The 71,295-nt window shown below is 48.9% G+C and overlaps 1 protein-coding gene across 3 annotated transcripts; it reads right to left on the reverse strand.

The window, feature by feature from the left end:
* Positions 1–19,460: 19,460 nt before the first annotated feature.
* On the reverse strand, positions 19,461–53,779 carry PMP22 (peripheral myelin protein 22). Of its 3 annotated transcripts, none has more exons than XM_008270703.4 (5): positions 53,099–53,779; positions 48,886–48,998; positions 47,752–47,851; positions 27,805–27,945; positions 19,461–20,722 (listed from the first exon to the last, which is right to left on the reverse strand). In XM_008270703.4, exons 2-5 carry the CDS (start codon positions 48,961–48,963, stop codon positions 20,559–20,561), a joined length of 483 nt encoding a protein of 160 aa, XP_008268925.1. In that variant the 5' UTR covers positions 48,964–48,998; positions 53,099–53,779; the 3' UTR covers positions 19,461–20,558. The 3 variants fall into 3 exon arrangements, with proteins under 3 accessions (XP_008268925.1, XP_002718890.1, XP_069917511.1); XM_002718844.5 differs by lacking the exon at positions 53,099–53,779 and adding an exon at positions 50,681–51,464; XM_070061410.1 differs by lacking the exon at positions 53,099–53,779 and adding an exon at positions 49,366–49,907 and having other exon boundaries at positions 48,886–48,994.
* Between the last annotated feature and the right edge of the window lie 17,516 nt (positions 53,780–71,295).

Consider the following 71,295-nt stretch of genomic DNA (forward strand, 5'->3'; position numbering starts at 1 on the left):
ACTTGCAGCTCTTCACACTTTTTTCCTAGGAAATGTTGATTGTCACAGGTTCAGGAATTTTTAAAGGGATAGCACATTAAACTGAACAAAGTAAAGTCACATCCATCATTCTTGTTGCTCTATAGTTCTGATCCATGAGGTGTCTATACCCAGGATGATATTTTGTCTTTGGGCATAGGGCACGACATAATATCCTGGCCTTGTATCCTAATGGCTCTTCCACGATCATAAACACTGCCGTACATAATGTCTTTTCATCTCTCTCATTTGACTATCGGTGTTCTGTTGTGAGATAAGGAGGGCATATGCTACTACTCCTCTTTCTCTGTTAACTGTCCAGAATAGTCTCCCAATAACTACTGAATAGACAAAAATGAAGGCTGTGACTCTGCGATTGTGTGTGTGTGTGTGTGTGTGTGTGTGGAGTGAGTGATTTTTTTTTTCCCTGCATCACACTGAGTGTTAAAAGCAGAATTCAACTTCTCTGCTCTCTGGCCAGAATATTTTAGCCTGCCGATAATAGCTTTCCCAGAGCTTGTACCTGCCTGTCCTCCTGACAAAGGATCAAAATGAACCCAAAGTGAAAGATTTGGGCCACAGCACGTGCTGGGTAGCGCCGGCGACACAGACGGTGCCTCTCGGCCAGGTCACTGGGCTGATAAGAGAGAGGGCGGAAGTCGCCTCCACTCTGCGCAGCTGACTTGCTTGATCTCCTGGGAGATAATATTTTTAATTGTCATCAGCATGAGGCTGTGTCCCGAACCAGAAGGGGCTTGTCCAATTCATCAATGCTCCCAGGCCGCACAATGGGACCCCTGACACACAGAACATTGGAGAGAGAGAGACACGGACATCAGGAATGCTCATGAATTGCAAATGCTTCTTCATTAAAGGTCTCCCTCTTGCTTGGGACCATCTGCTTGATAGAACCGGACGCAGGTCCTCAGGCGAGAAGCATCTGCCGCTTTGATCATTTTACCTCTTAATTAAAGCGCCACCAAAAGGAGGCCAAACACAGCGGTGACCCTGGACATATCAGAGTTCAGCCACGTGGCCGGGGTCGGAGGTGAGGGTGGGGGGTGGGGGGGGACGCATCCGCCTTGGTTCACCATGAATGAGAACATACAGGTGTGCTGTTGACCCAATAAGAGCGCCCCCTACTGGGATAAAACAAATTTGGGTGCTTGAATTCTCTTTGCCCTTGACTTGCCCTATCATTTCCAAGACTTTTTGCCTTTTAGGTTCACTGATCCTCCACGGCTAGGGCCGTGTCTTTTTTTTTTTTTTTTTTTTTTTTTTTTTTTTTTTTGGACAGGCAGAGCGGACAGTGAGAGAGAGAGACAGAGAGAAAGGTCTTCCTTTGCCATTGGTTCACCCTCCAATGGCCACCACAGCGCACGGGCTGCTGCGCGCTGATCCAAAGGCAGGAGCCAGGTACTTATCCTGGTCTCCCATAGGGTACAGGGCCCAAGCACTTGGGTCATCCTCCACTGCACTCCCTGGCCACAGCAGAGAGCTGGCCTGGAAGAGGGGCAACCGGGACAGAAACCGGCGCCCCGACCGGGACTAGAACCTGGTGTGCCGGCGCCGCAAGGTGGAGGATTAGCCTAGTGAGCTGCGGCGCCGGCCCTGTTGCTGTTTCTATAGTTGTCTTCGCCTGGATCCTATACCTCAGGATACTGCCAAAAAGATTAAGTGAGAAACAAAACCCATCATTTGTTCCTTGTAACACAATGATTTACGAATATTGTATGCTGCCACCTAGTCAGTAGGTAGCAACATTTTGATGTGTCTGTTAAATCCAGAAAACCCTGGACCAATATCTCTGGTGAACGTTCAGGAAAAATCCTTCCTAAAACATGAATAAACTGTCTGCAGAGGAAATAAGGGACTAAAAATGATTTGAAGAAATAATTGGGCAAAAAATCTCAAATTTGGCAAAAAAAAAAACATGAGCCCATAGATGTCAGAAACTAAGCATACCACAAATATAATAAAACCAAAAGAAATCTTTTTTAAAAAATATTTATTGATTTATTTGAAAGTCAGAGTTACACAGAGAGAAGGAGAGGCAGAGAGAGAGAGAGAGGTCTTCCATCTGCTGGTTCACTCCCCAATTGGCCACAACGGCCGGAGTTGTGCTGATCTGAAGCCAGGAGCCAGGAGCTTCTTCCAAGTCTCCCACGTGGGTGCAGGGGCCCAAGGACTTGGACCATCTTCTACTGCTTTCCCAGGCCATAGCAGAGAGCTGGATCAGAAGAGGAGCAGCTAAGTTGAACCAGCGCCCATCTGGGATGCTGGCGCTTCAGGCCAGGGCTTTAACCCACTGCACCACAGCGCCAGCCCTCAAAAGAAATCTTGCCAGGACACATTACAGTGGAGCTTCTGAAACCTAAAAACAATCTTGAAAGTAGCCAAAGAGAACCATGCATTACTTGTAAGTATGTATTTTCATATGCTACTAATACATACTTAGAAATAAAACTTAAACCATTAGCATAGTAGCATCAAAAACTGAAAATACTTATAGAGAAATCTGGTAAGAGATATAAAAGATTTGTACAATGGAAATTCAAAATATCACAGACAGGAAATAAAAGAAACTTAACCAGCCAGCACCGCGGCTCACTAGGCTAATCCTCCGCCTTACGGTGCCGGCATAGCGGGTTCTAGTCCCGGTCAGAGCGCCGGATTCTGTCCCGGTTGCCCCTCTTCCAGGCCAGCTCTCTGCTGTGGCCCGGGAGTGCAGTGGAGGATGGCCCAAGTGCTTGGGCCCTGCATTGGGCCCTGCACCCCATGGGAAACCAGGAGAAGCACCTGGCTCCTGCCATCGGATCAGCACGGTACGCTGGCCGCAGCGCGCCGGCCTCGGCGGCCATTGGAGGGTGAACCAACGGCAAAGGAAGACCTTTCTCTCTCTCTCTCTCACTGTCCACTCTGCCTGTCAAAATAAATAAATAAATAAATAATAAAAATAAAAAAAAAGAAACTTAACCAAAGGGCACTTCAAAATTTCACGAAAAATGCAATTAAAAGATAAGTTTATTTTGTTACAAAAGTTTTCGAAACTCATGCACACAGAGTTATTCAAAAGTTCATGGAAATGCATAATATAAAAAAACTATGTATGGACTTTCAAACTGTGCGCACCAAAATAAACTTAGCTTTATTTCCATTTTCCATGAACTTTTTAATGAACCCTCATGTACCTGGTTCATGAGTCAGGATACTCAATTTTATTAAGACACCAATTATCCCCAAATTGATTCACAAATTCAAGTCAATCCGTAGCAAAATTCCAACAAATTTTATAAAAATTGCCAAGTTGATGTCATATGACACAGCAAAGGACAAAGAATAGCCAAAAAGAACTTCAAAACACAAGAACAGAGTTGGATAGGTTGTCATTAACTGATTTCAAAACATTATAAAGCTATGTTATAACAACTGTGTGTTTTGGCATCAAGATAGACAAATAAGTCAAAAGAACAGAATAGAGAGACAAGAAGTTGACCCAAGCATGTATGGATGACTGACTTCCTTACAAAGACACAAAAGAAATTTCAGTGAAGAAAAGAAGTCCGTTTTAGCAAATGGTGCTGGAACAATGAATATTTGATCCATACCTCACACCATATGCAAAACTTAACTCAAAATGAGTCATAGACCTAGGGAAAAAAGCAAAATATAAAACTCTAGAATGTCCAAAAGAGAGAATTTTGTGCCTTTGGGCTAGGCAAAGATTTCTTAGATAAAACACACAAAAAATTAACCCATAATTTTTTTTAAATTGAGAAACTGGTCTTCACCAAAACTCAAAACTTCTTCTCCCTGAAAAATGCTTTTGAGGGGCCGGCGCTGTGGCGCAGTGGGTTAATGCCTTGGCCTGAACCGCTGGCATCCCATATGGGCGCCGGTTTGAGACCCATAGCTCTCTGCTATGGCCTGGGATACCAGTAGAAGATGGCCCAAGCCCTGCACCCAGGTGGGCGACCCGGAAGAAGCTCCAGGCTTCTGGCTTTGGATCGGCACAGCTCCTGCCATAGCGGCCATCTGGGGAGTGAACCAGCAGATGGAAGACCTCTCTCTCTCTCTGCCTCTCCTCTCTCTGTGTAACTCTGGCTTTCAAATAAATAATTTTTTTAAAAAAATGCTTTTGAGAGATGAGAAAGACAAACTACAGACTGGGAAAAAATTTGTAGATTGTGTATCCAGCAAAGAGCTTGAATATGGGATATATAAATACAAGGAAGTAAACCATTGGAAATGAGCAAACTATTTGAACAGGAAGTTCGTCAAAAATATCCTCGTTGTGGGTAGGCATATCCAAAAAATAAAAAATGTGCAATGTCATTAGCCATTCAGGAATGTAAATTGAAAATTTCAATGAGCTACTACTATATGATTTTAGAATGGCTAAAATCAAAGGCATCCCACGGGATGGCAAGTATGTGGAAGAATTAGAATGCTTCCACACTTCTAGTGGGGATGCTTTATGGTGAAAAACAGTATGGCAGTTGCTTAAAAAAAAAAAAAAAAAAAGTCCACCTGCCATAGAATCCAGATGTATTATTTCTAAGTGTTTACCTAAGAGAAAAGGAAATGTGCACCTCTGGGAAGACTTGTACACAGATGTTCATAGCAGCTTTATTTGTAATAGCCCCAAACTGGAGACAAACACACTGCCCATTAGGGGATGAATGGATAAGCGTACATAGTGTGTTATTCACGCAATGGAAGACTACTCAGCAATTTAAAAGAGTGATCCACTGATACTCTCAGCAGATTTATTTGCAAATATTTTTAAATATACCATGAGCCAAGATACTAAGTACAGGAATATATTTTATTTAACCCAATATGCCATGTAAAATAGTATACTATGTCAAATACCTGCCTTTCTACATGTAGCACACAAATATACAGTATTTGAATTCATATAAATTACTTAGAACTAAATGAAGTCAGCTATTCAACTCCTCAGTCACGAGAGCCACATTCCACAACAGCCAACGTGGCTACCCCATGAAAGCGTGCAAATCTAGACCATCTGAGAAGGCTACAAGCTTTCTCTGTGATCAGTATTTCTGCAAAAGACAAAGGGCAACCGATTCCTCCAGATACTCACAACCCACCTACAAGGGATGACTGAAGCTTCCATACATAGCAGCCGAAAGGAGGGCAGTCATGTCTTTTCTCCTCTCTGTGTCTTAACACTCCATTTTTAGAAAGAGACGGCCAGTGGCATTTGGGGAACAGCTGGGTGCATTCAACTGGCTCCAGGTCTTAGGACTCCTCCTCCCTCACCATTGCCAATACCTACAGCTCCTAGAGAACACTCATTTATTTTTGTGATCACAGGATCCCCAGCTCAGCCAGGAAGCGTGGCTCCCATGCACCTGCCAATCTGAGACTGGACTCCCTAATCCCCACTTCATTACCCTTAGCTCCTCTCACTTTATCACATCATTCTTCTACAAAGCTCTTCACCCCTTACCTACTCTAAGAATAAAAATCCAGTTTTCCCTGGGTCTCTGAAGGCTCCTGTGTTAGGTAACACTTTGGCTCAATCTGTTGCGCTTTTCTCTTGTGAGTCTGTCTTTGATAAAGAAGTGTCCTTCATCCACCTTGCAATGGGTTGGGCAAAGATATTACTTATTCTCCCTTACATGTGGGAGAAAAAGCAATAATATGAATTTTGAAAGCCTGCATCTTAATGCGTCTTAAAAATTGGGAAATTAATTATAGAAAGAGGGAAAGGAGGAGAAGTGTGAAATATTTAGGTTGAAGAACTTCTAAAAATCAAGATGCAATCACTGACAACAATAATAAACAAGATAAATGTCCTCCAAAAAGACCAAGGAAGAGCTCATACTAAAAAATGCATAATTCACACATAAGGGAGCCGTAAATAGAGCTTGATGTGAAAGGTGCACTGGTTCCATCCAAGACAGATGACCCAATACTAAAAAAGCTATTGAAAGGATTCACCATAATAATTTGTGAAAGGTAGAAGAATTAGTCTTCTTGGTAAAGCCTGGAAAAGTATTGGCAACATTTCATATAATTAAGTGATTAAAATTCCTCTTAAGAATAAAAAATGTGCTTATTGAAATAATTTTTAAGAAAGTTAATTAAAAGCGCTGTCCTTGCCAGCAAATTCAGGAAAAAAAAAAAAGAAAAGAATACCTATAGTCACAGCTATTATTTGGCATGTTCCTGAAGTTATACTAAGTCAATACAGAAATTGAAAAATTAAGAACTTGGAGCCAGCACTGTGGCGTAGCGGGTTTGGAGCAGGACAGGTGTACAGAGACAAGACACCAAGGCCTTTTAACAGGAAGTAGTCTTTTTTTATTTATGCCAGTATAAGGCCCAGGTAGAATTTCTTACCAAAATGCCTGAGCCCAGAACAAAGAGGGGTATTTCTTTATATATGGTTTTAGCCTCTTTGTCTCCCTTACATGGCTACATGCATACATTTGATTGGATATTCCAATATAACACAGTGGCCACAGAAATTGATACAATAATACTGCACATGCTACATAGTTACTGACGATTTTATCTTTCCATGCACGAACTGAGCCCTCTGAGCCTGGCAAGGGTTAACACCAATGCTTTGTTCTACCAAGCAGAATCTAAAATGGTTACATATAACCAAATAGTTTTATATATAAGCAGATAGGAACCACAGATGAAGCATTCATAGGCAAGCAGGCAACAAACACTGCTATAAGCCATTCCCAGGACAGATGCCTCCCTTTCCTTCTTCTGACCTTGAAAAGACCTCTACCACCACTGTAATCAGGTCAGTTTGAGACAAGTTTAATTAAAAGACAAAGGCCTCTACCACAGGTGAAGCCACCACCTGCAATGCTGGCATTCCGTCTGAGTCCCGGCTGCTCCACTTCCAATCCAGCTCTCTGCTGTGGCCTGGGAAAGCAGTAGAAGATGGCCCAGGTCCTTGGGCCCCTGCACCCACGTAGAAGACCTGGAGAAGCTCCTGGCTCCTGGCTTTGGTCTGTCCCAGCTTTGGCCATTGTGGCCATTTGAGGAATGAACCAGCAGATGGGAGATTCTCTCTCTCTCTCTCTCTCTCTCTCTCTCTCTCTCTCTCTCTCTTTCTGTAAGCCTGCCTTTCAACTAAAAAATAATAAAACTTTTTTTTAAGATTTATTTATTTATTTGAGCAGCAGAGTTACAGAGAGGCAGAGGCAGAGGCAGAGACAGAAAAAGAAAGGTCTTCCATCCACTGGTTCACTCTCCAAATGGCCACAACAGCTGGAACTGTGTCAATCCAGAGCCAGGAGCCAGGAGCTTCTTTCAGGTCTCTCATGCAGGTGCAGGGGCCCAAGGACTTGGGCCATCTTCTACTGCTTTCCCAGGCCATAGCAGAGAGCTGGATAGGAAGTGGAGCAGCTGGGACTTGACCCGGCGCCCCTGCTGCGCCACAGTGCCGGCCCAATAAAACTTTTTAAAAAATTAAGAGCTATACAATGGGGAGAGGAAGCAGAGGCATGTTACCTTTTTGCTTTTTGTTTTTGCCTGTGCTATGATGATCTATGTGAAAGACAGGATAATCAATAGGAGAAAAACTGGAAAAACAAGATAGATCAGTAAGGGAGTGAAGTATTAAGCTCATTTAGAAAAATCGGTTGATTTCCAACATGCCCACAGTAATCGACAGTAAAATACAATGGGATAAGATCAATTCAGAAAAGCCATAAGCCGTGTAAAAACCTACATACAAAGTTAATATGAGGGAACACCAAAAACATCATAATAAAATACGAGCAAAAGTTTTCCAACAGTCCATCAAAAGAGTCATGCCCCATAAAGGTGTCCCATTTCCATCAAAGATAGAGGATTGAATACTAAATTGAAAAAAAAAGTAGTGGAAAATGCAATTAAAAGAAAAATTCATTTTGTTGCAAACTATTTGTGGAATCTTTGCATAATTTTTTTTCAATTACACATTTTTCGATACACATGTCCATGAGCTTTCTGGAGATCTCTTGCACAAAATTATAAGATCTCTATTAAGGAAAGAGAAAACCTTCCTGATGCGTGAATGAAGAAAGAATGGAACAGAGTGTTTTCACACTGTGTGCTTGCTTGGAAAGGCCTCTGCTTTCTACCAATTAATTTATAAATTGAATATAGCTTTCAAGACAAAAATTAAACTTTTGCTTCCAAAATGAAAGGGTTTTCTTTCACAATGGCTTATAGCAGATATTATCTCCTGGTTGAACACTACCACAAAAACTGGATTTAAAAAAAAAAAAAAAAAACCAAAAACCTATGTTTGAAGATACCGAGATAGACCAAGGCCAAGGCCACCAGGAGTTGAGAAGTCAGGAGATCAGAGAGAAGGAAACTCATTGAAATCTGTCCAACCCCCTTCCCTGAATTTCCCTTGAAGGAATGTGCCAGTTAATAAACAGCAGAGCCAGAGTTGAAAAGGTGCCCAGAAAGACGACGCTATTACAGAAAAATTAAGCTAGAAGTTAGGGCGAGGCAAGGGAGACAAAAAATGGAATGGAGAGTTGCTGAGGTCAGACATCTGGAGCTGCGGTTCGTCAGTACAATTGCCACTTGGTAAAGCAACTCCAAGAGCAGCCACTAAGAGGGTGGCTTTTAATCGAAACTCCATTGCTGTCAATTCCCAAATTGAAATATTTCTCAGAAGTGCTCAAGGATGGAAAGTTAGTGTCATCAGGACAATCCCCTGGGGAAAGCCAAGGTTTTGTTAGTGAAGAAATCTGTTAACCGTGCCTCTCCTGTATCCTGTATGGCTTTCTGCTACTAAAAGGGAATAAAAATCTCACCCCTTAAAAAATTAACCTCAACCATGCAGATAAAAGGTGTGTTACCTTTCAAACAGAAACTATAGCCTTAATGAGAGAATTAGGAGCAGACAGCTGTCTCTTCTTCTTCTTTTTTTTTTTTTTTAAGATCTATTTATTTATTTGAAAGAGTTACACAGAGAGAGAAGGAGAGGCAGAGAGAGAGAGAGAGAGAGAGAGAGAGAGAGAGAGAGAGGTCTTCCATCTGCTGGTTCACTCCCCAAATGGCCACAATGATCAAAGCTGTGCCGGTCTGAAGCCAGAAGCCAAGAGCTTCTTCCAGGTCTCCCACACTGATGCAGGGCCCAAGGACTTGGGCCATCTTCTACTGCTTTCCCAGGCCATAGCAGAGAGCTGGATTGGAAGTGAGCAGCCGGGACTTGAACCGGTACCCATGTGGGATGCCAGCACTGCAGACAGAGGCTTTACCTGCTATGCCACAGCGCTGGTCCCTGCTGTCTCTTCTTTTTGTGTGCTTCAGTTTGCTTTTTAAATTTTTGTATTTAGTTATTTGAGGGAGGAGGAGGAGGGAGGAGGAGGAGAGAGAGAGAGAGAGAGATCCCATCCACTGGAGAGAGAGAGAACATCCTATCCACGGATTCACTCTCCAAATGCCCACAATGGTGGGCGCTGGGCCACACTGAAACATCGAGCTGGGAATGCCATCCAATCCACTTCTCCCACGTGGGTAGCAGAGACCAGGTCACACAGAGCACAGTGCGCATCAGCAGGAATGCTGGAGTCTGCTCCCTGGGCACTCTGACATGTGATATGGTGTCCTCCTCAGAGTCTTCATCATTTAATGAAATAAATGCTCACCACTCTTTTTTGTAACAGCTTTATTGCGCTATAATTCTCATATTGTCTAAGTGACCCCTTTCAAATACACAATTCACTGGCTTCTAGTCAATTTACATCTGTAAAAGGATCTGTTAAGGCTCACTAGTGTGGGCTTGAGAACACTTTCACACCTCAAAAGGAAAAAGGAAACATCATATCCTTCAGCTACCATAACCTATGCTCCCCTCCCCACTCCTCAGCTAAACAACCACTGATCTCTCTGTCTATGGATTTCCCAGTTCTGGACAGTTCAGTGAATGGAATCATTTAATAAGTAGTCTTTGGCGACGAGCCTCACCCACGTAGCATGTAGTCAGACAAATATTATCCGAGTGTCTGACTATACAACATGTGGTTATGCATCTGCTGATGGCCATTCGGGCTTAACCTTTCAGCTCTTATGAAGAATAATGCTATAAATATTCATGTGCGTGGGCCTGAAGACATGTTTTCATTTCTCATGCTGTATACCTTGGAGCGGGACCGTGGGATAATCCGGTAACTGTTTAATTCTTGGAGGAGCTGACAAATGGCTCCCAAAGTGGACACACCTTGTACACGCCCATGAATACGCGTTATTATCTGACTTTTGACCCTAACTACCCCCGGGATGTGAAAGGGGACCTCATCATGGTTGTAATTTGCATTTCCCTGACGACTAATGATACAGGAGCATCTTTTCTTGGGTTTAACAGGCGCTGGTAGATCTTCCTTGGACAAATGTCTATTCAAGTCTTTGCCCATTTTAAAACTGGGTTATTTGTCTTTTTTAAATATTTATTTATTTATTTGAAAGGCTGAGTTACAGAGAGACAGAAGCAGAGAGAGAGAGGTCTTCAAGCCGCTGGCTCACTCCCCAGATGGCTGCAAAGGCTGGAGCTGCACTGATCTGAAGCCAGGAGCCAGGAGCTTCTTCCAGGTCTCCCATGCAGGTGTAGGGGCCCAAGGACTTGGGCCATCTTCTACTGCTTTCCCAGGCCATAGTAGAGAGCTGGATCGAAGTGGAGCAGCTGAAACTTTAACCGGAGCCCATATGCACCACAGCGCTGGTCCCAGGGTTATTTGCCTTTTTATGATTGAGTTGTAACAGTTGATTATATATTCTAGATACAAGTCCCTTATTGGCTATATGGTTTACAACATTTTCTCTATGTGGCTTGTCTTCACTTTCTTAATGACGTCCTTTGAAGCACGATAGTTTTTATTTTGATTTTAATGGCATTCACTTTATCAATTGTTTCATTTTGTTGCTCATGCTTTTGGTGGTCTAAGAATATTTTGCCAAATTCAGGGTCATGAGTAACTGCTATATTTTCTTCTAAGAGTCTTACAATTTCAGCTCTTACATTTAGGTCTTTGGTTCCCTTCGAGTTCACTTTTGCCTATGGTGTTAGGGAAGGGCCCACTTCCATATTTTTTGCATGTGGATATTCAATTGTTACCCCTCCATTTGCTGAAACAACATTCTTTCCCCATTAGATAATCAAAAACCACCCGTGTCAAAAATCAGATGGCCATAAATAATGCATTTATTTTTGCATTTTCAATCCCATTTCATTGAAGTGTGTATTCACTGTTGTGCTGGTAACACATGGTCTCATCGCCACATGGTTAGTAAGTTTTGAAACCAAGAAGTTTGAGCCCTAGTATTTTGTTCTTCTGTTTCAAGATCACTTTGGTTATTCTGGGTCCCTTGGAATCAGCTCGCCAGTTTCCATGAAAAAGTCAGCTGGGATTCTAATGGGGATTTTGGTGAAACTGTGCAACAGTTGGAGGGGCAGGCATTGTGGCTCAGTGGCTAAAGTGCCACTTGGGACGCTCACAGGCCACACTGGAGTGCCAGTGAGAGTCCCAGCTGCTCCACTTCCAAACCAGCTGCTAGTGCATCCTGAACTGGAGGATGGCTCCTGTGCTTAGGTTCCTGCCACCTACGTGGGAGACCCAGGTGGAGTTCCAGGCTCTTGGCTTTGGCCTGGCCCTGTCCTGTCTGTTGCAGGCATTTGGGGAGAGAACCAGAAGATGGAAGATATCTCTCTCTCCATGCCTTTCAGGTAATGAAAATAAATAAACATTTTTTAAAAAGATAAATTTTTTTTTGGTTCAAAGAATTCTGCAATCTATGCATATGAGTGTAAGAGTAACATAATTCTACTCTCTCTTCCCCTTTCTGTGCTGTTACTGCTACACATATTGCATCTATTAATGTTCCAAACTCAATAATACATTCTTACAATTAATTTGCCATCTGCAGTCATTTCCTTAGCCCAACACAGCTCTGCACCCACCCACTTCCTTTCTGTTGCTATTGGTAATTATACAAGGGTACTTCAAGACAAATTTGCAGAAAATGAAATCAAAAGATACGTTTAAAATGCAAAACATTTTTGAAATCCATGATTTTTTTTCATAACATGCATTTTCCATGAACTTTCCGTGAACTATTCTATGTTTATTACCTTGTATGTTTTCCAACCAACATACCCATAAAATGCCCATTAGTTTATACAACTGAGTTTCTAAATCAATTAAGAGAAGAAAGAAGGAAATGATGTATCTGTACTGTACTATCTTTTGTAATTATGTAATTACCTTTATTAATATGTTTTTTTTTCAGGGTGGGGGGAAATATGGATGCACAGTAACACCTGGGGTCACTTGCTTTCAGCCTGAGGAGCTTCTCCAGGATTTCTTGTAAGGAGGACCTGCCAGCAACACTCCTTTGAAGGAAGTTTCTGTGGTGAGATCCCAGGAGGGTTTCTCCCTGTGTTGTTCTCTGGTTTTCTCCTGCAAAGGGGCAGGACTTGAGTTCAGCCTATATCTTGGATCACCTCACAATTACCTTTCAACAAAACCTCCCATATATATATATATATATATATATTTAAAGATTTATCTATTTTTTTGAAAGTCAGAGTTAAGAGAGAGAGAGAGAGAGAGAGAGATCTTCTATCTGCTGGTTCACTCCCCAGATGGCTCCAATGGACAGAACTGGGCCAGGCTGAAGCCAGGAGTTTCTTCTGGGCCTCCCATGTGGGTGCAGGGTCTCAAGCACTTGGGCCATCCTCTGCTGTTTTCCCAGGCTCATTAGCAGGGAGCTAGATCAGAAGTGGAGCAGCCAGGACTCGAACCAGGGCCCATTTGGGATGCCGGCACTGCAGGCAGCAGAAACTGGCCTATTTGTGAGGCGGTGAGTGGTGCCTCTCCGGGCATGAAGCCCCCTGGGAATTTTATGACACCTCCATCAATTCCACATGGAGTTCAATCTCCGTATTTTTCACAGCATCTTTTCTCATAGGTCTAGGTGAAGCAGGTGTATCTCGGGAAAGGGGGCATTTTGATTGACAAGTAAGAGGACAGAATAACACATGAGGTTAGGGCACCAGACCTAACGAGCTGCCTGCCCAGACCTGTAGCAATTCCTCCAGGTCAGGAGAGAGCAATCCTGGATGACCACGCAGGGCACGGAGTCAGCTCAGGACCAACGCTGAACACGCATGTGCTGTGCGACCTGAGAAGAAGCTGAGAAAACTCGAGAGGCACAAAAGACGCAAAGCATTCAGGGTGGGTGTGGGAGTCATGGAGACCAGCAGAGTGTCTGCCGCATCTCAGATGCCAGACCGCGCTTAAAATAAACCACAGCACAGCAGACTGACTCCTAGGGCAGTGGATGGGAGACGGGTGACAGCTGGGCCAAAGGAAGTGGTAGGCAGATGAGCTCTTCCCAGTCATGCGGTTTGTTTTTAAAATTAATTTATTTTTATTTATTTGAAAGGCAGAGTTACAGAGAGACAGACAGACAGAGAGAGAGAGAGAGATCTTTCATCCACTGGTTCACTTCCCAGATGGTCTCAATGGGCAGGGATGGGCCAGGAGCCAGGAGCTTCTTCCACGTCTCCCAAGTGGGTGCAGGGGCCCAAGGGCTTGGGCCATCTTCCACTACTTTCCCAGGCCATAGCAAAGAGCTGGACTGGAAGTGGAGCAGCTGGGACATGAACTGGCACCCATGTGGAATGCTGGTGTTGCAGGCGGCAGCTTAATCTAACACGCCACAGCGCTGGCCCCATGTGTTTTTATTTTGACATTTTGTTCTTGGTGGACTCCCTGCGTTATAGGTAGAAAGGCTCAACAGTCAGCTAGAATTTGGGGCAAATTTTTAGAAACAAAGTTAGCAATAGTTCTTCAATATTTAAAAACACAAGAGTACTTCAAAGTGTTTGTGGAAAATGGAATAAAAAGGCAGGTTTTCATGGATGCAAAATTCTTTTTAAAAAATTTTTAGGCTGGTGCCACAGCTCACTAGGCTAATCCTCCACCTGCAGCACTGGCACCCTGGGTTCTAGTCCCGGTTGGGGCACCAGTTCTGTCCCGGTTGCTCCTCTTCCAGGCCAGCTCTCTGCTGTGGCCAGGGAGTGCAGTGGAGGATGGCCCAAGTGCTTGGGCCCTGCACCCCATGGGAGACCAGGAGAAGCACCTGGCTCCTGCTTTGGATCAGCACAACGCGCCAGCCATAGCGGCCATTTGGGGGGTGAACCAACGGCAAAAAAGGAAGACCTTTCTCTCTGTCTCTCTCTCACTGTCTAACTCTGCCTGTCAAATATATTTTTTAATATTTATTTATTTATTTAAAAGACAGTTATAGAGAGGCAGAAGCAGAGAGAGAGAGAGAAAGAGAGAGAGAGAGAGAGAGGTCTTCCATCTGTGCTTCACTCCCCAAAGGGCCACAATGACCAGAGCTTGGCCAATCAGAAGCCAGGAGCCAGGAGCTTCTTGCTGGTCTCCCATGCAGGTGCAGGGGTCCAAGGAGTTGGGCCATCTTCTACTGCTTTCCCAGGCCACAGCAGAGCTGGATCGGAAGTGGAGCAGATAGAACTTGAACCAGCGCCCATATGGGATGCTGGCACTGCAGGCACCGGCTTTCCACCACAGTGCAGGCCCCTCTTTTTTGAAATCTATGCATATGAAGAATCTTCAGAAAGTTCATTAAAAATGTACATTATAAAAAACTATGCATGAATTTGTTTTGGCACCCAAAGGAAATTATCTTTTAATTATATTTTCCATGAATTCAAAAAATGTATTTTTTTAAATTTATTTGAAAGGCAGTAACAGAGAGAGAGAGAGAGATTTCCCATCACTGATTCACTCCCCAACTGGCTGCAGAGCTGAACCAGGCCAGGCTGAAGCTGGAAGCCGGTTACTCCATCCGGGTTTCCCACATTGGTGGTGGGAACTCAAGTACTTGGGCCACCAGGTGCAATGGCAGGAAGCTGGATCAGAAGCAGAGTAGCCAGGACTCGAACCCAGCACTCCGTTCCAAGCAGCAGCTTAACCTGCTGTGTCACAACTCCCGCCCCTTCCATGACCCTCTGGAAGTACTCTCATAAATGTGTTTTTGGCTCCGGCAGCATCTGTCCCAGGGTTTCACACTTGGATACCCTTAAAAAAATTCACCCATGTTCATATATGAAGACATCCACAGAAACATTTGGGGCAACTACAAAACCTAGGACGCGGTCACGGCGCCCATCCATAGGAGGCTGCTCCATCAGGTGTATGGCCACATACTAAAGTGCTGTGTGCTCCTAAAGTTGTATTGATGAAATGCATGAAGTCTGTAGATCTTAAATAAAAGGTTTCTAGGGGCCAGTGCTGTGGCATAGCTGGTAAAGCCGCCGCCTGCAATGCCGGCATCCCATATGGAAACCTGTTAGAGTCCCAGCTGCACCACTTCCAATTCAGCTCTCTGCTATGGCCTGGGAAAGCAGGAGAAGATGGCCCAAGTGCTTGGGTCCCTGCACCCACGTGGGAGACCCGGAAGAAGCTCCTGGCTCCTGGCTTCCGATCGATCGGCGCAGCTTGGGCTGCTGCGACCAAATGAGGAGTGAACCAGCAGATAGAAGACCTCTCTCTCCTCTCTCTCTCTCTCTCTCTCTCTCTCTCTCTGCCTCTTCTCTCCCTGTGTAACTGTGACTTTCCTGTAAAATAAACAAATTTAAAAAAGAAAGAAAGAAAGAAAGAAAGAAAGAAAGAAAGAAAGAAAGAAAGAAAGAAAGAAAGAAAGAAAGAAAGAAAGAAAGAAAGAAAGAAAGAGTGATAAACATCTTCCATCTGCTGGCTCAAGCCCCAGATGGCTGCAATGGTGGGGGCTGGGCCAGACTGAACCCAGGAGCCTGGAAATCCATTTGGGTCTCTTAGTGGGCGGCAGGGGCCCAAGCACTTGGGCCATCATCTGCTGCCTTCTCAGGATTCAAACTGACATTCCCAAGGGGGGAGGCAGGCACCCCTAGCTGCAGCTTAACTGCCTGTGCTACAATGCCCACCCCCACCGCAACCCCCACACCCCCAAAATGTGCACGTTTTTGAAGCACAAGCTTGTGAAGTGAAATGCCCAGTTTCACCTAGTGCCACCTGCACCTTACAACCTTGTGCGCCTCCTTTTGCTGATCTGCCTGCCACGAAAGCAGATTACCACAATTACTGCTGTAGTGGCTCACTCCTGAAAAGCAGGCTACCACAATTACTGTTGTAGTGGGTCACTCCTGGAAGTCTTAGAAGGCGGAAGCTCTTCTCTCTGAGATGCTGCAAGGCTGTGAAGACTGACAGGAGCCTGGAGGGGCTCCATTCTGGGCTTTTGCTACTTAGAGTGCAGCTCTGGGACCAGCAGCACCGCTGTCACTCAGACATTCCCTGGAAATGCACACTGCCCGGCGCCCAGCACACAGATTGAACCAGAATCTGCACTCTGCAGGATTCCTAGGGGGGAAGCCACACGCTGGCCCAGAGGCTCACCCCTGGTGCCATGCTGTGCTCACTAAGATGCACACACAGAAGCCCAGTCTCCAGGGTAAGCCTCCCGCATGGGAGATGCCAAGGTGCCTGTGTGTGCAATTGAGAATCCTGCACAACAAACCACATCCCCTCCTTCCTGCTCCCTCAAAGACAATGTCTCAAATAACCACTCAAATTCATAGGCCAGGTACCAGATACCAATCACCCTGCATTGTGGTTTGAATAGGATTTGGCTCCCCACACTCAGGCGTAAATTTATACCTCAAAGTTGGGCGAGCATTTGGTTGCAACAGTTAAGCTGCTGCAAGAGACCCTGCATCCCATATCTCAGTGCTTGGTTAAAGTCCCGACTGCTCTGCTCCTTATCCAGCTTCCTGCTATTGCACATTCTGGGAGGCAGCAGACGATGGCTCAAGTACTCAGGTCCCTGCCACCCACGCGGGAGACCTGGATGGAGTTCCTGGCTCCTGGCTTCATCATGGCCCAGTCTTGGCTGTTGCAGGCATTTGGAGAGTGAACCAGCAGATGGGAGAGCTCTGTCTTTATCTCTATGCCTTTCAAATAAAATGAAAACAAAGTCTTAGGAAAATAGTTCATGATTAATGTTAACGATTGATGGATTAAGGACGGAGACTTGGTCTAGTTACAACATTCAGGGCTGGGTTAGTGGGAGATTCCCGGGTCATTAGGGGCTTGCCCTTGGATGCTACTTCTTTCTCATTTTATAATAATCTTTTTATCGGCCGGTGCCGTGCCTCACTAGGCTAATCCTCCGCCTTGCGGTACCGGCACACCGGGTTCTAGTCCCGGTCGAGACGCCGGATTCTGTCCCGGTTGCCCCTCTTCCAGGCCAGCTCTCTGTTATGGCCCGGGAGTGCAGTGGAGGATGACCCAAGTCCTTGGGCCCTGCATCCCATGGGAGACCAGGAGAAGTACCTGGCTCCTGGCAGCGCGATGCGCCAGCCGCAGCGCACCGGCCGCAGCAGCCATTGGAGGGTGAACCAATGGCAAAAGGAAGACTTTTCTCTCTGTCTCTCTCTCTCTCTCACTGTCCACTCTGCCTGTCCAAAAAAAAAAAAAAATAATCTTTTTATCATTGGTAATATTTATTTTTAAAAAGTATGTTTATTTGAAAGGCAACATTACAGAGAGAGAGCAAGAGATTGATCTTCCATCTGCTAGTTCACCCTCTAGATGGCTGCCAACAGCCCAGGCTGGACCACATGGGTTCAGGGGCCCAAGCACTTGGGCCATCCTCCACTGCTTTCCCAGGCGCATTCACAGGGAGCTGTATCAGAAGTGGAGCAGTCTGGACTTGAACCAGGGCCCATATAGGATGCTGGCACTGCAGGCAGTAGCTGAACCCACCAAGCCACAGCACCAGCCCCCAGGGGCTTGTTCTTGTTGTTTCTTATTTATTTAGTAACAGATTAAATTATTTTAAAGTCAGTTTCATCCCCCATGATGGCCAGCCTCTCGTTCCACAGCCTGGGCAGGTCTACAGTCACCCAGGATGCCAGCAGGTATTGATAGGTCTCTACTCCTGTCTTTCCCTGACCACACCCAACACAGAGCATGGTGAACCTGGGCCTTCGCATCCTGTCTAACAGATGAGAAGACCGAATCTTAGGATTTAAATACCTTTCCAGCTGCTGACAGCTGCTTAAGCTCTCAACACTGCTATGATATAGTCATTTGTTTTACCTAATTCTCTCATTACTGTATGACCTTTCTGTGGTAAGAGCTGCCATTCTGGGGCCAGTGTTGTGGCAGAGCAGTAGAGCCGTTGCATCACCAGCATCCCATATGGGCACTGGTTCTGTCCCAGCTGCTCCACTTCTGCTCCAGCTTCCTGCTAATGTGCCTGGGGAAGTAGTGGAAGGTGGCCTATGTGCTTGAGCACCTGTCACCCACGTGGGAGACCCGGATAGAATTCCTGGCTCCTATGGCCCAGCCCTGGCCATTGCAGCCATTTGGGGAATGAACCAGCATATGGAAAAATCTGTCTCTCTCTGTCTCTCCCTCTCTGTAACTCTGCCTTTTAAATAAATAAACATGTTTTTAAAAACCTGTAATTCTTTTTTTTAAGATTTTATTTATTTATTTGAAAGTCAAAGTTACACAAAGAAAGAAGGAAAGGCAGAGAGAGAGAGAGAGAGAGGTCTTCCATCCGCTGGTTCACTCCCCAATTGGACACAACAGCTGGAGCTGTGCCCATCCGAAGGCAGGAACCAAGAGCTTCTTCCGAGTCTCCCACACGGGTGCAGGGGCCCAAGCACTTGGGCCATCTTCTACTGCTTTCCCAGGCCACAGCAGAGAGCTGGATCGGAAGTGGAGCAGCCGGGGCTCGAAGAATTACAGGTAGTGTCTTTACCTGCTACGCCACAGCGCCGACGCCTGTAATTCTTTCTTGATCTTCAGGGCCCAGTTCGAAACAGGAGCTCCATAAATATTGTATAAAATGAAAGGCATCATTAGCTAGACCCACGCACAACAAAAGGTTGATGGGTAAAAATATATAAGCACGAGACATAGGTCAGAAAAAGCAGGAGCCGGATGACAAGGTCAGCTTTTCCCTCCGTAGGATGGGGTTAGGAGGGGAGCAGGTGCCACCTCTTGTTTTACCTGAAAGCCTGGCCTCAAGCCTTTGTCATTCTGACCTTGCACCATATCCAGTCTCCAGGTCATGGTCAGAGCTGTCCGTGCCAACATCCCCAGGGCAGGGCGTGGGCGAGAAGCTGGAGCTAACAGAACACACTTGTCTTATCCAGCCTCTGTTTCAGCCACAGTCCCCAGCCAGCACCCACCTGCACGGAAGGCAAAGTGTGCTCCCCAGAACCTGTAAAGCAGCTAAGAATTAGGCCTGTTTGCACCACACTGCAGCCCACCAAAAATCCCCAGCTCCGCCCTGCCTCCCACACAAGCTCTTCCTCATCCTTAACCCCACATACCCGGGTCCCACAAAAAAACCAGCACGAGAGATCAGTGAGTTACTCTGATGTTTATTTTAATGCATCTTAGTCCACACAGTTGGTATAAAATCAGAAAAAGCAAAGCAAAATAATAATAATAATAATAAGGGTCTGGAGTCTTAGCATCGGAGGGCACCGTATTTACACGTACAGTTGGTGGCCGGTACAAGTCATTGCCAGACAGTCCTTGGAGGCACAGAACATTCTAGACCTGGCCAAGCCCCGGGGAACGCACCATCCCGGGGGAAGAAGGGAGGGGTCTAGATGCCAGTCCTGCAGCTCCGCCCGTAAGAGAAAAGTGCGAGTGATGAGAGCATTAGAATTTATTCATTATAGGAATAGCGGCAGCCTAGCTAGGTACAGAAGCGGTCTTAAACCATTTATATTACACGGAATTATTCAGGCCTCCTTTAGGGCGTAAAATTGTTAATTGAATTTCCAGTGAGTCGTTTAGAGGATTAGTGAGAATAAGGAATGGTAGATACATAGCACCATGTCATGGATTTCTTGTCACTGCCTGCTCACTGACATGGAGAGGACTCCACGCGCAAGGGCAGGTGTCCCAGGGGCCAGGGCGGCGTCTTCGCCACGGCTGCTGTTCAACGCGCAGGGACACCCATCATCAAGGGCTTTGGGGCCATTGTTTCGTTTCTTACTTTGGTTTTCTAGGAGGTGGAGTGGGAGGGAGGTATCTTCTTTCAGATGAAAGGGAGGGGACCAGATGATGTTCTACTTTCTTTGGGGGCAAAACAAAATTTAAAAAAAAAATCAAAAACAAAAGTACTGAGCTTGATTATACTGTTAGGATGTCAGGTTCCTTAGCTACTTCTTTAAGGTTCAACACGAGCCTGAATGTCAACAGAGAAGCCGAATACTACTATGTACATATATGTAAAAAGTGTTATAAATAGGTTTTATAAACCATAGATATTATATACATCTTCGATCGACAGCAACTGCTTTCTGTTTGGTTTGGATTCACTTGGGGCTGTTGGGGCTAGCGCTTTTAACTTTTTTCTTAGTTTCTGGTTTCTTTCCTCCCTTGCCTGGGTAAGCTCGGAGCCTCGGACGCACGCACACACGCGCGCGCGCACGGGGTCAGGGTGCCTCATTCGCGTTTCCGCAAGATCACGTAGACTACGCCGCTGAGGAGGGCCAGCGGGAAGGCCACCCAAGCCAGGATGTAGGCGAAGCCGTAGGAGTAGTCCGAGTTGAGATGCCACTCCGTGTGCCGCACCGTGTAGATGGCCGCCGCGCTCATCACGCACAGACCTGCCAAGGAAGGCACACGCTGCGTGACCGAGAGCTCACGGTAGGGGGCGCCCTCGCATGCACCCCAGACACCCCCAGCACTGCCTGGGGAAGCACAGTTCTACCTTGGGAGGCATCTGCTGTCAGGTGCAGAATGCAGAGGAAGCACCCAGAGGTGTGGGAGGATGGAAAAGAACCTACTGTCCACTGCCCACTTGGGCTGTCCTGGCCATTTCCGGCCAAGGGTCTCCAGCCCATTTCTCTCCAACTGTCCCCAGTTCCCAGGTCACACAAGGTGTGGGCAGTGAGTGAGTGAGCGTTCAGGTTACAGGATCAACCAGCCCATCTTGTTCCCGGTGTGGTTGGCCTTGGAGAGCCCTGGTAACCGGTGACCCACTCTACAAATGGGCAATGGCACAGTCCAAAATGATCGACAGGTGAAATGACCGTGATTGGATTTGTGCTGTGGGCCTGGTGCAGACAACAGGGGCCTCCAGTGCCCTCAGCAGGGCTGCCCTGTGGGAGGTGCAGCAACCAAAGCCCACAGGCACTGTTGGGCAGCAGCCAAAGGTGAGGACGGCGCAGGAGGAAGGGGTTGATTAGTGTGGGAGCAAAGCTGTTGAGGAAGGAGACTCTCGCCACCCAGCTCCATCCCACCTGGGGGCCCCCCGGGATTGGGCTTGAAGCTCGTCAGAGGCACAGGTAGATCTGGCCACCCTCCCTAAACACCAGTGATGTGAGAGGGAGAAGAAAAGCCTCCACCTTGAGCCCCAGGCAGCAGCCAACCCAGCAGCCCATGCCCATGTGACAGTCAGTGTGCCTTGTGGGGCGGGGGAGGAACGGGGATTGGTGATGTCAGAAGCCCAGTGAGGAGTCGCACAAAGCCCAGTCTGTTCCCTCCTGAAAACAGGGTCTTTGAGAAGCTGTGAGTGACTCTATTATGAATCCAGCACACCGCGTAGGATTCATGTGGTTCCAACGCGCCCCACGGCCAGGACCACCTACATCTAACCTCACTGCTATTTGGGCTATTTCTCAGGACACTGCAACTTTGTTTGAACAAAATGCAGAAGTGGAACTGTGTCCACTGATAAGACTGGCCTGAGGCAGCCCGGAGGAGAAAATGCCCACTTAGGGGGGCCACTGGCGAGAAGGCCACACCGTGGTCTTGGAACAACAGGGGTATGGGGAGCAGGACCTGCTACCTACAGGAAGTCCAGGAGACAGTCTATGTCACAAGCATGCACTTCTGATTTCCTGGAACACGCTTTCCTTGCCTTTGGAGTTTCTCAGTATCTCTTGCCTCTCTCCAACAGGCTCATTCTTGTCTTGAAGAAATATCAGAGGGGACGAAGTTGTGGGAATTGTGATGCCAGCATCCCCAATCAGAGCACAGGTTCGAGTCCTGGCTGCTCCACTTTCGATCAAGCTCCCTGCTAATGCACCTGGGAAGGCAGTGGATAATAGCTCAAATAGTGCATCACCGCCACCCATGGGGGAGACCAGGATGGAGTTCCTGGCTGCTGACATTCAGACTGGCCCAGACTGTTGCAGCCATTTGGGAATTGAATCAGCAAATAAAGAGAGAAAAATATTTTCCATCTGCTAGTTCATTCCCCAAGAGGCCACAACAGCCAGAACTGAGCCAGGCCAAAGCCAGGAGCCAGGAGCTTCATCCCAGTCTCCCATGTGGGTGGCAGGTGTCTAAGCACTTGGACCATTCTCCGCTGCTTTCCCAGGCCATTAGCAGGGAGCTGCATCGGAAGTGGAGCAGCCGGGACACAAACTGGTGCCCATATGAGATGCTGGCACCGCAGGCAGCAACTATATCCACCACAATGCCAGCTCCGGAAAAAAATTTTAGAGCCTGACCCACAACAGAAAAAAAAAAAAAAGGAAGCTCAGCCATGGAAGACAGCCAGGTGTGACAGAAGGCTTACAAGACAAAACAATGCTTATCGTGTGTGTAAAGCTCCCGAGGGGCGGTGTCTGACCAGTGCCAGTGTGAAAGTGCCCTGGCGGCCACGTGGAAAGCAGCTGTGCCCTGATGTCATGGGCAGAGAGAAAGCATCGGGTTCTGTGCTTGGCCCCGAGGGGCCAGGAGCGGCAGGATACACAAGCGCAGTGACTAACCAGACGGCCGCACCTGCACAGCTTTCATCCTCACAGACTCCCCCAAACGAAGGAACCCGAGCTTAACTGCCATCAGCAATAAGTTTAGATGCCCACGAATTCAGAGGAAAACACCTGCTTTCTCTATTGGGAGTCTGATGTTTCAAGGAAGATGTGAGTGGTAGTATTAAAAAGTTGCCTGTACACCCGGAAATATAGAAAAGAAAAGCTCTTTGGCTAAGGGCCATCTGTCTGAACCTTGAGAATCCCTTATCCAACATTCTTGGGACCAGAGGTGTTTCAGATGTCAGATGTCTTCAGATCTTGGACTATTTGCACATAGAGAATGAGCGATCTTGGGGAGATGACTTGAATCCCATCACAAAACTCATTTCTGTTGCAAACACATAATTTTATGGATATTTTTTAATAATTGTGTGCATCAAACATGGGATCACAGTATGGAATTTTCCATTTGTGGCATCAGGTTGGTGCTCGAGAAGTTTTGAATTTGGAAACATCTGAACGTTTTGGATGAGGGATGCTCACCCTGCCATCCCCCAAAGTCAAACATTTCTCCTGGAGGACTGTGCCTTGCCTTCTCAGCACCTACTAGGTGGAGACGCATCACAATCTCTATGGGTAAACGAGGTCCCAGCACACAGACAGGTGTTCTGCGCCCCCACAGACGAGCAAGCTGAGGGTTGGCAGGGACCGGGACCCCCTGGGAGGGGCCTCGGCCTGGCAGCAAAGGTCAGCTTTAAATGGAAAAGCATGGATCTTACACAGACAACATCAAGGTGCTGAGCGTTCAAGTGCAAGACTGCACACCTGTCTCAGGGTGGTTAGCTCTGCCACCTACCCCTACCAGTTCTCCCCATGGTCCTTTGGGTTAGAAGGTCTGAAGTGCCATTAATACAGAGGGCAATCACCGATGAGCCATCACCCAGAACCTTCGGGTGGGGGCGATCACAGGTCAAGGCCAGCAAACAAGGAAGTCTTGACACTTCTTTATCATCCCCATTGCCCTTGGTGCAATGAGCGCCTACTGCCTACAGGCTCTGCTCTCCCCGGCTGAGTAGAGGCAGCAAAGTAAATGAGACACAGCTCCTATGTTCAAGGAGTTACCTGTCCAGAAGACACCCCTGGACACTTTGAACACAGTGTGATGGAATTCAATAAGGGAGGAGAAACACAGCAGATGCCCTGAGGTCATAGATGGGCACTGGGTCCAAACTGGAAAAGCCTTCATGGAACACAGGGGCTTGAGCTGAGACTACAGGATGTGTAAGAGGTAGGAGGTGAGCAGAGGTGAGGATTCCAGGTGGATGGAAGAGCAGATGTGAGGTGAGAGAGGCCAAGAGCTCTTGGTAGATAGGGGGTCACAGCTGGAACCCCTGAGCCAGGCTCTCTGCCCAAGAGGCCAGGCAGCTCACTAAGGGCCAGGAAGGGGGAGCTTGAAGATACATTTGAAGGGCAGCGTCTGAGAAGAGAATCGTCATCAGCGGCAGGTTCTGGAAAGATCGACCTGACTGCCAGTGTAGGAAGCAGATTTGGGAGCTGGGACAAGGCAAGTGACCCAAAGATGAGGAGGAGACTTGCACACAGCTGCCATGCTGTGGGTAAAGGTGGGGGAGAAGAGACAGGTAGACACCTGTGGAGGGCACCACACAGCAGCAAGACTCAGGAGGAGCCAGGGGCTCGGGTGAGGGTGGGACGAGGGCAGAGCGTCACCACTGCAGTGGGTGACTGGGAACAGGGATGCCTTGGCAGGCAAGGGGATCAAACTTCAAGGACTAAGTGGCCAACACCAAAGAATGCAGGCAAAAAGAGGGAGTGGTTCCGGCTAATTGAAGACTTCCCACTGCACCTTGCACAAGCACTTTGATTTCAGAGCCCAAGGTGGAAGCCAGAGTGCAAGTGGCTGGAGACCCCAGGATGGCCGGGTGGCGGAAGATGCAGCCAAGCGCTGCTTTGATGGCTGGGCCCCACCTCCTCTTCAGGGCAATGAGGGGGTAGGGTGGGAGGAAGCTGGGAGGCCGTGACTGTGCTTCCAGCCTGGTTTCCATTTCCAGCATCCAAATGACCATCGCTGTCTATAAGGCTACCATGGCATCACTGGGTGCCGATGTGGGCAAGAGCAGAGAGAGACACTCAGAACCCCGGGTTCCTTACGAGAGTTTCTAAGGGAGCTACTTGATTTCAGGTGTCTTTGAATCGCTCCCAACAAGGAGGGCTGCTGTGTTTGCCTTCACTTCCTGCCAAACTCTTTTATTCTAATTGCCCATATTGATTTATGTACAACACATAAACAAAGAAGTGGGATGCACTCGGGAGTGTCCTTCGATCCTCTTTCCTGTAAGGAGCGAATACACCAAGATCTGCAAAGTCTTTCTTTCCAGGTCTGTATCTGTAAGAAATTCTTGATGTATCCCCATCTTGCCCAACACAACCCGACAGAGTGGAGGCAAGGATGACCATAGACGGTGATGGGTTCTGACAATAAGAAGGGCTCCAAAATCCAGAGTCAGTTTGTTCTTTCCCCAGAAGAGGGCCTGGAAGAATCTAGAGCCCATGAAGGGGACCCAGCTTGTCTATGGAGGCATAGCCTGGAGGATCTCACAGTGGGCTGAGGCGCCAGGGAACTGGCTGCACCAGTGGTTCCCAGTCCGAGATGTACAGCAGAGTTACTGAGGGATGTGCAGGAAATGCTCTGCGGATGAGGGCTGGGCAGCACTGTTTTTTTCTTGAAAGCCCTCCAGCTGGGTTTTCCAGTGCAGAGTTAGAGTTCAGGAAGTGGCTAACCTAACACATAGGTAATCGAGGAGAGAGGATTCTGAAATGGGAAGCCTGTGGCTTTTCACAAACTGGAGAGAGGATGACGTGGTAAACCAGGGATTCCTCTGACTGTACAGAGAGCTGTCCGGTCGAGAGAGGCAGAGGAGACAGCTCCTAAGCCTAAACTCAGCCCCTAGAGCCCAAGGTACCTCTCATCTGCTTTGGCTGCAAGCTCCTGGGTGTGAGCTATAAAGACCACAACCGGACCCTCCAGAGGGACCCTGTGCAGAGATAACCCAGCATGTGACAGCCACTCATGAGACTCAGTAGAGATTCCAGTGGTTTCCACTAAAAAGGCTTCAGTGCTTTGAAGAGATATTTGCCCTGCAGGCAGCCAGCTACTAGCGACCGTGCCTTCCTGGTAGGTGCCACCTTGGACATGGCATCCCACGACTGGATACTGCTTTCCTCTTGTCTCTCTCTTCCTTCCTTCCTTCTCTCTAGTTGTGTTTGCTGATTGGTTTAGCTCTTCTGTCTTCTTCCTTGATGTTAATCTTCCTGGGTTTCCCATAGTTCTCATCTCCCTAGTCAACTGTTTCTTAGCTGGCCATGAGTTGGGACACACCATGACCAAGTTGCTTTGGAATTGTCACAGACAGAAGGAATCAGAAACCTCAAGTGGAATCCCTACCCCTCTCGGCTCTCAGCTTGTGTGGAAAAGACCCTATGGCCAGCAGATGCGATATTCTAGCTATCCGAGGCCACCCAGGCAATCAGCTTCCAGATCACCAGGACTGGAGTTTTAACCACCGAAAGCTGTACAGTCTAGGACTTACAAATGCCATTTGTTATTTTAGCTTAATTTGAGAATGCGTCCTATTCAAATGCAGACCACAAGCTGATCACTGAAAAACTGGGTCTTGTGAAAGACATGGAGCTAGATTTGAAGGGGATAAGCAAGACAAAGAAAGAGCAAACCATGGGCTTTTAGATTCAGGGGTTCCTCGGGCAGAGTTCTAAAATGCTGGTATTGAGTTCAGAGGAGAAGCCAAAGAGCAAGGCAAGTGTGGATTCATAAACACTCTTGGGGGAGACCAGCTCAGTCCCCAGGGGTGTTTGGCTGCAATGACCACTTGTGTGATCTTTTGGCTCTTAGCTCTGGACTTTGCTAAAAGGACATGGTTACAGAATTTAAACTTGAACTCTCTCAGTTGGAGGAGCTACCTATTTTGGGAAGCCCCTTTATGTAACTTCATCCTCCTCAGGCCGAGATTTTGTTTGGCAAGTTCTAGTTCAGATGTACTTGGGCACATGTGGAGGTTCTGATCCACAAACTCGGACCACCAATAGAATCCCACACTACTTCTGCCCCTTACTTCTCACCAATGCCCTGCAGAATTAGACAGTTGGAAGTCAACAGACAGAAGGACCAGAGCCAACAAAGCAATATGTTAGCCAGAATCCAGAGGCGAGGTTGAAAGATGTCACCCTCTGTGATGGAAGCTTCTAGAATTCTGCACACCGGGCCTTTGAATAACCAGTCTAATGAGGAAACGTGAGGACATATTAGGGAGGAGATCAAGGGAGCCTCTCATAGGTTTTCATGAGCTGTCATGGTCCCCCTCTTTGGAAATGATGGCATTACACAAGGGTGCCAGAACGAGGAGGCAGTAAATCAAAGCCAGTGGACTCCAGGACCTGGACAGGAGGAGGGTAAGAGCTGTCGGTGTGGCTTCACCACCACTCACAGGAGGAAGACACACACTGGGCTGTGAGCCTGCCAGCCACTGGCACAGCAGGGCCAGCTTCTCACCTGGAGCAGAGATGTCTCTTGGGAGGGGTAACGGAATCTACAAGGAGCCAGCCCTCAAGACCTGCCTGTTCTCTGACATCCTCAGTGTTGTGCTCCAATTCTGTGTCTACACTGCAGCTCCATTCTTAATGATCCATCTGGCTAGGGTGGGTGGGAAGCTTCCCTGCAGAGAATCTCTTTCCTGTGCACTTATTCCATGCAGACGTGGAGTGCCCCCAGGGTCTAGGTCATGGGCACACACACACACACACACCCAGACCTACACTTTATGCAAGGCATCCACCAGGCAGATTCCCAGCGTCAGTCTTTCTGGGGCCACAGTCTTCTGTTAAAGCAATCCCTTCGCAGTCGCCATGGATCGGCCCGGCGTCCCTGGGAGCCTCGCCATCCCCCAACTTACCAGCCAGGATCTGGAAGACTCCTGTGATGTAAAAGCGGCCGCCCTTGGTGAGGGTGAAGAGCTGGCAGAAGAACAGGAACAGGGAGAGGACGCTGAAGATGATGGACAGGATCATGGTGGCCTGGACCGACTGCAGCCACTCTGCAGGGAGAGACACTTGGTTAGGAAAGTGCACCCTGGTCTGGAGGGCTCAGCCACAAGGCTGACAGCTTCTTTTCCTAGCAGAGCTCACCCAGTTCATTTGCACACCCTAAAAAGCCACTCTTTATTTAACACTTCCTTTTGGAAGGCAAAAAAAAATAAATATCTATATAATACACATTTAACTGTGGACATTTTAGGGAAAGGCGCTAAGAAAACACCTATGATTCCACCACTAAGAGTTAACTTGAGGGGCCAGCATTGTGGCCTAGCAGGTAAAGCCGCTGCCTGCAGTGCCGGCATCCCATATGGACGCCAGTTCGAGTCCTGGCTGCTCCACTTCCGATGCAGCTCTCTGTTATGGCCTGGGAAAGCAGTAGAAGATGGCCCAAGTCCTTGGGCCCCTGCACCCATATGGGAGACCCAGAAGAAGTTCCTGGCTCCTGGTTTTGGATCGGCATGACTCCAGCCATTGTGGTCATCGTGGGAGTGATCCATCAGATGGAAGACCCTCTCTCTTGTCTATAACTTTACCTCTCAAATAAATAAATAAAATCTTTTTTAAAAAAGCATTAAACTCAAGTTCATATATTGGCTTCCCTTCCCAAATGTGTTACATACATACACGGACGATCCCTGACTTACAATGATGGGGTGTAGGATTTTTTTTTTTTTTTTGACTCTACAATGGTATGAATGCAATCTACATGCAATAGGAACTGTAATTAAAAATTTGAATTTTGATCATTTCTTGGGCTGGCGCTTATGTGGGCTGATTTTCTCTGGGCAGCAGCAGTGAGCACAGCCCCCAGTCGGGCCCACAGCCATGAGGGGCACAACCCACACTCCAGGGTGCGTTGCTGAGCTGGGAGATGCAGCAGGTTAGATGGATCAGTGCCTTTTCCACATATGACATTTTCAATTTACATTGGGTTTAGCAAGATGGAACCCTACAATAAGTCAAGATCTATATGTGTTAATAAGCTTGAGCCCACCCATTGCCTTTCTCTTTTGTGCCCTCAGGGTGTCTCAAAGGGCTTACGGAACCCCTGTATTCCAAAAAGAAAAGTTTAAAACCACCATTCAAAATATCATCACCCCCACTCCGCAAGGAGAGGCAGAGATCCTGGGGAGTCCAAACTGGCTTTGCAGAAAGCTGGAAGGAAACACGCATGGCAACATGGGTGCTCTCTGCAGGTGTGGAAACCCACTGGTTCCGCCAAGCTGTGTCTCTGTCTCACGGAGTCCTACTCCTGGCCATCGTCCCCAGCTCACAGCAGTGTGTGCTCAGTCATATCTCTGTTAATCATCTTAGACAAACCCTGCCATCTTTCAATTGAAATTCAGGCAAGGAAGGAAGCAGCCCTGTAGCATCTCCAGTTCGGCTTCTGCTACAAATAGACCTGGGCACCTTCACCACCATCTGAACTACTAAAAACCCACCCCAGTGTGATGGTTTTAAAAAGCACACATCGGGGCTTGGCACACTATTCAAGGCTGTGCAATCTGGATGGTTTACAATGAATAGCTGATGAAGACAAACCTCTATAGAGTCGCGAGCAGCTCACAGCAGAATGTTTAGGGTGCTGAGTAGGGTAACTGTTCTTTGCCTTTCATACAAGATTTTTCCAGACAGAGACTGGAAGCACTTGCAAGTTGGAAGAAACCTGAGAAATCCACTAATACAGCTCCCCTGCACTGAAAGAGATTTCCAGAGAAGTCTGGAGAAGCCCAAGCGGCACAGGCTAACCCCTGATTCCAGCCCCGTTCTCTTTCCACTATAACACCATATACGTTTCTTTAATTGTTTTTCAGCTTCTTTGTCAATTTAAGTAGGAAACGGATGCTTCATAGGCTGTGAGCCATCCTGATTGCATTTTCAGAGATGCTGAATTGAATCTCTTTGTCTGCACTTAGCACGGGTTGGGGGGTTCCTCCAGAGGAGCACTGTGCAATAATGCTATGCTGACATAATATAATTTTTTTAAACTAATTATCTAGCACTCTGGTAGATGCAGCTGAAGACACAAGGAAACCTGAGACCCAAATATGAAACTAGAGCAAGCAGCGTGCTTCACCTTGGCCGAGAAACGCCCTCAACATGCACTCCAGCGAGAGGCCCGGCTGCCGGAGGTGATACCCTGGGTTTCCTTCGCCAACCCTGAGATCTTTGCCCTCACCTTCATGCCCACTATCTCTAGTAGCAGGAACCACTATTCAACATCACAGGTGGAGAAAACTTCAAATTTTTGTTACCTAAATCGTGCCTGAAACTTGTCTTATCAATCATGTGAACTCTAGTCCCAACCCAATTACAACAGAGTTATAACAGAGTTATTGTGCCATAAATAGTTTCTCAGATCAGATCGAGACATACAAGAGATGCTCCTAAAACAGAAGGCAATAGGGGCCCAACAAAGTTTTCATCCAGGGAGCGCTGGGTGAGCCCCAGCTGTTTTGAGCTAAATCCTCTGATTGGCTCTAGGGAAGATGAAGGTGAAGGTTTCCAACCCTAAACGCCATAACTAAGACACACACATGAAGACAGTGCGTCCTCAGGGGCTGATGCTGTGGTGCAGCAGGTTAAGCCGTCACCTGCAGTGTCGACATCACGTATGGGTGCTGGTTCGAGTCCCGGCTGCTCCACTTCCAATCCAGCGCCCTGCTAATGCACCTAGGAAAACAGTGGAGGATGGCCCAAGTGCTTGGGCCCCTGCACTCATGTGGATGACCCCGATGAAGCTCCTGGCTCCTGGCTATGGTCTGGCCCGGCCCTGGCTGTTTAGCCATTTGGAGAGTGAACCAGCAGGTGGATGATCTCTCTCTCTCTCTTTTTTTTCTCTCTCTCTCTAACTCTGCTTTTCACATAAATAAATAAATATCTTTTAAAAAAAGAAGTGCATCCAGCTATGTACTGTTAATCACAATGCTGATTGACAAGTCATTCACTATAACACTCAGAGTTTTACTTGGATTAAATCATCCTAGCTTTATTTTGATAAAAGAGATTGACCTAAAACAAATAGCATTGAAAACAAAAAGACTAAGAAAAACCTGCAGGCAAATAATCACAAAGAGAAAGCAGTTAAAGTAATGGTGGCATCCAAAGAAACAATTTAAGTTAAAAGGATGCAAGTAGCCAAAGAGGGAAATTTCACAGAGGAAAAACTTGGTTTGTTGACGTTTACTTCCAGTCCACTTGATCTATGACTGAAGAATCAAGGAATGACAGTCATAAACCTTTATGCAAATAATAACATGGCCCAGAAAAAAGTATGAAGCAAAAAACAGTCAAAATAGGAGAGGAAATGGGCAAAGTCCCAATTATCAGATAAACTTTAGCTTCCTTCTCCAAATAGATAAATCAGGAAGAATATAGGTTATTTACAGAAGAGGGTTAGCAAATTAGTCTAATATATATATATACATATATATATGAAATTTGTGTCCAAATGACAAAGTCTACAAGTTATTTTCAATCATAAACAGGACAGTCTTACAAATCGACTATGTAGTAAACAACAACAACAAAATCCTCAACTCTTAAAGAAAGTAGAAATAAGCACAACATACAACTACAGACAAATGAATCAGAAGATAAAAGCACACTGGACTAAATAAATCCATCAGTTCAAAAACATTCCAAATAATCCCCTGGATAAAGAAAGGAAGATGAAAAGTAATAGTTTTTTCAACAAGGAATGATACTGAGGGTTCTGTGGTGAGCTGCAGTCAAAGCTGTTCTCAGAGAACAATGCATATCCCTACATGCATTTACTGGAAAAATGCCCAAAAAAGGATGAGCCAAACTTTCAACTCAAGAAGCTAGAAAAAAAATGAAATAAATACAAAACTAATGGACTCTTTAGATGAAAGCAGAGATCAGTCAAACAAAAAACTTTGATAAAATACTTTTAATAAAAATATCTGGCTCTTTGAGAGCAAAATCGATAATGTGAACGACTTTTATTAAACTACATCAAAGAAGCACTAAAGAAACAGAAACATAGCAAACTACTGGATAGAAATGTTCCAGATTGTGAAGATACAAAATAATCTACAAATTCAACCACCAAATGGAACTTGAGAAAATGACCCAAAAAGTCATCTAAAAGACTATAGGCAATAATAAGAAAAATTGTGAGCCAAGCACAATATGAGCAGATGAGAACAAAAACATGATAATACAATAAGAGCAAAAACATAACCAACAAAAAAACTTTACAAAACAGATAAAACCAGTGAGAGAAGATACCACCTACCAGATATCAAACACATATCTATGTCCTTTTTATAGTACCATATACCATGTATTACATTTATTCTATTTATTAAATATATAAATTATATATATATGTAATATGAACTTATAGAAATATATTTTATTTGTAGATATACACAGCTTATTTTTATAATACTAAGTTTTAGCAATACCAACAATGTGGTATTTGTCATAAAGGAAAAAAAATAGGACAGACTCAAGATTGGAAATTGACATAGAAATTAAGTATATAACACACATAGCATATAAACCTGTAGCGAAAAGATGTGCCAGATAAGTGGTGTTGGTTATTCAGGTGATAAAAAATAAAATCGGATCTCCAGCTCATATCATTCACAAAATTAAATTCCAGAAAAAAGAAAGAGCTGAATGTAAAATTAAAACCCATCCAGGGGCTGGCGCTGTGGTGCAGCAGGTTAAAGCCCTGGCCTGAAGTGCCGGCATCCCAGATGGGCGCCAGTTCGAGATCTGGCTGCTCCTCTTCCAATCCAGCTCTCTGCTATGGCCTGGGAAAGCAGTACAAGAAGGCCCATGTCCTGGGGCCCCTGCACCCACATGGGGGACCCGGAAGAAGCTCCAGGCTCCTGGCTTCTGATTGGCGCAGCTCCGGCCACTGCCGCCATCTGGGAAGTAAACCAGCAGATGGAAGACCTCTCTCTCTGTCTCTACCTCTCTCTGTAACTCTATTTTTCAAATAAATAAAATAAACCTTTAAAAAAAAACCCACCCAGATACATGATTCTCAAAGGAGAAATATGAACAGCCAATAAACATATTAAAAAGTGCTCATCCTCACTAGTAGCAAAGGAATGATAGTGACATCCATGAGGAATGAGACCCCAATTTTTACTCACCAAATTGTCAAAAGCATTTTCTTTTTAAATGCTTTTTAAATCCCTGATGGGCAGCTGTCTACAAGCGCACACTATCACGGGGTCAATAATAATGGCAACATAGTAATCCTTTGTGGCCAGCATTTGGGCCAAATGCAATTAGAATTGGCCATGCCTGTAACTTAACAACTCAACAATGTAACCACTCTAAGCTGAATAAATACTTGAACATATACCCAAAGAGAAACCAATCAGGATGTTCATTTCAGTAACATTTCCACAGAGGAAAACAAATTGGCATATACCTCTGCAATGGAGTAACCTGCAGCACTTAAAAAGGCGTGAGTTAGAAGGCGAATAGCTTTGGAAATAATTCCCAAGGCAATGAAAAAACAAGAGGCATGCATAGCTTGACGTCATTACGTAAACGTAATGACACACCTAGATAGGTGTGTACACACGGGTATGCACGCACATGTTCCTGGAGAAATCAGAGATGAACCGAACTGGGGCGTGCATTCTATTTAACAGTTAAGCTGCTAGTTGGGATGCTGCCTCCCATATCAGTGCCCAGGACTGAGCCCCGGCTCTGCTCCCATTCCCAGCTCCCTGCGAATGCACACCCTGGGAAGCCCCAGGTGATGGCTCAAGCGTGGGAAGCCTGTATTCAGTTTCTGGCTCCACACTTCAGCCAGGCACTGTGGCTATTCGGGGAGTGAACCTGCAGATGGGAACTCTCTCTGTTGCGTCTCTCAAATAAATCAGCAAAAGTTTTCTAGAGTAAAATTATTTTTTTAAAAAGACTACCTGTACTGAGCATGTACAGACTTTTGTTCCTCCTTGCGTTAACACTGTGTTAGCTATTATAAGTAATCTAGATATGATTTAAAGTCTCTGCAGAGCCGCTGGAACCAGGAATGACTGTATCTGGACTACTGAGATGATTAAAAATCTGTTGAAGAGCCGGCGCCGTGGCTCAATAGGCTAATCCTCCACCTTGCGGCGCCGGCAAACCGGGTTCTAGTCCCGGTTGGGGCGCCGGATTCTGTCCCGGTTGCCCCTCTTCCAGGCCAGCTCTCTGCTATGGCCAGGGAGTGCAGTGGAGGATGGCCCAGGTGCTTGGGCCCTGCACCCCATGGGAGACCAGGAAAAGCACCTGGCTCCTGGCTCCTGCCAGGATCAGCGCGGTGCGCCGGCTGCAGCGGCGGCCATTGGAGGGTGAACCAGCGGCAAAGGAAGACCTTTCTCTCTCTGTCTCTCTCTCTCACTGTCCACTCTGCCTGTCAAAAAAAAAAAAAAAAAAAAAAAAAAAAAAAATCTGTTGAAAAGATCGCTGGTAAGGAAAACGCTGCCGTCAACAACCAGTTCAGACTCAGGCTTCCAGAATGCAGAGACCTGTGGGGCTCCTGAGCAGGATGGGAGCCCTGTGTGCCAAAGAGAAAAGAGACGTTTCCAATGCCGCCAGCAGAAGTTAGCAGGTGAGAGAGAGAGAGAGAGAGAGCGCGCGCAGAGACCAGGAGGCAGCAGCCTCCAGCCCAGCCCCCAGCAGGCTGGCTGATAACTCAACAGCCCTCAGTATCCCCGACCACAGGGAGGTCCACCACACCCAGGGGAGAACCCCAAGCTCATTGGACATTGGTCCCCGGCCAGAATCAGTCATCAGAAGTGGCACAGTGGACAGATGGTGGGCAGACATGGACAGTCCACATCACACACTCCAGAAGTGACAGGTGACAAGGGGAGGATCCCAGGCCTGACCCTGCTGGCAGCTCGGTGCTACCGACAGAACAGCTGTCACCTGGCTTTGCCGCCTAACCGCCTGCTTATCAAAGCTTTGGCCTTGAATCCCACTTCTCTAACTTGCACTAACATCTTTCAAAGGGCCGTGGTGATGATCAGACTACAGGGATACTACAAAGGCTCTGGGAAGGGACAGAGTGCAAATAACCTCATTTAAAGGCCGAGGTTAGGACGGGCGTCGGGCACAATTAAGATGCCACTTAGAATGTCTGTGTCCCTTATCAGAGGGCCTGGGTTCGAGTCCTGCCTCTGCTCCTCATTCCAGCTCCCTGTTAATGCAGACCCTGGGGAGACAGCGGTGATAGCTCAAGTTATTTGGGTCCCTGCAAACCACGTGGGAGATTTAGATTGAATTCTGGGCTGGCTCCAGCCTTGTGTGTTGCAAGCATTTAGGGATTCAGCCAGTGCATAGAAAGTCTCTCTCTCTCTCTCTCTCTCTCTCTCTCTTTTAAATAAATGAAAAGTTTTTTTTTTTTTTAAGGGTGAGGTTGAGGATCAGGGTAAACAAACATTGACAGACTGTTAAAAGGGTACACCTGCCAGGGTGTCTCCATCTGAGCCACACCAAGCATGTTCTGATGGGGACCACATGGTGTCCACAGAAGCCAGATTACCAGGATCCTACTAAGCATTTGACCCAACTTTTCTATCTGCTCATATCCACTCTCCAGCACCGGGCAGTACAGATGTGCACACCTCGCTGACTGCGAACAGTCAGACAGCAAATGTCACAGGCTTTGCAGCCGACATGGTCTCCATAGCAACCACTCAACCCTGCCACTGTAGCACAGCCACGGTCAATATGTACATACGCGGTGTGGCCCAGTCAGCCAATGCCCATTTATCTAATAAAAACCTCCCTTTCAAAATCACAGGATGTTGTCGGTCGTCCTTGGCAATTTTTGTAACAGCAGAACAAGTCTGATGGGCACAAAACAATGATCAAAGCTGTAAGAAATATTGATGCCAAGGGAGAAGACTGCCCACAGCTGACCTGTCTGACATGGATCAAACCTAATATAAGGCCACCATCCCAAGTGGCGAACCAGGGGACGTCCCAGTGTGGCCATACTCTTTCCCCTTCCAAGTACAAGTGCGCCAGGATGAGCAAAGCCCCTTTCAAACTGGTAAACGTTTGTAGAATTCCCAATGGTGGCATTCCAATCTCTTTTAAACACAATCTCAATTAAGCACTCTTTATTTAAACCACTCTTGAAAGACCTGGCGTTCAAAGGAGAGGGACAGCTTTATGACATGGCCACGGCTTCCCCAGCAGAGAAGGGGAACCTTGAAGTTTGGGCTGCACATCAACCAGGGCTCACTTCAAGGTCAGATGCACACTGCAGGATCAGCTGAGCGATGAAGGAAGTGCAACTGCCCCCTCAGCTGTATTCTTAGCCCTGAGCCCACAGCACAGACAGAGAAGAGCCCAGAAAGGAAGAAGCACTGTTAAATATAACAGCTCATCTGTGGATCTGTAGCTTTCATCAGCAGCGTGGAGCCACCCGGCCCCCTCTGCACCTCTGCCTTGCCTCTGGCCATTCATAAAAGTTTCCTAACTTAACAGAGCGGCTTTTGTTGAAAGTCAAAGGAGGGACAGAAAGTTACAAGAGTCGGAAGATACACTGCAAAGGCCTGGAGAGAAAAGTCCAGGAGGAAGCAGACCATCAGAGGGATGAGTCACAAAGCCGAGAGCCAAGAAGCCCTCTCTGCACAAGGCTGGGCTGTCTTCCAGAACACATGACTCCCCGAGACCAGGATCCCCACCCCCAAACTCCAACCCACCACCATCACACAGATCGCCATTTTTCTTCTTTCTCTGTAAGAATACCATTCCAGAAATAGCTGAATTTCCAAGAGGTCCCCATCAAAACAATGTGGCCTTTGCCTCCAGGCGGCGCCCACCAGCTGGAGCCTTCCCAGGTCCCCGGCATCCACTTCTTCACCCACACAGACCAGCTGGGAGCTTAGGAATGGGGCTCAGGTCACAAGGGGAGGCTGTCAGCACAGGTTGGTGCTGGGCGTTTTAACTTGAGCAAAATCTTTAGCTGGTGACAGTGACAACAAACTGCTCACAGGGTGGAAAGAACCTTTTAACACAAGGGATTGTGTCTGAACCTGATTACAGGCTGTGTGTCCCTAATCTGAAAATCCAAAAGGCTCCAAGCCCCAAAACCTTTTGCGTGCTGACATGATGTCACACGTGGAAAATCCCACACCTGACCTCACGTGACAACACAGGTGCACTAGAGAAAACATATAAAACATTACTTCTAGGCTATCTGTACAAGGGGAACTTCACAAAACGCATGGAAAATACAATTAATAAGATAAATCTACTTTACTGCAAAAGTTCTTGAAATCCAGGCTTGGTGGATTCATAATATGCGTTTTCCATAGAGTTTTTGAAAACGCCTTTGTATACCATGTAAATTAGATATCAATGATTTTCATTCTAGACTCAGGGCCCCTCCCCAAGATCTCTCATTATGTAAATATGCCAAAATCCAAAATTATCTGAAATCCCAAACACTTCCAGTCCCAAGCTAAGGGACCCTCAACTCGGAGTATCATTCATTTTACTCGCTCCTGACTAAGACTCCATGGCAGGCTGGCACCGTGGCTCACTTGGCTAATCCTCTACCTGTGGCTCCGGCATCCCGGGTTCTAGTCCCGGTCCGGGTGCCGGATTCTGTCCCAGTTGCCCCTCTACCAGCCCAGCTCTCTGCTGTGGCCCAGAAAGGCAGTGGAGGATGGCCCAAGTGCTTGGGCCCTGCACCCGCATGGGAGACCAGGAGGAAGCTCCTGGCTCCTGGCTTCGGATTGGCGCAGCGTGCTGGAGGCAGCGGCCATTGTGGGGTGAACCAACAGTAAAGGAAAACCTTTCTCTCTGTCTCTCTCTCACTGTCCACTTTGCCTGTCAAAAAAAAAAAAAAAAGACTCCATAGCAAGCAAGGAGGCTACTTTCTCAGTTTTGTCTGGGTTTGCTAATTGGTCTTTGAACTTGAAAAGGGAATTCCAGGCAGTCACTGAGCAACCTAAGGTTACCTGAGAACAGTAAGGTTTAAGGTTTCATTTATAGCCTTGTTGGAAGACTCTAGAAACAGAAAGATCAAGATAGGCTGGATTTCCCAAAGAACAGTCTTGGGAGACTCGGTGAGAAACAGATACCAAAGTGGGCACAGGTTGCATGGTCCAGTATTTTGACCTCTCTCCTTGGATGTTCACAATGAACAATCACTTATTAAAGGCAATGAGGGGATGGGGCCAGTGCTGTGGCACAGCAGGTTAAAGCCCTGGCCTTCCATATGGACACCGGTTCAAGTCCCAGCTGCTCCACTTCCAATCCAGCTCTCTGCTATGGCCTGGGTTAGGCAGTGGAAGATGGCCTAAGTCCTTGGGCCCCTGCACCTGCATGGGAGACTCAGAAGGAGCTCCTGGATCCTGACTTCAGATCAGCTCAGCTCTGGCCATTACAGTCCTTTTGGGGGTGAACCAGCAGATAGAAGATCTCTCTCACTCTCTCTCTCTCTGGCTCTGGCTCTACCTCTCTAACTCTTTCAAATAAACAAAATAAATCTTTAAAAAGCAAATAAATAAAGGGCAGTGAGAAATCCTGGCTTTATTAATTAGTTTAAAAGCCTGATGAACTTTATTAAATTTAGTACATTTCAAATGTATTTATCAGGGAACTTTTTTTTTTTTTTTTAAGAACAGCTTACTTGAAAATGTTGAGGCCAAACTCAAGGCAGTTTAGCTTCCACACTGCAATTGTGAGCAGCGCAAATAGAGAAGGAACAGGACCCCAGTGTTGGGATTAAAAGGAATTCTCCATGTAAGAATAACCAGAGACCCCTTCCCCAAAGGGGTTAAATTGCCCCCAAAGAGACAAATAGGCCAAGCATGGAGATTAAGAGCAAGAGACAACACAGACTCCACCCCCGCCCAGCACACTGAACCAACCACCCACCCTGCCCCACACACAAAGATCTCCTTTGCTCCCTCTGGCCCCTGAAATTCTGTCCAAATTTCAAGACACAGTTCCAAGGTCACCTGCTTTTAGGATCACTTCATACCACAACTGTGAAGGTGCTTCCTGAAGTTTGTGGGAAATGGGATATCAAGATGTTTTTGGTGCAAAAAAAAATTAAAAAGAAGTTTAAAATCCATACAAGGAGTCTTCAAAATTTCGTGCAGAAAAGCAGACTCCTGGTGCTCAGTCTACTGGGTACTCTAATGAATGAAATGATCCAACCACCAGTTTTAAGATTTAGAATATACAAAAGGCAGAAAGGGAGGAGAGAAAATGACATGGAAGAAGTAGAGGGACTCTTTTCCCCCTTGCTCTCTGCTCAGAAGCCTGCCACACCAAGCCTCTGAGAACTGGCCCATGCCTGCTGTCTACAAGCCACCGTGGACATGGCTGGGCTCCAGCAGAGCTAACTAGCACCAGAAAAGTCACTGAGAGGAGGCAGGAGGCACTGCCCAGAGAAGAGAAGATAAATTGTAGTTTTCATGTATCTGCAGAGTGAGCCTATGAAGGAGAGACTGGCCACCTGCCGGTCCAGGGGGCACTAGAAAGTCTGAAAGCCTTGACATTGAGCCATGTGACTTGGGAGAGCCCAGCCTGGTACATCAGGTAAGGACAAAGGCAACCAGATATGATTGAATGAAAGAGGGCGCAGACATGGGTTTAGCAAAGTAATGTATCACATAGTGTGTTCTCATGGCAATATGGCCACTTGTTCTTGGGCCCTCGTTAACCAGGGGGGCGTCCAAGACCCAGCTCTGCACCCTGATCCCTTCTCTGGGCTCCTCAAGTAGCTCCATCCAGCACCATGACACTGAGTACCCTTCCATGCACAATAACACCTCTTGAACTTGGACTTCCAGCCCAGGCCTCTCCCTTGAGCTACAAACTTGCTTAGCTGACATCTCAGTCATAACAAATCCTGACATCCACTCCTCCCCCAAGCACCCTGTTCCTCCTCCAGTCTCCCCTAGTGCGGCCTAAAACCCCATTACATACCCAGTTGCTCAAGCCCCAAGCCTAGAAATCATCTCCATCCCTCCTTCCCTAAGCCCCTACATCTAACCCATCATAAATCCTGTCACTAGCCCCAGCTCCTCCTCCACTCCATTTCCATAGCTAAGGCACCGCCTCCCTCCTACAATTCTTGCAAGGATTAAATGCAGTGCTCTTAGAAGAATGTCTGGCACCTACATGAGCTGTATGCACCATCATCATCATCATCTTCATCATCCCCAGCCTGGACCATTTTCCACTCTTGCATCTCTCCCCAAAATCACTCTCAACAGAACAGTGAGAACGAGCTTTCCAACCCAAGTTAAAATCATGCCATGCCACTCTCTTAGTCCCTTTCTCTGGTATCCCTTCTGTCTTGAGTACCATGGCCAGTGAGGACCTAGTGACCCAACCCTCCAGTCCCCTTCCTGCAGCTAATGCAACCAGACACACCAAACTCTTCCTTGCCTTCAGCCTTGGCAAAGACCTTCCCATGAGTGGTCCCTCCCCTTCAGTATGGAAGGAAGGACCTTTGTAAGCCCCCTCCGTCCTCCCCAGCAAGGACTTTCTGGTCCAGCTGGTGAGCGCTTCCTGGATCACTCACGGGCTGCCTGCTGCCCAAGATGGCTGAGCTCCACAAGGCAGGCACCTGATTTTCCTCTGTGTACCTGCTTTTTGGAATGGGGCCTCGTCCACAGGATGGACCTCACTGTGACCTCTTCAAAAATGAAAAGGTCTCTCTTGAAAGGTAAGTTCCTCATCGCCAGCAGGGTGGACACATGGTAGACCTACCGCAGAGGGCTCTACAGCTACACGCGGTGGGGAGCAGATGACCACCAGGCCCTGTTTGGGGGGCAGTGACTGCTCAGTCAGCAGGCTTTACCCCTGCCACCCTCTCTCAGGAGCCAGAGGCCAACACCCACAGCCTCAGGCCCTGGAGGCATCTCTGTTCCCGGACACTTAATACCCTTCCATGCACAATAACGCCTCTTGAACTTGTACTGTTCCCGGAACAGTACAGATGCTTTCTCTGCTCTGGGAAAAGTCTAGGGATGAAGTTCAAGTGCTTCAGAAGCAAAGATTCTGAACGCCAAGATTCACGTGGTTCAGAAGCAGGCTGGGACCAGCATTCCACATGAACTCCTGGGTCCTGGCATTGGACGAGATACCTGAAGGATTGGGAGACCATCCTTTGGGGGCCGATGCTGTGGCATAGCAGGTTAAGCCTTTGCCTGTGGCGCTGCCATCTCATATGGGCACCTGTTCAAGTCCTGGCTGCTCCACTTCCAATCCAGCTCCCTGCTAATGTGCTGGGGGAAAGCAATGGATGATGACCTAGGTCCTTGGGCCCCTGCACCCACCTATGTGGGAGACCCAGAAGAAGCTCCTTGCTCCTGGCTTTGGATGGGCCCACCTCTGGCCATTGCAGCCATTTGGAGAGTGAACCAGTGGATGGAAGACCTTTCTGTCTGTATCTATGCCTCTCAAATAAATAAATCTTAAAAAAAAAAAAAAAAAAAGGAAAGACCATCATTTGGACACCACATCCTATCCACTGTACTTCCTTCACCCACTGGGGTCTGGGCATCCCACAAGTGCCTGTAAAATCAAGAACCATTACTTGGGGGAGAGATTATGGGTTGACTCAGGAAGCCACAAAGATGGTAAATTACAAAATATGAACCCATAAGTGCAGAGGGTCTCTTGTGTTTTCTACAATCTGACCAAAAGCTGAGCCACAGAGGAGGAGGGAGTCTGGCATCCCAGCCAAAATGACAATGCCACCAAATGGATCCATAAGGGAAAATCTGCAATCAATCTGAAGACAGAGACCACCAGAGACCACCAAGGGCTCATGTCGGGGAAGGTTGACACTGGCAAGAGGTTTATCTTCTCCTCCTTTTTAATCCATAGCACTGACTTAATGCTGCCCACAACCCATTCATGGACATGAGCTCATTCCTGCTTTTGCTCGAAATGGAAAAGGTAAGGAGGGGGCTGGTGTTGTGGCACAGTGGGTTAAGCCACAGCTTGCAACACCGGCATCCCATGTCAGAGCCCTGGTTCAACTACTGGCTGCTCCGCTTCTGATCCAGCTCCTTGCTAATGCACCTGGGAAAGCAGTGGAAAATGGTCCAAGTGCTTGGGCTCCTGCCACCCAAGTGAGACACCTGGTTGGAGATCCTGGCTCCTGACTGCAGCCTGCCCAGCCCAGGCTGTTGAGGCTATTTGGGGAGTAAATGAGCAGACAAAAAAAAATATCTGTCTCCTCTCTTTCTCTACCTCTCCCTCTCTCTGCCGTTAGTATATGTGCTGCTGAAGCAAACACCATCTCTCTGCCTTTAAACTTAAAAAAAAAAAAAAAAAAAAAGGAAGGTAAGAAGTGGCCATCATCCCAGCTTCTGGTCCTCGCTCCAGCCCACAATTTGACACAGCAGACATGGGCCCCTGTTTGTCCTCACCAAGAAATGAGGGACAGCAGGGGGCTGGGGGTAGCAAAGGATGCTCTGGGGACAGAGTAGAGGCAGGCCCAATTATTCTCATTATGAGTGGGGGTTAAGCACGGATTTCCCCTTTAAGAAGGAAAATGACACAGGAGTGTACACATGGCGGGCATCTAACATCTCCATTGATAAAAGTCTGTCAACCTCTTAGTTCTTCTGAGGCAAGACTCTGCAGCGGAGATGGGGTACGGTACCTGCTGAAGACAAGTTCTGCCTGGACCCTGCCTCCATATGAAGCTCATGAGGACCAGGCCAAGCGGCAGGGCCAGGCCAAGGCTGGGCCCTTCCAGCCTCCAAACAGCCTGGCACCCATGAATGGACCGTTCTGCTCCACAGCAGGTGCACACAGAGGGGACAGAGGAGAATGCGTCTGCACATTGGGATTTGGTATTTGCATCTTCTGGAAAGCTCAGAACAACAAGAAAAAAAAGCTGTAGTTCATGCATCTGCAAGGCACACATTTTGCTTGAACTCTCTGGGTCAGTAGGGATGTGCAGATGGGACTTGGCACACCCCTGCCCTGAGCCCGAGCCGCTGTCCAGATCTTAGCAGTTTGAGAAGCTCCAGGTCTAGGAACCGGCTCCACGGTTCTGTGCCCCTGTTTGCTTCTTATGCAGATGCCACCCCCGTGGGTCCTGTTTTCCATGCCCTAAGATTCTACTTTCTTAATAAAGGCAGAGAGAACCTTCTCTTACAACAACAACCAAAATCCCTCAAGTGTTTTCCAGATCGTGCCAATCAAAGGTCTCCACGAGGAAAGCGTGTGAGGCAACAAAAGGAAAGAAAACCATTTCATCCCCCAGGACCGTCCCTGGGGCTGTATGGGGGGCACACATGCTTTCTACGCATTCAGGAGCACTTGGGACAAACCACGCCACTGAGAAACACATGTAAGCCACAGCAGGTCTGAATGACATCATAAACAGCAGGGAGCCGTCCGAGCATCTGGAAGGAAGTTGAGCTCTTACTCCTTGCTCTCTGCTCCCACGTGTCCTCACCTACGCCCACCTCATGCCCTCTTCGGCAACCTTGAACTTGATGACACCCCCGGGGGTCACCCCTCCAAGAGGCTTCCCTGCCCCATTGCAATCCCCCAAGATCCCATCACCCCGTCTTCTTGCTACAGTTTCCATCACTTGTCCCCCAAGCCCTTCATCGACAGTTTTGTCCAACAAAAATGAAAGCTCTCGTTCACTCTTAGGTCCTCAATGCCCCAGTAGTGGAGACATCCAACAAATAGTTCCAAATGAGAGATCACAAGGGAAGGAGACGGGGGATGGAAGAGGAGGGATGAGGAGAGATCCTGCCGCTAGAGATGGTGAAATTCCAGGATGAAGGGCAGGGTGGGAGGGTCAGGGGAGGAGGAGGAGGAGGTTTTCTGGAAGCAGGAGCAGGTGCATCGGGTAGGGTACCAAGACCTGTGACAGCTCCACCTGAGGTTCACACAAAGGCAGGGGCTCTGTTTTAAAAGGAGGAGTGATACGATCAGGGTTGGATTCAACACAAGAAATGAATGACAAGGAAGCAAGGGAAGGTGCAGGCTAGTGAGCCCGGGGGCTGCCTGGGCAGCTCTGTGGCTAGTGGCAGTGCCTAGGAGAATCTAAAGAATGCTGAAGGAATTTAGCCCTGGACGGAGCCATTGCAACTATCATAGGAGCACGCCCCTGGGTATGGAGGGCACGGTCAGAGTCCGCGAGGGAAGCGCCTCACTCCCGGGTCATGGGGAGGCACCTGCTGTTAAATTTCTATGAGTGGAGAAGCCGTGCTTCCCAAAGTCCACGTGACAGTTCTCAACCTCGCTCGTTATCAACTGTAGGTGTGACCCTGTGAGTAGCTTAGCAGGGAAAGGTAGAAAACCATGTGGTCTATCCAGGGATATGTCACTAAAAGAGCAAGGGACACATTCTTCCTCTCCTTCTGTCTCCACCCAGTGTATGGATGAGATGGCTGGAGCTATGGCACCTCTTAGTCTATGACGACAAGGGCCAAACCCAAGAGACAGCAAAGAAATGAACTAGAAAGTGCCTGGCTTCTGACAATGGATCTGTCATTCCTCTCCCAGCCTGCTTGCTGCCAGACTTCTTCTAAAAGAAAGACAAAGGAACCACCCTATTTACAACTCTCATGGGAAGATGATCTAGTACACACATTGGAGTTCACACTTAACCAGAACACCAGCCAACTGGTCTACCACACCCCACGCATTGCTTTCCCCTGGCCTTGAATTGCTACTGCTCACACAGGGAACATTCCCTCTCCCCCCCCCCCCCCCCCGCCAAAGCCTGCATGTACTTATGTCCCGGGGGCTGGATCAAGTTCTACCTCCCACCAGAGATTTCCCATCCACTTCCTCCCTGGTCCCTTGCACTGTTCATCAGCTCCCACTCACCATCTGCCCTACGCTGCCCTCAGAGTGGGTGATTCATCCCTCCATACTTGTGTGCTGACTCCTCAGTGATGCTTGGGATCACTCAAGGTCAAGGCCCATCACGTCCAGCTCCTGGTATTCCCTGGGCCAAGGAGAACGTCTATCTGACCCAAGGTCACAATGAACACGCTTCGACCTCTGCCTACAGCCAGGTGGAGGAGGAGACAGCCAGAAGGTGTGTGAATAAATTTCTAAAAACACGAAGGCGTCTCTAACCACTTCCAGCAGCAAGAGGTGGTTTGGGGGGAAACAGCCGTGCCCTTCAAACCCCTATAAGCTCAGTGAGAGACCGAGACGTGGCACAGTGCCGGGAGGCTCCGTTCACACAGAAAACAATGTGAATGGTGACCCCCAGAGAGAAGCAAGCCCCCTTCAGAAAACAAACTTCCAGTGACACAAGCCACCTGGCTCTCCCCTAACACACTCACAACAGATTCTGCACACAGAGATGCTCAAAAACGAATATGATGACTTCACAAGACATTTCCAACAGTCTAGGGGCAAATACACACACGCATGAGAAGGGATTTGCCACTAACAGTTCATTTGCCAAGGGGACTTTGGCAAAAACTGGACTTTATTTTTTGCCTTACTGTTTGCCACAGCGACTGTAAAACCCCATAGAGGGATGAAAGTATGGGCCTCTTAAAACCCCACAAAATCTGTTCTCTGTATAGGAATAAAAAATTTAAAAAAAAAAAAAAGGAAAGAAAGGAAGGAAGGAAGGAAGGAAGGAAGGAAGGAAGGAAGGAAGGAAGGAAGGAAGGGCCGGCCAAGGAGGCCCAGCAGGGGGCGCTACTCCAAGCTGCAGCTGCCCCACACCACGACCCAGCAGGAGGCCGTCAGCACGGGTCACTTCTCACTTAGCATAAGCACAACTGGAAGCAAACCCAGCCTGCCTAGGGTGTGTCCAGATGTCCTCCACGTGTGAGAGCCCAGAAGGCGCACGTGGAGGAGAAGGGACACTCTGGGGCCCCCCGCTCCCCCAGCCATGGAACGCCACCAGCCAGACAGGCAGCCCTCGAAGCCAGGACACCTTAACCCAAGAAGATGGGCCAGGCCCACGAGGGTAAGTTGAGGGCTAAGAATTTTCCCCGTTTAAAATAGCGCTTGTCCCTCCCGGATCGAGGCTTGGAGCGCGAGTGGCCGCTACTCCCAACAGAGTGCCGGATTCCGTGCCGGCCCCGCGTGGCCAGATGCCACTTGGGGATGGCGCCTGTGGACACTGAGACCGGAGTCTCAGGGAAAGCTCGCCCTCCTCGGGCTGAGTCGCCACTTGTGACCACCAGGTGTCAGTAGCGAGTACGGAGTACAGCAAATCCCAGCCCCAGTCGCTTCCTGCAGGGGAGGCACGGGGTGCTGTCTGTGGCTTTGGGGACAGCAGTGTTACCATCACATTGTCAGGCACTCCTGGGTATTCCATGCAATCTGCCCCAAATGCAATATTCAGGATGGTTTCATTTATTTATTTTTAATATTAGCTTACTTAGAGAGAGAGAGAGAGAGAGAGAGAGAGAGAAATCTCATTCACTGGTTCACCTCCCTCAAATGCCTGCAATGCCTGGGCCATAACTGGGAGCCAGGAGCTCACTCCAGGTTTCCCATGTGGGTGGCAGGAACCCAGTTCCTTGAGCCATCATCACGTTAGCAAGAAGCTGGAGTTAGAAGCTGGAGCTGGGAACTGAACTCTGATATGGGATGCAGGTGTCTTAATGACTATCTCCACTGCTAGGCCAAAAGCCCTCACAATTAGGGTGATTTTCATTCCGTGTCTCTCCTAGGCTTGGATAAAAAATTCAGCAACGCTCACTTACTAGGGTTGGGGTCTTTCTGCCTCCCTCCAACCCCGAACTCGGGAAGGAGGCATCACAGAACAGGTTTTCTCTTTCTTGCCTATGCTCCCCATATCCATTACCAAGCAAGCATTTTAGCAGTTCCTGGTTATACTGAGGTTCAAGGTATCTGGTTAGCAAGGTTCCAGAGACATCCTTGGGTGCCCCTAGGAGCAGAAAGCCCTAGGAGGACAAGTCCAGCAGAGAAACTGCAGGGTGCAAAGCCAGAGCCAAGGGCTGCACCACTGCCTGCTTTGCTGTGCCGGGTCTAAGCTGGTTCCTCTCCCTGGGTGTGGCACCTTCCACATAAATATTGCATCTATGAATAGCTGCAGTAATATTGCAAGCTGCGCTTTATTGGCCTTTTAAATCTATGACGCCAGGGAAGCTCTGCATAGTTTCTTCCCTCTCTGGGCTAAAGGCTTGGGCTTTGGAACAAAAGCCCGTGTTAACCCAGGCACACCCAGTCACCAACACAACACACAGCCTCTGCCTCAGTCTCTGCCTGCAAAGACCCAGGGACCCCTGCTCAGCACTCCTGCTCCACTGGGTGCTTGGGGGTGACCTGACAGGTGCTTTCGCCACCCGCTGCCCCTTCACTTAAAACCCGGATGAAGCCTGGTTTCTGCTATTACACATGAGGAGGACAAGGAGAAATTGAGTATCCCAGACAAAGGACTCCAGGCTCTGCTTAGTGTTTTACAAAGAGCTTCAAGTCGCCCCTTTTGCCCCAAGGAAACACTCAAAGACAGTGAAGCTAAGTGACGCCACTGAAGCCCAACCCAGGAAAAGGCAGGACCCAAAGCTGTTGGAGACAGCCCCCTATGCAGGAGGAGGCACAAGCCGTGGGTGGACACAGGCAATCACTGAATGACAGGCACCTGCTGGAGCCAGCGTCCCCACGGGGTCTGCGGGGGTCTAGCCAGCATGCTGCCTTTCTTCCCTACTCATGTCCACTTCTCCCCGGGGCTTTCATCTTGGGTCACATTCCACCCCTCCCCTCCCCCCGCAACAAGTCTCCAGGAAGCAGCATTTCCAGGGGTGAGAAGCCCGTGACGGACACCCAAAGGGCAAGGTCATGGAGCAGAAGCCCTGCCTCACCGTTCGCCGACGACGAGAAACAGTGGTGGACGTTTCCTGACGAGGACGTGCTGCAGTTCTGCCAGAGGTCGGTGGAGTGTCCATTGCCCACGAGCCAATGCTAGAAAGAACCACACGGCCCCAAGTCAGCAGAGAGACGGCTGCGAGAGGCCCCAGCCACTGGGCCACCTGGCCAGCCCCATCCCTGCCCTGTGAAGTTCATGTCCCAGAAAGCACCCATCAGACTGAGGGGACAGCCAGGGTTGCACGAGTGAAAAACACACACAGACTCACACATACACATAGAAACTCACACACACACACACACACACACACACACACAGCTACACTCAAGCCATCCATAGGCTCCCCCAGCATCCAAGCTTTCTCTCCTCCCTTGTCTCCCTGGGTTATCACTCCCCAAAGCCCCATCTCTCTGAACCCACCGATCTCTGTCCGAGAATTCTCATCAGACAAGAATATCATCAGGTGCAATTAAGAAGCAAGAAGCTGGCCGGTGATAACCCAACTGCACTGATTCCCATCTAACAGACTGGAAGATCATGCTGACAACCTGCCTTACAAGAGTTAAGCTAAAGCCCTGGTCACAGAATTGCCTGAATTTTGTGCTCACCCTGGTGGTGGCCAAGAAAGGGACTCTAACTAACACCAAGCTACTTTCACGGGTTCGTCACAAAACGGATGCCACGGAGTGACGGTGCCATGGACAAGGTCCAGGAGTCGCATCATGAAACTGACCTGGGGCTGTGAACTCTCTGGAATCGTTAACTTTCCCAATTCAATTCCTACAAGGGGGTTTTATGAAGCTAATCCACCCATCGGAGGAAGATCGATGTATACCAATATTCGAATTCCAACATAGTTGCCATCAAGAGTGGGAAAAATCTAAACCATTTGATCCCTTGAGGGCACGGGATCCTGGATCTACACTCAAGTTTATTGATCTTCCAGGAGTGCCTAGTCCAGCGCTCGCTTCCTTGCGCGCTCTCAGAGCGATCCAGAAGGGGGAAGATAGAGAAACCTCGCAGAAACGCCCCCGGACGCCTAACACTTGACGGTTGTCTGTCTAAAAACACCGCCACCCAGTCCCGAACGAGAGAGAGCGCGCCCAGGGCTGGCGCGCCCGGCACTCACGCTGACGATGGTGGAGACGAAGAGCAGCACCAGTACGGCCACATGGAGCACGATGATACCCAGCAGCAACAGCAGCATCCTGGCGGCGAGTTCTGCTCGGCGGAGGTTCCTGCCTGCCAGGGGGAGAGAGAGTGAGAGCTGTGCCCAAGCGAGGCCCCGAAGCAGGGCAGGGCGGGGCGGCCAGCAGGCTGCGCGGGCCGGGCGCGCCGGGGAGGAGCGCGCCGAGGGGAGGATCCTGGCGCTAGCGGAATGCCTGGGCCTGGCCCCGTGCCCGCCCACCCTGGCGAGCGCGCCCTCCTGGAGCCGCCCGGCGGCCAAGAGGGGGCAGCAGCCGATCGCGGGATCCCCTCCCCGCAGCCTGCGAAGGAGCCCAACCGGCGGTGCGCACGTCGAAATCGGCCCGCAGGAAGTTTTCCAGAATGAGGAGCCGAAGCCCCTGCATCCGTCCCCTCTCCCCCCGGACACCTCTCGGGGGACAGCCTGCCTTGGAGAAGCGATAGGGACAGGCCCGCTTTCTCCCGAACCCCTGTGCAGACGGCGAAGTCTTCTGCGCGGTGGAGGCAGAGGTGCGGCGGGTGGGCACCTAGATTCCCGCCAGAGCTCTTGGGACACACACACACACACACACACACACACCGCCAGTGCCTGCTCTTGGCGGGGACAGTGTGGCTGGCTGCGACGCTGCTTTCCCAGACCCCGGTGCGCTCTCATTCCGTTAGTCTCCCGAGTTTCCACCCACTTCTGCCAGCGCCCTGGCCCCAGCTCGGCCTGGCATGGACATTGGCGACTCTGGAGAGACGGAGCAGAGCCGGGAGGAGGAGGGGAGTAGGGGGGAGCGGTGAGTGTGGAAAGGAAAGAATGGCCCGGGAAGGCTGCCTGGACCCTGCGCTTCCCACCCACCGTGCGTCCCCCCTCCCCGGCGGCCCCTGGGGAAGGCGGGGAGCGCTGTGCTCCCAGGCTAGCCCCTAGCACGTCCGCCAAGGGGGTCTAGCGTGCGCCCCAGGCATGCGCAACCCAGGCGCGAACCTGGTCCAGCCTTGGCAACGGTCTAGGGGCTATAGAGGAAGCAGACGCCCAGCGGGGACGAGAGGCGGACCGGACCGCAAAGGGTTGAATCGGAGGAGGAGTCCAGCCCGGGAGAGCCGGCAGGCCATCCTCTCAGGCAGGCGTGAGGTCCTGCGCTCTCCGTTTAGCCTCTGGGGAACCGCGGGTTAAGCGACCTGTTCCGAGCTATGCGCGACAGTAAAAGCGCAGCCTTATCTTTGGGAACAGAGGCTTGGGCCAGGGTGACTATTTCCAAAAGTCCGTTTAAAAAGTACCCAAGCCCAGGCCCTTGCTCCGTTTCTGTCCACGAGAAACTCTGAGAGGCACAGCAGCAGCAAGGAGGGAAGTTTTCCGGTGTCTTCCAGAGCCGATAAATGCAATCCGATGGCCCCTGGCGCAAGGGAGAAGGGCGCTCGGGCAGGTGACCAGCAGCTGGGGGACTGGGGACCCGGGACCCCCGGGATATCCGCCGCCAGGACTGCGTTCCGCGTGCGTCCCTGAGCGGGCGCCTCTCCAGCAAGGCTCCCTTGGACACCCAGAGCCTGCAGCCCCAACACCAGCAGCGCCAGCCTCGCCCTATAACAGCCTGCATCCCTGCGGGTGGGAGCGATGGGGCAGGCGGGTGCCGGCGCTGTCGGGGACCTCGGCCCGAGCCCGCGCCTGCCCGGAGCTTCCCGGCCCCGCATCGACGGAGGATGCGCATAATTTTTCTCCTCCATCCCCTGTCCAAGTACCCCACCAAGTTACTTACAGCCCCGAGGGAGTAGCTGTCCCCTGATCCTCGGAGGGGGGCTCGAGCTCAAACTCGGGTGCGTTCGCTGGGCGGCTGGTGTCCCCGAGGACAGCTGTGCGGCGGGGCTGCGCGCGCGCGAAGCCAGGGGCCAGTGGGAGGCTCCCGGCGTTCCCCTTTAACGGGAACACCGCCCTGTTTGCGTCGCCGCAGCAGGGTGTGTCCCTGGGTCGGCGTGCACGCCAGGGCGGGACTCCGGCAGGAGAGGGGGCCGGAGGAGGGCGGGAGGGGGCGCGGGAGACTGTTGCCGGGCCTGGAAAAAGTCAGTGTCTGCAAAACCGCGGCGACTTGGACTCCGAAACTGGAAGCCGCTGAGCTTTCTCACCTCCCTCCCACCTCCCTCTGGCTCCGCCCAGCTCTGGGAAACTCGAGTGTAGACCGGGAATCTGGCCCCTCTGTGCCCACGTGGAAAAAAATAAAATAAAATGAAGCCATGCCAGACGGCGCCCCGAGGGTCCCCCGACGCCGACTGCCGCCACGCGGGGGCTGAGCCCGGATTCCTCTCCTCTCCGTCCCGCGACCTTAAGCGCAGGAAGAGGTTCCTGCTGCTCTGGGATCCTGGTGCACCTGGCCGGCCCCAAGCCCGTGCCTGCCGTCAGGGGCTGTGCCTAGCGTTCCGAACGTTCCAGGGACTCGGGCTAGCGGGCGCTGCCTGGATGGGAATGAGAGCAAGGAAGGCGAGCAAGGCCAACCGCCTGCCGGACAGGGTGCCCTGGGGAGATCCGGCCCTCCTGGCCGAGGCAAAGCCGGGCTACGACCGAGTAAGGTCCAGGCTACCTGCGGCAGTTTGGCTGGACTCCCAGCCTTGGCTGGCGTCCTGGCCACGGGGTTGGGGGCGGGGGACGGTGAGGGAGGTGGCCCTTTGAGTTGGGGGAAGAGCAGCCAAGGGAATCAGCTGATTCATCGGCCGCCTAAATGTGGTCCGCCCAGAGAGATAGGGAGATAGGCTGGCCCTGCTCAGCTTGGCGCAGGTGCACCCAAGACGGCCAGCCCCGGGGCTTAGACCAACCAGGACACACGCGGCACAGGGAGTAGGGATGTGGATGTTAAATGTTGTTTGCCTACAAATGCACCTGTACACACACACACACCTCCCTACCTGCTCTTGTACTCTCATAAACCCTCATAGCTCCAAATAATTCCAATCATTCTATATTTTCCTGTTTTATAGGAGCCATCTTTGGCTTATCCAATAGTTTTACCCTTTAAGGCAAAATAACTTTGAAAGCTTTTTCAAACACCCATCTTTGAAAAACTCTGATACCATTTGATGAAAAAGAATGCTTGCGTAAAACATTTTCTTCACGGGCCTGGGCTACTCCACTTGCACTTGGCAATCCAGTGCCTGTGAGAGGCAGTGCGGTCCCATGGTTAGGGCTCAGACACAGCTGCCCGCTCCACTTCCGTTAAGAGCTTGGAGAGTTTCTGAAGCCTGCTGAGCTGAGGTTTCTCATCTGCAGTCGGTTAACCCTCATATCAGATTCTCCAAGGCAGAGCCGACCCACCCCTGCGTGAAGATGGTTTCTAGCTGTAGCCCACGGTTCTGCATGTGTATATACAGTTATGCAAAAGTGCACAGGCCAGCGGAAAGACTGAAGAAATCCAAGTATTGTCTCCCCTCCATGGGTCGTTTGAGAGGTCAGATTTACCCTAAAAGCCATTGCTTTGTCTTGCACCATTCGGCCTTTGCTTAACCAACATCTATGTGGTCACTACGTGTTCTTAGCACTTGTCAAATATTAGCATATGTAATTCCGGCTTTGCTTTCTCTTCCTTTTATTTTTTTTTTTAAATAAACTTGGACATGAAGTATAACACACATCTAGGAACATGCGCCCATTGTCATGCAGAACTCAGGGTGTCCTGTCTTCTGAACCCAGGATTTTCATCTGTAACCACCGAACCACCTGCTGCCAGGCAGGTGAACCCACCCATCCCCTCGCCGCCTCCCTACTTCCTACCTGACTCCCACTCAGTGCCTCTGTGCCCATCAGGCACGGCCACACCCAGGGCCCGGCCAGCCACAGGTGAGAGCTTCTTTCCCCCGACCTGCTTACCCAGGGTCACCTGCCAACAGTGCACACGGCTCAGACCTCTCTCCCCCTGCCTGTCTGGATGTGCTGAGGTTTCTAGACACTCTCGGCTGGGCTTCCTGCCTCCCCAGCCAGAACACACATCCAACTCTTTAACCAAGGTCCTAAAACATTCCTCCGACTCTCCAGCCACTTCCAACACAAACGCACAGTCTGTACTGTAACCCTTTCTGTCTGTAGTTGGGGAAGGAGGGCGGTGGGGGGGGGGGGCAAAGAATCGTGCCGCTTACCACCAAACAAAGCTCACACCACCCACCCAGAGGCACAGTTGGTCACTGGAACTCACCGGCCCAGACAGCGTAACCCCTTCCTCCGCGCGGATTGCTTTGTATCAAGTGTAAGTGGTGCCAAGGCAAGGCCCGCTCCACGGGGCAGCCAGAGACTGGGCTCCCGGGGATGCTTCCCGGTGGTGCTTCCTGCGGTTGAAGGCAGAGCAAACGGGAGACTTTGCAGTTTATTCAGAGGCTGGTCCAATGCTGGCATATGTCGTGGTGGCCTGAGAGGTGCCCGGCCTCTGCTATTTAAAGAGACAGTGCCCGGTTTTGTAGGACCTCCTGGAGGAGAGTGAGCCCAAGAAGGCTGGCCGACCAGCCGGGATTGAAAACCTGGAATCCACAGGCAACAGAGCTCTGGGCATGCCTGAAACCTGGGAGATAGGAGCCAGTGATCCCCTCTGTCCCCGGGGAATTTTGCAATGAGGAAAGTTTCAAGAGTTCTTTAAGAAATGTTTATTTTGCTGCAAAAAAAAAAAAATCTGAGATCCTGGTATAGTTTCTTCACAATGTGCCTTTTCCATGAGCTTTTGGGAAAGCCTGTGTGCTGTGCAAATGGTCTGGGTTGCTTAGTATAATATGTGCTCAGTTAAAGTCCATTTCACATCAGCACCGTTCTTGCAAGGGTTTCCAGAGCACAGTTTGCTGCTCAGAGCCTCACGCGAGGGCACCAGATGCGTCCAAGCCAGCAAATCGGACTCCCTTTGCTCGGCTACCCACTCTGTCTGCCTGGACCCCGCCCTGGTGAGCCACCCTGGCAGCAGGTCAGAGTGAAATTAGGGAAGTGCATTCTTCCGGCTCTATTTTTATATACCCTGAATCAACTCATTAGTAAATGTCTACTTTTTTTTTACTTATTTGAAAAGTGGTGAGACAGGCAGCTCCCCTTTTGCAGTCCCCTCAAGACCTCTCTCTCTCTCTCTCTCTCTCTCTTTAAAGACTCTGTTTATTTGTTTGAGAGGTAGGATTACAGAGAGGGGGAGAGACAGAGAGAAAGGTCCTCCATCTTCTGCTTCATTTCACAAATGGTCACAACGGCCAGAGCTGGGCTGATCCTAAGCCAGGAGCCAGGAGCTTCCTCGGGGTCTCCCATGCAGGTGCAGGGGCCCACATACTTCCAGGGCTTCCCCAGGCCACAGCAGAGAGCTGGATTGGAAGAGGAGCAGCTGGGACTTGAACTGGCACCCATATGGGATGCCGGTGCCGCAGGAAGAGGCTTAATCTAACACACCACAGGGCCCGCCCCAGCCTGCCTCTCTTGGTGAGCTGCGGCTGGGGCTGAGGCCACAGCTGCACCACAATCAGTGCACAGTGGTGGGCTCAGCAGCGGGAGGCCTTTTGAAAGCCCAGATTCTTCTGTGAATGATGATGCGTGGAAAAGGTGGATAGCAGAAGGAAGGTAATGCAAGTGAAATTAACATAGTGGGCTTTGGTTTTGAGTTTGCTTTTTATTTATTTTCATTTGAGTGAGAATAAGAGAGAGATAGAGAGAGAGAGAGAGAGAGAGAGAGAGGATCTTCCAACTGCTGGTTCATTCCCCAAATGCCTATAACTGCCTGTGCTGACCCAGAAGCCAGGACCTCCAGTCAGGTCTCCTACATGGGTGGCAGGGACCTAACCGCTTAGCTCTCCCAGAGTGCACGGAAGTTGGAGTTGGGAGCAGAGCCAGAACTCAACCCCAGGTGCTCTGATAACAAATGCAGGCATCTTAGCTGCTAAGCCAAACGCCTGCTCCCATGACTAAGCGCTGACCTTATGAGATCATCCCATTCAAGTCAGCACAGCTCTCTGGGAGACCTCTCAAGCTGGAGGCAGGATGCACAGGAGAAGCCGCTGGAAGATGGTGGAGAGGAAGGCACAACCGTTTGCAGGCCCTTTGCTGCTTACCCGCAGCCCTTCAGGCTCTCTGAACAGCCCCTCATCTCTGCAACTGCTCTGAGGTTGATAATTAATGAAACCCCACTCCCCCTTTTATGGGCAGGGAAGCCAGAACTGAGAGCGTCACTGGGGGAACACAGTGAAGTCACATCCAACTGGCTAATTGCAATACATGAGCTTTGGGGCAGGGGAAGCTTACCCTTGGGATGCCTGCATCCCATAGAGGAATGGTGCTTTGAATCCAGGCTACTCTATGTTTCTGATCCAGCTCCCTGCTAATGCACCTAGAAATTCAGCGGATGATGGCACAGGTGTTTGGGCCCCTGCCATCCACGTGGGAGACCAGGATGGAGTTCCCAGCTCTTGGTTTTGAACTGGCCTAACCCTGGCTGTTGCATCTATTTGGGGATTGAATCAACAGGTAGAAGAATTCTCTCCTTCTCCTTTCCTCTCTGTCACTCTGCTTTTCAGATAAATAAGTAAGAAGTCCTTTTATAAAATACCTGAACTTTTCTGCTGTACCATGCTTCATCAGCTCACCGGCAACAGATCATCCTCCAGTCACTGATTAAAATTAATAACAACAACAACAATAATAATAATAACGGCAACCATCTAGCTCAGTGGCTAAGATGTCAGTTAAGATGCCCATGTCCCTTGGGGCCAGCACCGTGGCGCAGTAGGTTAATCCTCCACCTGTGGCACCAGCATCCCATATGGGGGCCGGTTCTGGTCCCGGCTGCTCCTCTTCCAATCCAGCTCTCTGCTGCGGCCTGGGAAAGCAGTAGAAGATGACCCAAGTCCTTGGGCCCCTGCACCGGTGTGGGAGACCAGGAAGAAGCTCCTGGCTCCTGGCTTTGGATCTGTGCAGCTCCAGCCATTGCAGCCAACTGAGGAGTGAACCAACGGAAGGAAGACCTTTCTCTCTGTTTCTTCCTCTCTCTGTCTGTAACTCTACCTCTCAAATAAATAAATAAAATCTTAAAAAAAAAAAAGATGCCCATGTCCCCACACTCAGGGCCCTTTGGTCTTCTGCAGCCTACCCTGCCTGTCACTGTGCCTGGTCCATCTCATGCAAGGCCATATCATTTTCATTGTGCCTCTACACACACACTATGATTTAATATTCCTTTGTTCATGAGATAACTCAATGCTTTATACATATTTGGGTGTTCACATTTCTTTTTCCATTAAAAAGATGGGAAAGTGCTGTTTAAAGATTTATTTATTTGAAAGGCAGAGTTAGAGAGAAAGAAAGAGAGAAAAAGAAGAAAGAAAGAAAGAAAGAAAGAAAGAAAGAAAGAAAGAAAGAAAGAAAGAAAGAAAGAAAGAAAGAAAGAAAGAAACCTTCCATCTACTGGTTCACTCCCCCAGATGGCCACAATGGCCAGGACTGGGCCAGGCTGAAACCAGGAGCTAGAAACTCCATCTGGGTCTCCCACTTGGGTGCAGAGGCTCAGGCACATGGGTCATCTTCTGCTGCTTTCCCAGGTGCACCAGCAGAGAATTGGATCAGAAGTGGAGCAGCCGGGACTCGAACCAGCATCCATGAGGGATGCCGACATCGCAGGTGGCAGTTTAACCCACTGGCCCCAGGAAACTGTTCTGAAGCATCCACCAGCAGCAGCTGTCACGTTAGTGCCACTCTCAAGGACACTACTGAGGAAGCCACGTGCTCCTGCAGGGAGGTCTGTGTCCCGCACATCCGGGCACTGGGGCAGAATCCCACCTGTGGGGTTTGATTTCAAAGATCATAACTGTTGTCTATGCAGAGTGGAATCTGAGCAGATTCTTGAGAGGGAGGAAGCCCTTTCTGCACTCGGTAGCTAGGGAAATGCGGCTGCCTGTGGTGCTTTGTGCAACAGGGAGTCAGCATGGAACTGAGGCTTGCTTGATTGATCACATTTCCCGCAGGGACCAGCTTGTGAACGCCAGGGCTGGGACGTGAAATCACTTCCGCTGATCTCCACACCGGCGGTTTTTCGCTCTCCATGGACTCCCCAGAGAGAAAAGCAGAGGCGAGTCTGAACTTGGCATTGGTCCAGATGATGAAGTTGTCCTTGGAGCATCTGTAACACCTGGCACCCTGTCAATATCTACAGACGGAGCCTTTCCTGTGTCGCTGGAGCCGGCAGCCTGGGTGGGAGTTCTTGGCCAGGCCTGGATGCAGCTGGGTAGAAAGGATCTTCAAAAACGAGGTGACTGCTTGCTCTGGACACGTCTAGACTGTTCTGATCTCGGGTGAGAGCTGCTGTTGAAAGAGCAAGCCGAGGTGGGGAAGAAGGCAGAGGGGAAGGGAGGGAGACAGGGAAGAGGAGGGAAGGGGTGGGAAGGAAGTGGGGGGGAGAGGAAGATGGAGACAGGGAGAGAGAGGAAGAGGAAGAGGAGCAGAAAGGAGGAAATAGAAGGAGCCAGTTTGACTTCCATGCCAGACCTCTCTATAAATAGACAACTTTGAAATTATGTCATGTCTCAGTCTTTTTTTTTAAAAGAAAGATTTATTTATTTATTTATTTATTTGAAAGGCAGAGTTACAGAGAGGGAGAAAGTGAGACAGAGAGAGAGGAGAAAGAGAGATCTTCCATCTGCTGATGCACTCCCCAAATGGCCGCAACAGCCAGGGCTGGGCCAGGCACGAGGACATGTGCCATCTTCTGCTGCTTTCATAGGCGTATTAGCAGGGAGCTGGATTGGAAGTGGAGCAGCCGGGACTCGAACTGGTGCTCATATGCAATGTTGGCGTTGCAAGCAGCAGCTTACCCCTCCATGCCACAGAGCAGGGACCTGTGTGTCAGTCTTTAGAAGGCATTCTTCATGAACAACACTGATGTGGGCAGAAAGCAGCCTAAAAGATACACACAGCTCAGGTAGGCACAGGGCCAGTCGCTAATCTACAATGTACAACTTGATCTTGGCATAACGTGCATCTTTCACCTGTGGGGGATGGAGGGGTTCTGTGGTGGCAGTGGGACAATGCAAAACACAAAAGTGGCTTTGTTCCCCCAACACGCTGCGGCTTGGGGAAGCTAGATTCCACAGATGCAAGCGGAGGGGCAGCCAGCAGGGGCAGGATGGAGAGCAATTCCAGCAGGAGTGCGGACTTGCACTTGGCATTGCAAAGTCTAAAAGTGTTCCAAGATTCTGACTCTTAAGAGGGAACAGGCTCACAAGGTGGGCAGCCCATTTTGCTTCCCAGGAATGGATGGAATGAAGAGGAGTGAGGGGATTTTTAAGACCCCTGCAGGCCAGGCAAGGCAATGCAGCCTGGGCTTGGTGGTATGAGGTCATCCTCATTGAGGAAGGCGGAGAGAAAAAGCTGCTGTAGCTCAAGAAATGCTTGATTCAGGCAGACAACCCATGGGCAGGGCGTTCCCTGCAAGGGCTCATGCATCGCTCTGTGTGCACCTCTGCACTTGAGCTGTGGCAGCTACACTTCAGATGAACTCGAGGGCAGATGCTTCCTTCATCTCCCAGTCCCTGAACCACTCAGCAAGTGTGAAACCACAGCTAACCCAGGGAAGTTCACAGACAAAGGTCAAATCCTCCTGAGAGGTTCGATGGAAAATTGGGCAAAGACTCAAGAATGCTTCCTCTTCATTGTTAAAGACAAGGAAATATTGGATCCAGAGGGCTTCAGCCTGGGCCTCAAGTGGCAGTCACCTCAAAACGTGGGGCCAGAAGTTAAAGTTCTAGAACTGTCTCTTAAAATATCTGTGGATATGGAAAAATTGAGCCTTCTTTTTCTTTAAAGATTTATTTATTTTAAAGGCTGAGTTACAGAGAGAGAGGGAGAGAAGGAGAGAGGAAGAGAAGGAGAGGGGAGAGAAAGAGAAAGAGAGGGAGAGAGAGAGAGGGAGAGAAAGAGAGGGAGAGAAAGAGAGAGAGAGAGTCTTCTACCTGCTAGTTCACTCCTCAAATGATCACAACAGCCAGGGCTGGCTCTGGCCAAAGCCAGGAGTGTGGAGCTTCATCCGGGTCTCCCATGTGGGTAGCAGGGAACCAAGCACTGGGACCATCTTCAGCTTCCTTCCTAGGTGCATTAGCAGGGAGCTGGATAGGAAACAGAACAGCTGGGACTTGAACCAGCGCTCTGATATGAGATGCCAGCATTCTAAGTGGCAGCTTAACCTGCTGAGCCACAATGCCAACCTCAGAAATTGAGCTTTCTTGATATGTATTGTGACACTTTTTATAATGAAGGGAAGGGTAAACATCCCAAATCACAAACCATAAGGGAGTTGTTAGGTAAATTCTGGGGCTGTCCAAAGATGAAATGTTATATTAAGTATTTTTTAAAGAATTATTTATTTATTTGAAAGGCAGAGTTACAGAGAGGCAGAGGCAGAGGCAGAGAGAGAGAGAGAGAGAGAGAGAGAGAGATCTTCCATCCACTGGTTCACTCCTCAGATAGCCACAACAGCTGGAGTTGTGCCAATCCAAAGCCAGGAGCTTCTTCCAGATCTCCCACATGGGTGCAGGGTCCCAAGGACTTGGGCCATCTTCTACTGCTTTCCCAGGTCATAGCAGAGAGCTGGATCAGAAGTGGAGCAGCTGGGACTCCAACCAGAGCCCATATGGGATGCCAGCACTGCAGGTGGCAGCTTTACCCCTTATGCCCCAGCACCAGCCCATATAAGTATGTAGAATAATGATAAGAAAGAATATGCAATGAAATGAGGAGACGTTAATGAGGTATTCAAAACCTATAAGGTAAGAGTACTTGGAAAAGTTCCTGGAAATGAATTTAAAAGATAAGTTTAGGAGCAAGTATTTAGCCTGGGAAACATGTTCACATCCCACGCCACAGCACCTGAGCTTCAATGCTGACTCCAGCTCCTGATTTAGCTTCCTGCTGATACAGACCCTGGGACACAACAGTGATGGCTCTAGTAATTGGGCTCCTACCCACATGGGAGACCTGGATTGCATTCCTGACTCCTGGAGAGTAAACCAGTGAATGGGAGCACATCTCTCTCTCTCTCTCTCTCTCTCTCTCTCTCTCCTCTGCTTCTCAAATAAGTAAAAAATGTATTGAAAATATGTTTATTCTGGTGCAAAACATGTTGAAATCTATGCATCATTTATGCATAATTCTCCCTTCCCATGAATTTTTTGGAGAGCCCTTGTATAATTAATTGAACCCTTACTATGGGCAGGCACCATGCTAACTCTCTCATTTCACACCTGCAGCAGTCCCACAAGAGGACAAGTGCGGTGACGCCTGAGGCATCCATGCAGCTATTAAGTGGTGGAACCAAAATGTGACCATCTGAGATCAAGACCCTGTGTTCCTAACCAGTCTGTCCCATGGAACATGTAATCGCAGAGTTCCACTGTGGAAAGAACACAAGCTGAACCCAAAAGACTGAAAAGCTGGGAGAACGCAATGCACAGGCTACTTCCACACTACCGTGTTTCCAAGTTCTAACAGAAAAATCACTTTGCAGGATGCTGAACACATAGCAGGGCTACCTGGGATGACTGATGGCACACATCAGCCTCAGGCTATATCACAATGACCTTGTGACTCTCTACTGAAGTACAAGAAATGCACCTGGGGTCTATCCTAGGGAGGCGCCAGGTGGACCACAGATCTGCCCCTGCTTCCCATTCCTTCCTCACTACTTTCCAACAGAGCCTCACATCCAGGCACAGGGGTAGGATGACAGCACTGAATTATGTGGTGTGCCTTAAACATTGATGGGAAAATGTAAGCATTTACTTGTAGATAGAGCATGAGTCTGAAACCTTATTTTGCAATTGTTTAAAGACATCAAAGTGACTCAAAAGCAAAACAAAAGGGATCTGGACTGTTCTCTGAGGGACCCTGGATTGCCCACAGTTCATAGGCTCGCATATATGACTTTGACCATGAGAATCTCCAGAACCCATAGCAAAAACATGGTCAAGACGTGAGTGGTGTAGATGAGTAAAAGTGAAACTTACGGTCAATCTGACCAATGGGGAAAGCCCTACTTGGTTTCCTGTACCTATCACCTACCACAGTGCCTTCTTTTTTTGGAATCTAACTCTCCCCACCACATGCCCCAGTTGCACAGGGGGCAACCCTAATGAAATAACAAAATTATTAGAACCACAATTTTGTCATCTCATGTGCACCTCCATTATTGGGAGACCTCAGGGCCTTTTGGGGTTTCCCACAAGGCACTTGCATGGATATTCCCCCGGGGGGATCAGTCTATACAACATGTGCTTAGGCTTCATCCTACGTAGTCATGGCTCATCCATCCATCCCCAGGAAGATGACTCAGCAGTTTCTAAGTGTCTCTCACTATGGGACTTTTGTTTCCAGGAAATCTCCAAGCCTAGGTTCCATGGACCTCAACACGGGGCTCCATAACTCTCTCCAGCCCTCAGTCATCTCGGGAAGCGTGAAGGCAGAGGCAGGCTAAGGACAGTAGGCCAGCTGACTTTCTTCAGATGGGGAGCAGAAAATATGTGTAGAAGCCAACATCAAGGAGCAATGCCAGAGAGATTTGCTGCTGCGATTCTGGTTGAGGAACGGAGTGGATGGGCTCCAAGACAGAGCCGTATCATTCCCCCTGGGGTCTCAGGCGCTCCCTCGTTGCCTGTTTATTCTCCTTTTGGGGAGGAACATAATGTTTCAGCTCAGAGGCTGGCCTTGGTGTCATCTTTGGAAAAACTTCCCAGAAGTTATGGTTTTACATAAATGAAGATGACCTCTGTGTATTGGCCCCTCGATTGTGGGTTTGTTCACTACAGGCTGGGACCTGCTTAGTTCAAAGCCCACTCGTATCAAATTCAGATTTGTCTATGATTTCTTATTTACTTATTAATATTTATTTATTATTTGAAAAACAGAGTGATAGAGAGAGAGGGAAAGAGAGACAGAGATTTTCCATTCACTGGTTCACTTCCCAAATGGCTTCAACAGCCAGTGCTAGCTAGGTTGAAGCCAAGGGTAATGAACTCCATCCAGGTCACCCATGTGAGTGGCAGGGGCCCAAGCACTCAGGCCACCTTCCACTGCTCTCCCAGGCACATTATCAGGGAGCTGGGTCAGATGTGAAGCAACCAGGACTCAAACTGGCACTCATAGGGATGCTGGCATCGCAGGTGGAAGTGTGAACTTCTGTACTACAGCGCTGGCCCCCAGACCTTGTTATTTTAAAAGTAGCTCAAACAAGGAGATTTTTTAGCCATCTAGAAATGGCATGCTTTGCCCAACCCACATCTGCAGGGCGGAGATGAGACACAGCCTTGGGGAGGTGATAAGCCCCCAAGCTGCTCTGGCTCTCTAGAGTTCTTGACCCAGAGACTCCCCGCTGTGCTGCTGAGTGACACTGACATCACCCAGACGCCTTAAGCCTCCTCTCTGAAGCCCTCCTCCCTCTCCAGATAGTGGCTCCTGCACTGCAGCATCTGGAAAATCTCATATTGTGAGAGCTCCCTCCCCCTACCTCGTGTAACCCTGTCCAAGCATTGCCAACAAAGTGTGTTCTGTTGTCCTAGCTTCGTTGTCGTATCTTTTTCCTCCATCAACCCCCAAAGTCCCTTGCACAAACTCCAACAAATGGACCAGAGAAAGGCGAGGATACAAGGGAACCCTGGAGCTGGGGCATACAAACCCAGCCATGAGCCCAGGATTCATGCACACAGAGAGTGGCAGGAACACCTTCAATGAAGCCAAAACATCCTGGTGCTAGCAATGTACAGGTTACCTCAGCTGCCTCAACTAACCCAGCTGAGGGCTTCTTGCAGAGCATTGCAGGTAGAGGTAGCTGATGGACTACCAATTGAAAGCCTTCTGAGAAGGAAGCTTCACACCATCAGAAGACCTGGGAGGAGGTTGAATGGCTGGGCTACCCAGCTACAGAGCCCTGGCTCTGGGCCATAGACCTGTGCATGAGCCTGGCTGGCTTCTGCAAGAGCACTACACTGAGGGGATGGAGGAAGCCAACCTTCGCCCAACAGTTCAGCATCTGATCATCAAATATTTTTTTTAATGCTTTATTTATTTGAGTGATAGAGTTACAGACAGAGAGAGGGAGAGACAGAGAGAAAGGTCATCCACCTACTGGTTCACTCTCCAAATGGCCACAACGGCCAGAGCTGCGCCGATCTGAAACCAGGAGCCAGGAGCTTCCTCCGGGTCTTCCACGCAGATGCAGGGGCCCAAGCACTTGGGCCATCTTCTGCTGCTTTCCCAGGCCATAGCAGAGAGCTGGATTGGAAGTGGAGCAGCCAGGACTCAAACCGGTGCCCATATAGGATGCTGGCACTGCAGGCAGAAGATTAACCCACTACACCACAGCGCTGGCCCCCGATCATCAACTCTTACCACCAACACATGGTACCATGTGTGAAGACCTGGATAGATCCCAAACTGGCTGGTCTCAGCCACACAACCACACACTGAGGTATCGGTTCCCAATCTACACAAGTGGTTTCTTCCCCAAAGGAAACAAAAGCCATGCAGTTCCTCTTACCAAGGTCACTGGCCCTTGCCGACTTCTTCCATGATGAGAGAGCATAAACAGAGGATGACTAAGTATTTTTGGCATCCCCGGTCAAGAACAGATTCTGGGAGAAGTGTATTTTGAACGTCTTAACCTCAACTATGCAGGGGGAAAGAACACTGGAGGCCTTTTAAAAGAATATTCATTCAATAGATATTTATGGAGGGGTGACAATGGACCAGGAGCAACAATGTAGCTTAACCCCTTAAGCCCTTATCAGAACACAAAGTAGCCATTCCCAGCCCTTGGTGCCTGCTTTCTTGTAATGCAGCCTGTCCCCTCTAGCAAGAGGTGGCATCTGTGGCTCCACTCTTTTTTATCTGGACCTGGCCTTGTGGGACATTAACAGTGTGACCCCTAGCACACACTGCTGCTTCCTTCTTGTGCCCAGGGACCCCTCTACTATCAGCTGAAAAGCCTGGGCAAGCTACCAAATATCAACAGGCAATACAGAAAGAGATCCTGGCTACCCCGGCCATCCGAGACAAAGCCCTGGATATGTGAGCCACCCCAGGGGAGAAGACCTGAGCCTGGCTTGGCTCAGAAGTTTATGCCAATGGTAGTGAAGCCCACCTACCCATTAGAATTGTGAAAGAACAATAATTTGCTGTTTTAAGATATTCAGCTTCGGGGAGGTTTGTTACACAGCAAAAGCTGACCGATACACTCACAGTCCTAGAGTTGGGGTTAGATTCTGCATGTGTTCTCCTTAGGAACAGGGCTCTATGCCAACAGGGGCAGAACCACTTGCTGTTGGTCCCCTGGGGCCTGGTTGTTGACCTCTCTGGTTTCAGCTGCATCTCTGCAGGGGGCAAGTAGTGAGACCAGAGAGATTGGGAATGTTCTTGCCTTCGTGTGGCCATCACTTGGCTCTGGAGACCCTCGGGCATTCCCTGAGGGTCTTGTGGTTCTGGGAAGAGTTCTGTGGATTTTGGGGGGCTCTAAGCTGCTTTGCAGAGCAGCAATTGTCAGCTGTGGTGAGGCACCACGTGTGTTTCCTTCCTTCCTTCTTTCTTTTTTTAAAGATTTATTTATTTTATTTGAAAGGCAGAGTTATAGAGAGGCAGAGAGAGAGAGAGAGAGAGAGGTCTTCCATCTGCTGGTTCACTTTCCAGATGGTCATAATAGCCAGAACTGTGCCAGTCTGAAGCCAGGAGCCAGGAGCTTCTTCCAGGTCTCCCATGTGGGTACAGGGGCCCAAGGACTTGGGCCATCTTCTACTGCTTTCCCAGGCCACAGCAGAGAGCTGGATCAGAAGTAGAGCAGCCAGGACTCAAACTGGTGTCCATATGGGATGCCAGCGCTGCAAGCAGTGGCTTTACCCACTATGCCACAATGCTGGCCCCTCCTTCTTTATTTTTTTAAATTTTTAATTCTGTGTGTGTGTGTGTATATATATATATATATATAGAGAGAGAGAGAGAGAGAGAGAGAGAGAGAGAAACGGAGAGACAACAGGCAGAGTACCCATCTACTGGTTTGTTTCCCAAATGCCTTCAACAGCCTGAGCTGAGCCAGGCTGAAGCCAGGAGCTGGGAACCCAATCCAGGTCTCTCATGTAAGTGGTAGGGACACAAATACTTGAGCCATCGCTGCTTCCTCCCTGAGGACACACGCAATAGCAGGAAGCAGGAAGCAGGAGCTGGAGCCAGGAATCAAATCCAGGCACTCTGATATGGGACATAGACACCGCTAGGATAGACGCTGGAACCTTGTTCTTTATTTCTAACTCTTGAATTACCGAGCTGCAGGATACAGGAGACTGGTGCATCTGCTGATCATGAACTTGGATGCTCTGGCAACATCACATGTCTATACAAGTTTCCCACAGTAACTGTGAACTGGCACCGATTTCCACAATTCCACGTGTGGACCATACTTTGAGTGGCTTTGCTCTAGGGAGAAGTGAGGCTGGCCCTGTACACATGCAGCCCCCAGGTCCAGAACCAGAAGCTCTCATCTGTGGCATGAACTTGACTGTGAACATTTTTCTTTGAACACTGCACCAAATGGTATTGCTTCCATCGGCCAGTGCAAGGCCGATGGAAAATCAAATAACAGGAAAGCTTTTATGAAGCACAAAACCCTTACTTAGGAAGGGCGCTGAATAATAAAAATAAGCACTCCTGGTATTTAGCAGCTCATTGGCTAGGAAAAGTAGCTGGAGGAGGCAGCGCTGTTCGCCGCCATCAGGGAACCGCAGCCTTGATGGCAGTGCTGGGTGAGCGCCAGCTCCGCCCTGGAAGCCAGCGCAGCGGCCGCTGGGTGAGGTCTGCTCAGGGTAGGATCAACAGCACAGTGGTGCCCGCTGAAGGTTTCGTGGAACTTACTAAATATTTGGTGGGGAGAAGCCCTTGCAGGATTTCTCAGTGGACACACAAAGGAATGCTAAAGGAAGTGAGATGTCTTGCTGTTAACAAAAAATAATAATAATAATAAAAAGACAAAGCAGGGGTGGCCATTGCTTCTGGCAGTTAAGACGCTGGTTTAAATGCCCACATCCCTTGGGGTCGATGCTCTGGCACAGTGGGTTAAAGCCCTGGTCTGCAGCACCGGCATCCCATATGAACACCGGTTTGAATACCAGCTGCTCCACTTCTGATCCAGCTCTCTGTTGTGGCCTGGGAAAGCAGTGGAAGACGGCCCAAGTCCTTGGGCCCCTGCACTCGTATGGGAGACTTGGAGGAGGCTCCTGGGTCCAGGCTTCAGATCGGCACAAATCCGACCCTTGTAGCCATTTGGGAAGTGAACCAGCAGATGGAAGATCTGTCTGTCTATCTCTCTATATGTGTATGTCTTGAATAAATACATTTTTAAAGTTAACAAAAAAAGGAGAAAAATATTTAAGCCTGTTTATTGCCTGCTTTTTTTTAAAGATTTATTTATTTGAAAGTGAGAGTTACACAGAGAGAGAAGGAGAGGCAGAGAGAGAGAGAGAGAGAGAGAGAGAGAGAGAGGTATTCCTTCCACTGATTCACTCCCCAGATGGCCGCAACAGCCAGAGCTGGGCTGATCCAAAGCCAGGAGCCAGGAGCTTCTTCCAGGTCTCCCATGTGGGTGCAGGGGCCCTTGCACTTGGGCCATCTTCTACTGGTTTCCCAGGCCATAGCAGAGAGCTGGATTGGAAGTGGAGCAGCCAGGACTCGAACCGGTGCCTGTGTGGGATGCCAGCATTGCAGGTGGCAGCTTAACCTGCTATACAATGCCAGCCCCTTGCATCTGTTCTCAAAGGTGGTGAGAAAGAAAAGGAATGAGGAGGACTGTATGGGAAGAAGACAAAAACAGAGGAAAAAGCCTTTTTCTGTAGCTCACCTGTCACTGGCCATGCCTGGCCATACACTAACTAGAGTTTTCTGAGACACGTGTTTCCATGACACCGTTACACATGCCTAAAATCACAAACATGATATGACACTGACAGTTTTCAAAATACTTAAATAGACTAAAGGGATCTAAGAGAATGGAAACTGAACTCTACTCACTGACATGTCTGGTCTACATAGCATAGGGCCAAGGTGTTTTAAAGCTGAATTCGTTGCCAGCATTTTAAGCCTGAAATCATGTAAAAATCCTTATTTCTGGCTTCTCCTGAGAAAGTGGGAGATTTGGCAATGCCAAGCCTACCTGCCTACCTGGCAGTAATCACTTGGAGCTGAGTCAGGACTCACAATTAAGCAATGTATCAGTCAGGATCTACAACAGAACAGCAACTACAATCCCACATCTCATGGGCTTAATGCAACAAAAGGTTATTTCTTGTTCACTCAAAAGTCCAGTGAGGGTTGCTATCTTAGTCCTCTTTCTGTTCCTATCACAGGATGTCTCAGACAGGTGATTATTTTGGCTTGCCATTCTGGAGGCAGGAAAATCCAAGGGCATGGTGCCGGCATCTGTTCAGTTTCTGGTAAGGGACTCAGGCTGTTTCAACCCATGGTGGAGAGGGGGAGGGCAAGCAGGCATATGGGGAAGAGAGAAAGGGGAGCTGAACTCCTGTAACAGCTAACCTGTTCCTGTGAAAGAAACATCCTTCCATTCACGGGGGCTGTACTTCCATGACCTGAACACCCCCAGCACTGCAACATTAAGGCATTCAGCCTCAGCATGAGTTATGGTGGTGACAACCCACAGTCAACCCATAGCAGTTGGTGAGGTTCACACTCCCAGCAGTGACTCAGGGACCCAGGGTTCCCTTATCTTGTGAGCCCACCGTATCAACAAGTAGCATGTAAAGTCCCTGTGGGAAGGAAAGAGAGATTGAAGGGTACACAGACTCTTCATTAGCTCTACCTTCCAGGTCTGTTGACCAAAACTCAACTGCAAATGGACCCAAGCCAACTGCAAAGGAGACTGGAGAATGTGGGGGAGTAGACAGCACTGGGGAGCATTGTCTCTGCCACAGATGGAGATGTGTTCTGTGTTCTGCCATCACCCACAGACTTTATGACCTCCCTGACCTTGACATTGACCTCTTGCTACTCATTGCATCATCTGGATTAGAAGAGTCTGTCTGAAATCAGAGCCCATGGATGCAAACACCCCACTGCCAACAAACACCACACTTCCCTCTTCAGACTTTTGATCTTGTTTTCAAATAGCCGGGAGCCTTGGTACAGCCAGCCCTCTCCAGGAAGGCAAAAGGCCTTAGACACGCTCTTGATCCACTGACCAACAGATGCCCTTGCCAAGACTGAGATGATGGGCGGTGGTTCCCAAGGTCAGGCCTGTCCCCAGAACCTCTCCAGTCCATCTCAGCACATATTTGGCTGCTGGGAAAAGCACTTTCTGGCCAAGTGTGGTTTCTTCTCTCTCTGTGTCACCCAGCATCTCTCCCAAGAAAACAGTGTGTAAAAGGGTGACTGCGTTCTCATGCCATGCCACAAAACCCACTTAACACAGAATGTGGCTGAAGTTTCCCTGTGTGTCTGAAACAGGCCTTTGTGGGCTAGCTAGGAATGAAACCATCATTTACAATCAAGTCTATGGGAAATGATAGTTCAAGAGCAGGTTAACAGCTTATAGACACTATGTTGCAACTACTGCTTTGGAAACTAGAAATTACCTGTGTCAAATACTCTGAAGTTGGCTCAAGAAATGCCCAGCCCTTCCCCTATGCCTCATGCCTCATATGAAAATTAGATTCCAAACTCCTTTAACCTCAGGATGAAAGAAGCCTACCACAACTAGTTAATATCAATCAACATGTGGGAAATGCATTTGCCATCTTCTACCCTTGCAAAATCCTCTACATAGGTACTATCTCTTAGAAATCCAAGGCAAGCCAATCTACACAAAAGAAAATGTCCAGGAATCACATCATAAAAAATAAAAACAAGGGCATGCATTGTGGCCCAGAGGGTTAAGCAGCCGCCTGGGATACCAGAATCCCACATGAGCACTAGTTTGAATCCCAGCTGCTCCACTTCTGATCCAACTCCCAGCTAATTCACCTGGGAAAGCAGCAGAGGATGGCCCAAGTACCTGGGTCCCTGCCACCCACATGGGAGACCCAGATGGAGTTCTTGGCCCCTGGATTCAGCTTGACCCAGCCCCAGCTGTTGCAGCCAGATGGAAGATCTCGCTATCTCTCTATATATCTGCCTTTCAAATAAATAAATAATTTTTTTAAAAGTAAAAATATTAACGTAAACACAAAGGCAACATTAACTTAAACACAAAGGCAACATTAACTTAAACACAAAGGCAACATTAACTTAAATACAAAGTTGTACTTAATTCAATATACACAAAGCAGTTTTAACATATAATTAATAAGAAATTATCAAAAATGAGCATTTAGCCAAGCTGTTGTGACGCCCACGTTTTGCCTGAGAGTGTCCGAGCTGATGTGCACCTCCAACTCCTGACTTCCTGCTAATGCAGATCCTGAGAGGCAACAGGGATAGCTCAAGTAACTGGGTTTCTGCCTCTCACGTGTGTTCCCAGCTCCTAGCCTTAGCTCATCCCAACCCCATCCCCTCTGGTGTTTGGGGAGCTGATCAGCACATGAGAGCTCTCTGTTTCTCTTTCTCTCTCTCTTTCTGTCTCTGTGTGTTTGTCTCCCTTTGCATCTCTCTCTCAGTATTGTAAGTCAATAAAAATTGAGACATGTCATTGTTTTTTGTACTAAGTCTTCAAAATCCAGTGTATATTTTATACTCACAGCACATCCTGATTTAGGCTAGCCACATTTCAAAAGCACAACAGCCCCATGTGGCTTCGTGGCAATTATATTGAACATTGCAGATCTGGTTGTCAAATTAGGGTGTGGGAGAAAGTTACAAGAAAGACGGCTGAACTATGCAAAAGGGATTGAGGCTTCAAAGAAAACCATGCCTCCATATGATTTATTAAAGATGAGGATCTTTTGTGAAGCAACCCAGGGTTTGGTAAGTCAAAAGAGTAAGGGAGTCCACAGCTGCACCAGAAGTCGGATAAGGAGGAGGGTGATTCCAACTTTAGCCTTCTTGTTTGCAATTGTTAATGAGCGTGGGGAAGATCCTTTAGTGTCTCCGAGCCTCCTCCACCTCCTGTGGGGTGTTATCCACCGGCTGTCATTCCACATAGGTTTGGAGGGTTGAATCCCTGCTGCTCACACCCAGGTGTGCAGGCAGTGCAAACCCCACCCCCACCCCCGGTGACTTAGCATAGCAACTACACAGAAGCAACAACAGCGCTGTCTGCCTGTAGTGGGGAAGCTGTCACAGGAAGAGGCGGCGTCCCCCCAGGGCCACAGGTAACTTCAGGGTTGAAGGCTCAGGGGCTGGGAGGGTCCGCAGGAACCAACATGGGTATGGCTGGTTTGGTCTTCCTTTTTGTAAACCAGTTTTAATGAGGTATGGTAGACATGGCGTAATCCACACAAAGTTGAAGTTTGCCATTCAAGAGTCAGGGTTATCTCGCATAAGACAGAGCCTCTTCATTCTGAGTGCTTCGCGAATTCCCACGATGGCATTCATGGGTACCGCAGAGCCTTGATGGCAGAATGCTTGTTTCCTGGGCAAGAGCAGCTGCTCCCTCAGAAGATTTTTTTTTGACAGGCAGAGTGGACAGTGTGTGAGAGAGAGACAGAGACAGAGACAGAGAGCAAGGTCTTCCTTTACCGTTGGTTCACCCTCCAATGGCCGCTGTGGCCGGCGCACCATGCTGATCCGACCGGGACTAGAACCTGGTGTGCCAGCGCCGCAGGCGGAGGATTAGCCTAGTGAGCCGCGGCACCAACCAGATTTTCTTTTTTAAAAAAGATTTATTTATTTGCTTGAAAGGCAGAGTTAGAGAGAGAGAGAGAGAGAGAGAAAGAGAGAGATCTTTCATCCACTGGTTCACTCTCCAATTGGCTACAACAGCTGGAGCTGTGCCAATCTAAAGCCAGGAGCCAGGAGCCTCCTCCATGTCTCCCACATGTGTGCAGGGGCCCAAGGACTTGGGCCATCTTCTACTGCTTTCCCAGGCCAGACCAGGGAGCTGGATCAGAAGTGGAACAGCCAGGACTTGAACCGGCGTCCATATGGGATGCCAGCACTGCAGGCGGCAGCTTTACCTGCTACACCACAGCACCTGCCCCAGCTGCTGGCTTTTGTCTCAAGAGGCTTTTGGCATGACAGTACTCCCACGGTATTTCATCCCCTGAGGGTAGCTGACCTAGAGTCTAAGACACGGAGGAGGAGGGGTGCGTGGGAAGTCAGGCGGTCCCTGACATTTTTAGAGACCAGCTCCTGCCCATTACTGTCAGCCAGGACATTTCAAACTGTGCCTCAGGCAGCCAGTTCATACTGAGCTGCAGCAAATTCAAATCGGTGTGCATCACAGGCCTGTGTAACTGCTCAAGGACGGCT

This window comes from Oryctolagus cuniculus, chromosome 17 (genome assembly GCF_964237555.1).
Source record: "Oryctolagus cuniculus chromosome 17, mOryCun1.1, whole genome shotgun sequence".
Taxonomy (NCBI): domain Eukaryota; kingdom Metazoa; phylum Chordata; class Mammalia; order Lagomorpha; family Leporidae; genus Oryctolagus; species Oryctolagus cuniculus.

What these genes read in the sequence shown, in the direction of transcription:
- PMP22 (XM_008270703.4), bottom strand. Translation starts at nt 48,963, where the DNA reads ATGCTGCTGTTGCTGCTGGGTATCATCGTGCTCCATGTGGCCGTACTG. An exon ending in TCGTCTCCACCATCGTCAGC is followed by an intron (nt 47,852 to 48,885) that starts GTGAGTGCCGGG and finishes GGTTCTTTCTAG; the next exon opens with CATTGGCTCGTGGGCAATGG. An exon ending in TTTCTCGTCGTCGGCGAACG is followed by an intron (nt 27,946 to 47,751) that starts GTGAGGCAGGGC and finishes CTCTCCCTGCAG; the next exon opens with AGTGGCTGCAGTCGGTCCAG.